Source organism: Ornithorhynchus anatinus, chromosome 12 (genome assembly GCF_004115215.2).
Source record: "Ornithorhynchus anatinus isolate Pmale09 chromosome 12, mOrnAna1.pri.v4, whole genome shotgun sequence".
NCBI lineage: Eukaryota > Metazoa > Chordata > Mammalia > Monotremata > Ornithorhynchidae > Ornithorhynchus > Ornithorhynchus anatinus.
Window position 1 is genome coordinate 47,647,214 of NC_041739.1, and position 71,452 is coordinate 47,718,665.

Consider the following 71,452-nt stretch of genomic DNA (forward strand, 5'->3'; position numbering starts at 1 on the left):
TCTGCACATAGTAAGCGCTTAACAAATACCAACATTCTCTGGGCCTCAGTCATCTCATCTGTCAAAGGGGGATGAAGACGGCGAGCCTCACGGGGGACAAACTGATGACCCCGTACCCACCGCGGGGCTTCGAACAGAGCTCTGAAGAGCCCGGCCTTGGGAGTCAGAGGGCACGGGTTCGAATCCCCACTCTGCCACCTGGCAGCTGTGTGACTGTGGGCAAGCCGCTGAACTTCTCTGGGCCTCGGCGACCTCATCTGGAAAATGGGGATGAAGACGGTGAGCCTCACGGGGCCCCCTGATTCCAACCTGATTCCCCTGGATCTCCCCCAGCGCTTAGAACAGTGCTCCGCACAGAGGAAGCGCTTAACAGATAGCAACATTATTGCTGTACCGAGCGCTTGCAACGGCCAATTGGGCGACAGGAGGAGATGATCCCTGCCCAAGGGCGGGATCATTATAGGACTCGTTCCTCCCTCCCTCCTTCGAGGCCGGGCTATTGGGCGGGCTGGAGTCCCAGTGGGCTTGGCCGGGGGCCCCACCCTTGGCTATGCCTTATCTGGGGGAGGCCGGAGCATCCCTCGAAGCGCCCCGCGGGGAGAGGAGCGGCCGCTCTCGTTTCTTCTCGCTCTTTGAAAGACAACGAAGTGACTCGTCCAAGGTCACACGGAGCGGGGCGGGGGGCGGGGGATTAGCAGGCAGAGGCCCGCGGGGACGCGGCCCGGCCGGCAGGGGGCGCCGGCAGCGGGCGGGGGCGCGCTTAGTGCGCCTGCGCGGACCCAGCGGGCGGGGCGGGGGGGAGCGAGGCAGAGCGAGCGCAGTGCGCGTGCGCGCAATGGGGGCCGCCGGCGGCCGAGCCATGGTGGGGCTGCTCGTCTTCGTCGCCGCCGCCGCCTCCTCCTCCGGGGAGCCCTCGGGGCTGCGCTTCTCCGACGACCTCCTCACCCTCTACGGGGCCAACGGGAGCCTGGAGGCGGCCCACGTGAGCCGGCTGCTGCGGGAGCTGGGCGCCGCGCCCGTGCGGGCCCCGCAGGACCTGGCCCCGCTGCACCACAACCAGGTAATAATCATAATAATCATAATAACGATGTGGGTATCCGTTTAGCGCTGACTATGTGCGGAGCACCGTTCTAAGCGCCGGGGGATACACAGGTGACCAGGTTGTCCCACGCGGGGGCTCTCAAGTTTGAAATCCCCATTTGACAGATGAGGTCACCGAGGCCCAGAGAAGTGAAGTGGCTTGCCCGCAGTCACCCAGCTGCCAAGTGGCGGGATTCGAACCCGTGACCTCCGACTCCGAAGCCCGGGCTCTTGCCACTGAGCCACGCTGCTTCTCTCCCCTTCTCTCCCCCCCTCCGCGGCCGCTGCTTTCGCTTAGGCGAAACGTTGCGAGCGAGTCTGTCGCTGCCCTCCGCCCCTTCGTCGTCATAATAATAATCTTGGTATTTGTTAAGCGCTTACTATGTGCAGAGCACTGTTCTAAGCGTTGGGGGAGATACAGGCTCATCAGGTTGGCCCACGTGAGGCTCACAGTTAATCCCCATTTGACAGATGAGGTCACTGAGGCCCAGAGAAGTGAAGTGACTCGCCCACACTCAGCTGCCAAGTGGCAGAGCCGGGATTCGAACCCATGACCTCTGACTCCCAAGCCCGGCCTCTTTCCTCTAACACGATGGTATCGGTTAAGCGCTCACTCGGTGCCGAGCACTGCTCTAAGCGCTGGGCCGGGGCGCGGGTAGCAAGGCGATGAGGTTGCCCCATTTGACTTGAGGCCCAGGGAAGGGGCTTGCCCCAGGTCCCACAGCGGGCCAGTCGCATTTAGTGAGCGCTTACTGTTCGCAGAGCGCTGTGCTAAGCGCTTGGGAGAGCACAGTGTCAGTCGTACTTATTGAACGCTTACTGTTCGCGGAGCACTGTGCTAAGCGCTTGGGAGACGGCAGCGTCTTTCAGTCATTTGAACGCTTACTGTTCGCAGAGCACTGTGCTAAGCGATTGGGAGAGGACACTGTCTTTCAGTCGTATTTATTGAGCGCTTACTGTTCGTAGAGCACTCTGCTAAGCGCTTGGGAGAGCAGTGTCTTTCGGTTATTTGAGCGCTTACTATTCGCAGAATACTCTGCTAAGCGCTTGGGAGAGCACAGTGTCTTTCAGTTATTTATTGAGCGCTTACTGTTCGCAGAGCACTCTGCTGAGCGATTGGAAGAGCGCAGTGTCTTTCAGTCGTATTTATTGAGCGCTTAATGTTCTCAGAGCACTGTGCTAAGCCATTAGGAGAGTACGGCGTCTTTCAGTCGTATTGAGCGCTTAATATTCACAGAGCACTATGCTAAGCGCTTGGGAGAGTAGTGTCTTTCGGTCGTTTTTATTGAGCGCTTACTGTTCGCAGAGCACTGCGATAAGCGCTTGGGAGAGCGCAGCATCTTTCAGTCATTTGAACGCTTACTGTTCGCAGAGCACTCTGCTAAGCGCTTGGGAGAGCACAGTGTCTTTCAGTTATTTGAGCCCTTACTGTTTGCAGAGCACTGTGCCAAGCGCTTGGGAGAGTACAGTGTCTCTTAGTTACTTATTGAGCGCTTACTGTTCGCAGAGCACTCTGCTAAGCGCTTGGGAGAGCACAGTGTCTTTCAGTTATTTGAGCGCTTACTGTTGGCAGAGCGCTGCGCTAAGCGATTGGGAGAGCACGGTGTCTTTCAGTCGTATTTATCGAGCGCTTTGTGTTCGCAGAGCACTGTGTTAAACGCTTGGTAGAGTACAGTGCTTTTCAGTCGTCTTTATTGAGCATTTAATGTTCGCAGAGCACTCCGCTAAGCGCTTGGGAGAGTACGGTGTCTTGGAGAAGCGGCATGGCTTAGTGGAAAGAGCCCGGGCTTGGGAGTCACAGGATGTGAGTTCTAATCCCGGCTCTGCCACTTGTCTGCCGGGTGACCTTGGGCAAGCCACTTTACTTCTCTGTGCCTCACTTACCTCATCTGTAAAATGGGAATTAAGGCCGTGAGCCCCACGTGGGACTATCTGATTATCTTGTATCTACCCCAGGGCTTAGAACAGTGCTTGGCACATAGTAAGTGCTTAACAAATACCATTATTATTAGGTTTTTACTGTTTGCAGAGCACTATGCTAAGCGCTTGGGGGAGAATAATATAACAGACACATTCCCTGCCCTCAGCTAGATCTGGGCAAGTGTGTGTTGAATAGAGGGGGGTAAAAACGGGGAAAATTATTTTGTTTGTCATTTGGAGACTGCCCCCAAATGATCAGAACTGTCTGCAGCCCCGTTGTAGACATGTGAGAAACTGCTTTATTAATGAATTCACTTATATCGCCGGGGCAAGATAAGAGAGTGATGATTTAGCCCAAAGTGACTCGCCGATCTTGGGATCATTTTACCCAGCCACTGAACAGTTTGTTCTCCACAGGCGTCCTCCACAAGTGGTGTGCCGCGTGACTGGGGGCAAGTCGTTTAAGTTCTCTGTGCCTCGGTCGCCTCATCTGTAGTACAGGAATTGAGACTGTGAGCCCTGTGTGGGACCGGGACTGTGTCCAACCCGTTTTGCTTGTCTCCACCCCAGCGCTTATGCCTGGCATAGAGTAAGCCGTTAAATAACACAATTATTATTCTCGGGCCTTCGGTCACCTCATCTGTAAAATGGGGATTAAAGTGTCAGCCCCAGGTGGGGACAGGGACCGCCTCCGATCTGATTAACTTGTATCCGTCGTGAAGAACGGTGAGCGCTTAATGCCATTATTATTAATTGAACACCTACTGAGAACTAAGCACTCGGGCCATCCGACGTATCTTTACAGAGCGGATTCCCCATCCACGAGAAGCTTACGTTGTAATGGGGAGACAGGCGTAAAGCTATCGAACGTGCAGGTATGCAACGAGGGTGGAGAATTAGACACGAGTGCTAGAATTTGCTCTAAGACGCCAGGAATTGGGTTCCTGAGAATTAGACAGAGAAGGCTTGTTGGAGCAGGAGGGATTTTAGGAGGACTTCGAAGGTGGGGAGATGTAAAGGATGGTGGATTTGTGGGGAAGCGGGAGTCGGGGGTGGTCGCGGGCCCTGGGAACGATGTGAGTAAGGGGTTTCAGTGAGGCACGGTGAGCGTAGGTTGCAGCCAGGAGGTGGGCTTGGGAGCTCTCAGTACAGTGGTCTGCACTTAGTAAGCGCTCAGTAAATACCATTGATTGCTTGGGAGGAGCCAAGCAATTGTAAGCAGAAAAGCGTGGGCCTGAGAGGAGCCGATAAGGATGGCAAAGAGAGCTGGTGGAGACCCTTAAAGCCAAGGATAAGGGGTCTGCCTGATGAAGAGTTAAGCGGCCGTTTGGGGAATTCATGCCCACTTGATGTGGTTGAGATAGAAACTTCACTTTTAAAGATTTGTCCAAACTTGTCTTGGTGAGTGCAGTTAGCCCAGCAAACAAATGTAATATTTTTTTATTTCTTCCCACTTAACGTGGTTTAAGTTCCTCGGGAGAACGTGCTAAACTTCACTGCTCCTTCTGCGCTCTAACGGATATCACAAGCTGCCTCAGTTTTTTGGATGGGAAAACTGAGCCTCAACCCAATCAAGCCACTTCCTTGCTGTTCATGATCATTCAGAAAAATTAGCTGTAACACGGAAGAGCACCTCTGACACCACTTGTTCTTCAAGTTGTCTTAATTGAGTATAAATGTATATTGAGCCAGGTATAACTAGGGTATTTACATGATTACTATGTGCCAATCACTGGGGGAGACAGAATATAAGCAAGTCGGACCCAGTCTTTGTCCACATTGAGCTCTCAGTCCCCTCCCCATCGCCCCGACTTGCTCTCTTTGCTCTAACCCCCTCCCCGCCCCACAGCCCTTGTGTATGTATGTATGTGTTTATAATTATGATTCTGTTTATTTTTATTAATGAGGTGTATATATCTCTAATTCTATTTATAATGATGCTACTGCTGCCAGTTTACTTGTTTGGATGCCTGTCTCCGCACTTTCTAGACTGTGAGCCCGTTGCGGGCAGGGATCGCCTCTATTTGTTGCTGAATTGTAGTTTCTAAGCGTTCAGCACAGTCCTCTGCACCCAGTAAGCGCTCGTTAAATACGATTGGATGTATGAATGAACGAGCAGGTCACCAGATGTGCTCAGGGTATGTGAAACTCCAAAAGGGAAAATTAGGCCCCTTTGGAAACCCTTTGAACACTCCTTTAGCTAGGGGTATTTCCATGCCTTGAAGCGGTAACTTACCTCTTCTAAATTTTCCAGGGGAAACAAATTTGCCATTTGACACACCTTCTATCCTGGACCAGTCTGGCTCAGATTGTTAAAGTCGGTGGCTACTGAGTGCCAACGGTGTTCATTCGTTCAATCATATTTATTGAGCGCTTCCTTTGTACAGAGCTCTGTACCCAACACCTAGAAAGGACAATTCAGCAGCCAATAGAGACAATCCGTACTTGACAGCTTGGCACCAGAATAATGTTCGTACTGAAGGTTTGGAGAACGCGTGATTGTGCGAGAAGGTGGAGGCACGTACAGAAAGCTGTCCTTGGTATTTGAAAAATGTCTTTGCTGACAGGATTTCACCTCTGTGTGCAAGTTTAGATTCGACCCCGGCTATTCTGTCCATCCCTTAGGCTGCTCAAACAAAGTGCTGTCCAGTGGCTTGGCCGTCTCTCCAACTGAAAGAGCATCGTGGAGCTGACCGCTTCCAGAAGATTTTAGGCTTGAATGGGTTCAAAATGCCATAGCCAGCTGAAACTGAGCTTGAGTTTTGCAGGTACATTGGGTTGGGCTCAACCACCCGATCTCTCTCTCTCTCTCAATCCCCACGTAGCCGACAGCACACACCGGGCATCGGTTGGCAGGGGTAATGGATGCCAGACAGCTCTGAAAGACCTCTTTCAAGGACAGACACTGCTGTCATTCCCCGCCCCCCCCCCCCGCACCACGAAACAGCGAGGATGGCATAAACAGCGAGGATGGCATTCCTCCTTGCCAGTGTCCGTGGTGCTTATTCCATCAGGGGTGATGAGAGAGGTTGACCCCGAGGTAGCCAAGTCTGAAGAGAAGGGTGAGCTGGAAGGGGGTCAGTTGGAAGGCAAAGGAAGAGGAAACCTTTATGACAAAATTGACCAGGCAGAGGATCATCTACTCATGGATCATTCAGAGTGTGCCATATTTTATTTCATCCAAGATGAAAGAGCAGCGTTCTTTCCAGTGGCTTTTTTTGTTTTGATGAAAGAAAAAAAGTGGGAAAGATTGTTCATTGAAATGAAATGCGTACCGAGAGGAAGATGATTTCGGATCATTAGTTTTCCGTTCGTTCCCTAAGCTTCTTTCCACGCTGGCCCTGAGCTCGTGGGTCTATATTGTGAAGTCTGATGTTCCCCATTGTGTGTGGCTTTTGAGAGGGTACAACTTGGTGAACTTCTGCCTGGATTTAAAAAATCAAAAACTGTTAGTGGAAATCGAGCTAATGATTTTGGGGGACCGGCTCCTTGTATTTACAGAAGGGAGGGAAGGAAAGGCCTGGACTTCCTCCGAGATGAGGTGGGAGACCACAAGAAGGAGGATCTAGGGAACATGGGGGGGGTCTCCTTGGCCCCTCTCCTCCCATTTTTCCTCCCTTACGTTCCCCATGGCAGTCGATCAATCAGTCGCTCCTCTAATGTCAAACTACTCACCGTACCTCGATTTCATCTGTCCTGCCAATGACCCCTTGTTCCCGCCCTCCCTTGGGCCTGAAACTCCTTCCCTCTTTATATCTGACTATCCATGACTCTTCCCCACCTTCACAGCCCTCCCCAAATCCCTTCTCCTCCGAGAGGCCTTCCCTGACTACGTTCTTCTTTCCCCTATCCCCTTTCCCCCCTGCGTCAACCTTGCAAGTGGTTGGGTATCCGTTAAGTATTTTGATACCTACCCCAGTCCCACAGTACTTTAGTGAATATTCTTCTACTCTACTGTTTCCTGTATCCCTAATCTACTTTAATGCGTGTCTCCCTCTGTGCACAGATCACATTCGATAACTCATTCAGTCATATTTATTGAGCCCTTACTGTGTGCAGAGCACTGTACTCAGCTCTTGCAAGAGTGCAATACAACAGTAAGCACATTCCCTGCCTACAACGAGCTTACAGTCTAGTGGGAGCTTACAGTTTCTTCCAACTCTGTTGTAATGTACTTTCCTAAGGGCTTGGTACAGTGATCTGCATAGAGTACAAGCTCAGTAAATGTCACTGATTGACAGGGATGTCGTGGAGGCGAGTGGAAATAGATTGCAGTGGATGTGAGTCCTCTCAGGGTCACAACTGGAGTTTCCAGTACTCTACCAGTCTCGGTTATGGGAGGGAGGGTCAGGTAGATGCCTACCCATTCCATTCCTAGCTTGGGCGGTGGCTAGCGAGTGGAAGGCCGTCTGCTACGAGTCAGAACTCTCACCGTGTTGGGCAGCAGCGGCGCGGGAGAGAGTCGAGGGCGGAGACTCGAGTTGACTGGGTGGAAGGAGACAGTGGTAAACCACTTCCATTTTTTTCCCAAGAAAACTCGAAGAATACGGTACCAGAACGATCGCGGTTGGAGAGCGGGGCGTTCTGGGAGAGACGTGTCCGTGGTGTCGCTGTGGGTCGGAAACGCTTCGGCCTAAGACAAGTGGATGTGAATGGTCTCAGCTAAACAGATAGATTTGGGAGTCACCTGTAGCCGTAGATGAGGGAATGGCTGAGTTTGATGAAGTAGTGGGAAGCAGCGTGGCCTAGTGACAAAAGCATGGGCCTGGGATGCAGAGGACCGCTTGCCTGCTGTGTGACCTCAGGCAAGTCGCTTAACTTCTCTGTGCCCTAGTTACTTCGTCTGTAAAAAGGGAATTAAGACCGTGAGCTCCCTGTGGTACGTGGACTGCGTCCAACCTTGCATCCACCTAGCATTGGGCACAGTGCCTTATAAGTGCGTAATAAATACCATTAAAAAAAAGTGATTGTAAAAATGGGCTGTTAGGGGCACCGGAACTGAGTCGTGAAGGAATCCACACTCAGAGAATAACAGAAAGAAGAGGAGCCAGTGAAAGAGACTGAAAAGGAGTAACCCGAGAGGGAAGAGGAGAACCAGGAGAGAACAGTGTTGGATAAACAGAGATTGGATAGTGTTTCCTGGCATAGAGATTGGTTTATCATCTCAGAGGCAGCCAGAGTAGGGTCCTGTAGATTCCTTGAGGAGGAAGGCGTAGGTGACCTTGGAGAGAGTGGTGTCACCGTACAGAAACCAGGTTGAAGTGGATCAATAAGAGGGTTGGAGGAGAGGAGGTGTTTGCAAATTGTGGGAAGAGTTTGGGCAGCAATAGAGCAGGAATGGATATTTGGAGGGGGCAGTGGGATCCAATCTCTAGCAAAGGCCGTTTTTAGCCCAGGGAAGGATTCAGCATTTTTGAAAGCAGAGGGGAAAGGAGCCAAAAGAGATTAAGTGATTGAAGAAAACAGTTGGGAGGAAGGAGGGGGGATGATTTTAGGTTAGAGGCACAGGTGGAATGGGATAGATTTGGAATGCACCCGATAGATCTCGAAAGATGGTTGGGTGGATGAGAGACCGGAGAGACGGAAGGCAGTTGGGGAGATGATGGAGGGTCTTTGGGGAGGTCTTGCCTGTTGGTTTCAATTTTAACAGCCAAGCGTTTGAGGTTTCCGGGGGTAGGAGTGAGGGGTTGGGCAGCAGAGCCACAGTGGGGGCTTCAAGAGAGACTTAAAGGGCTGTAATAACTGGTGGGGACGGTGGGTGTGGAACTTAAGGGAGGAGAAATAGTGTTGCTGAGCAGAAGAACTGTAGCAAATAAAGGTAAATTTTAAAAGTGGGCCTGTTAGCTGGATTTTTGCCAAATGCTCTTTGAAGTAACAGCACAGGAGCAGAGGAAGCAAACTGTAGATCATTGGAAGGATAGGTGCAGAGGAAGAGCAAATGAGTTGTTTCCTCCATCAGCGTCATCCCTCCGTCATCTGCTGACTGCATTTAGTTGTTTTTTATTTTAATTTTCACTGAGGCCAGCTCTCACTTCCCATCGAATAGGGGAATGCACACTGGGTGGGCAGCTCGGATTTCCCCACCTCGGGACTCTCCCAAGCCCCCTGCATTTCTGCCCTTTCGGCAGCCTCCGTAGGTATTGGCAAAAAATAAATTAAAAAGCGGCAGTGGAAGAAAGCTGTTGTAGCCCGTTAAATGTGTGTGTGCACGGTAGAGGTGGGTTGTTGTAGAGGGGAGATTAGAAACGCACAGTGGACAATTCTGGAGGAAGGGTCGGTAGGTGGTCGGGTGGACCGCCATCTTCCTTTTCTGTCCCCAATCATGCCCAAAGTGGGAGGGAAATATGGCCCACGGTGATCCTGCTTAGCCTTTGCACCACTACCCAGGGGCTTCGGCATTTGGGCCGAGAGTGGAAGAGCGAGGCATTTCCATCTCCGCCCCTCCTGGCATCGACGCCCTCTCTTGGGAGCGGGAGGGGTGGAAGGGGTCAAGGAGGTCATCAGGGTCCAAAGGAGGGGAGGGGAGGACGCGGGGGACTTCAGGAGGGAGTTAAAGGTCTGGGGTAATCGGTGGGGGCAGCGGGTGTGGGGAGCCAGGGAGGGAAGGGAAGCAGGGCGGCTGAGCGGAATTGCTCTGGCAAGAGAGGGCCTAACTCCGGGAACCCCGACGGGTTTCATGGTGAAGTGGTTTGCATACTAGCAGAGCCAGAGATTCCAGAATTCCTTTCTCTTGAAACCTTCCCCCTCCGATCCTCCCATTTCCTACTACCTGACAGGTTCAAGCTGCCGGATGTTTACTGGAAGGAAGAGGAGAGGTGTTCCAGGCTCACGGCGGCAGAGAAGACTCTAGGGGTGGGAATGGAAGGCGAAGGGCAAGGGAGAAGCTAGGGGCCCTCAAGTTCAGTCTGCCCATCTCCCCACACTGGAGAAGCAGGAGCGCCCCAAATCTCTTCCAGTTCAGCCCCTTCCCAACTCCGATCAAGAGATACCGTTGCCCCCTTCAGCCACCCGTAGGAGCGTTTAATTGTAGCGACCAAAGTTCAGCCTCCTTTCTTGATATTGAGACGTCCATCTTCCTGACCCTCTTTCAGGGACAGTTATTCTGCTCCCCATCCCTCTAGAAGACTGTCAGTGCAGTCACGCACCCGGCCCACAGTTCTCTTCCTGAAAAGCCGAGAAAGTCTAATGCCCATAGCGAACACTTCTAGGCCCTCCGTGACTTGAGTCAAAAAAATACCAGCGTCCTTTGAGAAGTGTGGTGGCGCAGACGGGACACAGTATTTGTTCTGGTGATGAAAGCGGTTGTTTCAAATTTCTTTTTGATGCTACCAGCCCTCTAATGTGTCCATTCTATTAATTATATAACCTGATGACTCTCACTCATGTCCTTTGACATCTAATAAAGCAATGGAAAGCGAGGGGAGGAATATGAATACAGAGTAGAGTCTGTGCAGAGCAAGAGTGAGACTTAGGGTCTACCCTTTCTAAACAAAGCATCGACGTTTCTTTAATCTTCCCCTAGTTCTGTTTTGTGCTTGTCCTCCTCAGCATCCAATCTTGGCTGGAATCAGAAACAGTTCCCAAGGTGTAATGATGTCTCAGTGCTGTGTCCCTGAGGGATCCAGTGACTTGAGAAGTCTTCGACGCGCCGGCCGCCTGGAGTCAACGCGATACTGATCTTAGATAGGAGGAATGAAACAGGGTGTTCAATTTGGCCAGGTGAAACAACTGCAGGCTTGATCCAGTGGCAGGGAAACATAATAGGATTGTTCCTTTTCTCGTTGAAGGTGGTCCAGGGATCTGTTTCTGATCCGCTGGGACAAAGTCATTATTATCGCACATTTAACAATAAAGTTCAAAGAGGAAACAGATGGCAGTCCTGTCTGGGTCCGACTGACTTGTGGGAATGAATGTGACAGACTTTATAGATTTCCAGCAACCGACAGTAACTTTAGACCAATCCATTTTTGTTTATTCAGGGGTGGGTTAGTGGATTATCCTGGTCGTTACTTCTCCCTTCTTGCTGTCTGTCCTTTTAATATTTTTCTTCGGATGAGAGGACAATCTCTTGTATTAGACTCTCCTAAGTGCTTAAAGTACAGTGACCTGTCTACGGAAAACGATCAGTAAATATGATTCGTTAGCCAGAAGGAAAGGTGAAAAGGGAAACTGTCTTTTGTTTTCTTTGGCTACTTATTTTTTACCCTTTGGTTGTGTGCCGGTGGAAGACGTTAGGTGGGCCACAAAGAAACAATTGGTGGAAGCGAAGATCTTCGAATTGCCCGTGGGTGGCCGTCTTCTCCGTTCGTCCTGATCGTCTGGATTCTGTCGGTTTCTGCGACAAGTTATGAAGAGGGACTTCTAGGGCTAATTAGGTCTTGTGGTAGAGGGAAGGCTGCTCTGGGGCTCTTTTGGGTCTGGGGGTAGTGGGAATCCAGGGAATTCTTCCCACACCGAAAGGCAAAGCCTATTCCTTCTCACCATCCCCATATTGTAGGCACGCACACGGACGCTCACTCTCCCCCCTCATGCTGCTGGCCAGGTTTTTAGCTCAAGAGTGTTTGGCACATAGTATGCACTTAACAAATACTATTATTATTACTGTTGTTAATGACTAGCTATAATGGATTTTGAGTGGAGCAAGGGTAACTGCTGATAGCTTCAGTGATCAGAGACCTCTGAGGATCCCCGGCCAAGGACAGTTACCTAGTGATAATGATAATAGGGATGGCATTTGTTAAGCGCTTGCTGTAATAATAATGATGATGATGATGATGATGGTATTTGTTAAGCGCTTATAATCTGCCAAGAACTATTCTATCACTGGGTTAGATACAAGGTAATCAGGTTGTCCCACTTGGGGCTCGCAGGCTTCATCCCCATTTGACAGATGAGGTAACTGAGGCACAGAGAAGTTCAGTGAGTGGCCCAAAGTCACAAAGTTGACAAGTGGAAGAAGCGGGATCAGAACCCACGTTCTCCGACTCCCAGGCCCTTGCTCTTTCCACTAAGCCACACACACAGTCCCTGGCCCAGGTGGGTGTCTCAGTCTCAATCCCCATTTTCCCGTTGAGGTAACCGAGGCACGGAGAAGTGAAGTGATTTGCCCAGGGTCCCACCGCGGACAAGTGGCGGAGCGAGGATTAGAACCTGTGACCTTCTGACTCCCAGGCCTGTGCTCTATCCACTGCACCGTGCTGCTTCTCAAATGCAGGGCACTCCTGGTGAATATTTGTTGTCTTTTTTAATGTGATTTTCAAATTTTCTAATCAGCTCTGTAAACAGGCACCCCGATACCACTGCAGATGAAAATGATGAGCGCAAGGCAAAGTTGGAAGAAATGGCTTGGCGCGCACACGCAGCACTGATCCAGACGTTCATATTACAGCCTGAGTTTTCCTTAATGTGAGGTCCTTCAAAAATGTAACTCCTTTTGTGTTTTGTGGGGAACTGGACTCTGACCTGGCTAAGATCTAGAGCTTACTGGAGAATGCCCATTCCCGAAATCATTTCTGCTGGGAAACTTGAAATTTTCAATTGACCACAGCAAGTGGAGGACGTGTGCTATTAAAAGAGAGATGTCTCTGGTTCAGAGTAGAGATCCACCACCCATTTAACTGCAGTGGAACAACATCAACAGCATCTCTTTAGAAAACAGCAAACTGGTTTGCTCGAAGGAAGTCAGCAGTTTGTAACTGGCAAGAAGATGAAATCCTTGCGACAGGTTTCATTAGACCACACCGACACTCAGCCTACTTAACCTTATGAGGTTATGCCCTTTGTGCTTCTTATTTAATTGTATGTTCTCTGTTTGGTTTGTAGTTGGATGGGAGTGTCTCTAGGAAGGACTTGAAGTGCTTTGGAGTGATGGCTAGACTGGTTTGGCTGGAGTTCTAAAACTAGAGACAATATACTTTATTTAGATCCTGCCCGATCTTTGGATTAAACGCTTGCTTTCCTAGACACCACCCTTTGTTTCGTGCAGGTGGTGCTCGGGCCAGGTTAGAGCGTTGGAGGTTGAAGGAGGACAAAAGCATGTTGTCCATTTTCAGAACTTGCTCTTGCCAATTGGAAATTTTAAGTCCCCGCGTAGAAATGACCTAGGAACGGGCAATCTCCAGTGAGCTCTGGATCTTGGCAAGGTCAGAGCCAGTTCCCCGAAAACCCAGAGGGTGTCACGTTTTTGAGGGACCTCACGTTAAGGAAAACTCAGTCTGTAATGTGCATGTCGGTATCACTGGTGCGTGTGTGAGCCAAACCATTTCTTCCAACTTGGCCTTGTGTTCATCATTTGCATCTGCAATGGTATTCATTCAGTAGTATTGAGCGCTTACTATGTGCAGAGCACTGTACTAAGCGCTTGGAATGTACACTTCGGCAACAGAGAGAGACAATCCCTGCCCAACGACGGGCTCACGGTCTAATCGGGGGAGACAGACGGCAGAGCAAAACAGAACGAAAGAAAAGCAAGACAACATTATCACGATAAATAGAGTCAAGGGGATGTACACCTCCCTAACAAAATAAATAGGGTAATAAAAATATAGAGAGAAATGAGGTTTAAAAAAATATAGAAATGAGTAAAAATCTATACCAATGAGATTTGGGTGCTTGTATACAGAGCACTTTAAGTTGGGACCAGAGCACTGGGAAAGCGCATCAAAGATAAAAGACACTACCCCTGAGCTTATCTCACAGTTTCAAATTTGGCGTTAGTGGAAACGTTTCTCTTAGGCATTTACTTCAGAAAGACCAATTTTCATTCAACAGCCTGAAAGCCAGTAGGCTACGCCTGAAGGAAAATCAGGTGACCGTGCGGTTGCCGCACATTCTAAATACACAGGTTGTCCGTTGTGTCATGGCTTTGCCTGGGGTTTTCCTGGAAAGATCCAAAGGGTGAGAATGAGTAATTGTTCCTTCTCTGAGTGAAACAAGCCCTGTTGGACTATAGGAAGCTGGGCAGCAGGCCGTCTCCCCTTATTCCCCAAACCGAAATCGGCGGTCCTGGACTGGAGATGTAAGGATTCGAATCCAAATGGAAAATAGGAATCGCCTCCCTGGGCGCTTGCCTTGATCATGGCAAATGTACACGGCCATCAGGGCTACCGTCGTTCTTTATTGAGTGCTGACTGGGTCCGGAGCGCTGTACTAAGTGCCGTTTGTCCAGGTCATTTGCGAGTCTTTTGTCAATTCCGTCTGTACTTTGGGGCCCTGCTTGGTTGATGTTCGTACAGCTGTTCCCTTCATGACCTCTTTTTGGTATGCTGCTGCTTTCCATCTTGGAATTCTTCCTATCCTAGAGAGCTGCTTATTTCCTTCCCCGGTCACCTCCGTCTTCTTTTTATTAAAATCGAAATAAACATTGGTCCAAAAAACATTTCCCTGGTTCCCAGTCGTTTCTTCTGGGGACAGCATTGATGGCTCCTTTATATTTGATTTGTTTAATCATGGAGTCCTAAAAAGGAAACCTAGTCATTACCTCTAAACCCCCACCAATGGAGTCCGTGTATTGCCGATTTGTACGTTCCAAGCGCTTAGTACAGTGCTCTGCACATAGTAAGCGCTCAATAAATACTATTGAATGAATGAATAATCTGATAAACAATAGCAGCGGAATTAAAAACTCTTAGCCCTGTCTTCTAACAATCTCTCACAAAGTCCAGACAAGTACTGTATTTTGTTTGCCAGTTTATTTTTGCATTCAAACCTGTTAGTTTTGAGGCCTCCTTGTAAGTTCCCAAGCACCATTCCATCTCCTCCGTACCTGTTCTGGTAATATCGGAAGTTGAAAGGATTAATTGGCTTAATGTGCACGTTGTTCCCCCTTTTTCCTGTTGGTCTTTGTCCTGCTGTGCGTCTTCCCTAGACGGGTTCATTATTGACCGTGTACGGTCAGTAACCTTACAACATGGGGGTGCTTAAGAACCATCTGTTTCGAGAAAATTGGCACCGTAGTACTCAAACCGGGCCCGATGCCATCGTCGTGCAAACCGTTTCTTCTGATACCACGCGTCACATTTGATTTAGGCAGAGGTGCGTTGCTTTTAAGAACCTTTTAAAGCTTGCCTTGCCGCTTGATCCAAAGCGTGTCGTGAGAACAGGTGCTAAGCTAGCACTGATTATTTAACCTGTGGCTATTTGGCCGTTCTTGTCTCACCCCTCGTTTTAATATATTTTGGGGCTTCATTTGAAACTCGTTGACTACTTTTTACTCCTTGAGAGTAAAGAGGTGGAAATTTAGGAGGAAACAGGCTGCTGCGCTGATGGAAGGCTTTGCCTTGTCTTATGCAGTCGAGTCGTCTCCGACCTATAGCGACACCGTGGACACGACTCTCGCAGTCGTTCTGGTAGTTTATCCGGAGAGTTTTCTTGGTAAAGATATGGAAGTGGTTTACCGTTACCTCCTTCCGTGGAGTAAACTTGAGTCTCTGCCCAGCACGGGTGAGGTTGGACTTGATTGCCTTCCACTCGCTAGCCACTGCCCAAACGAGGAATGGAATGCGTAGGCCTCTCCTTGACTCTCCCTCCCGTAGTCAAGACTGGTGGAGGACTGGAAACTCTCCAGGTGCGACCCTGTGAGGGGAACTAAGTACTTGGGAAAGTAGATGGGAAGGCAGGCAGCTGTTAATCTGTAAAAAGGCGGGTCTCGGTCACCAGGGTGTCAGACAGCCCCACCTGTGTTCTGTGTTGTCCACAGTGTAGTCGGGCCCTGCTGCGGGCAGAGCCGGAGCAGGGGGAGGTAAGATGAAGAAATGGGCACTGGGCCGCGCAGTTTGGGAGCAAATTCCATGCGTCTCAGCGGGCGGTAGGCAGTGGTTCTGATGGGGAGAGAGAGAGATGTCTCTCTAGACCTCAGAGGTACTCGGCTAGTTCTGTGTCCCAGCAGACGGTCTGATTCTGGGTTGGCTGAGGCCGCTTGGCAGAGAGAGATCTCTGGTCCCTCGGGTAACCCCGTCCCGGCAAATGTTAGATGGTTTTGGGTCAGTTGAGGCTGCTCTGTAGAGAGAGAGCTAGCAAAAGCGCTCTGTGTTCTCTGGTAGCGCCGTGACCCGCAGATGTTAGATGATCCCGGGCCTGCCGTAAGGTGCTTCGGGGGGGCAAGAGGCAGAATTGCTCTGGCAGCTGTAATAACATCTTATGCAACCTGAATGAAGGATGGGAACCAAGTTATGCAAATTGCCCAGGAAATGAGCAAGAAGGAGTAGATGGTAGAATAATAATGTTGGTATTTGTTAAGCGCTTACTAGGTGCAGAGCACTGTTCTAAGCGCTGGAGTAGATACAGGGTAATGAGGTTGTCCCACATGAGGCTCACAGTCTTAGTCCCATTTTACAGATGAGGGAACTGAGGCACAGAGAAGTCAAGTGACTTGCCCACAGTCAGCTGACAAGTGGCAGAGCCGGGATTCGAACCCAGAATGGCGCTTCAAGGGTCAGAATGGAAGAAAGGTTATCAGCTGTAGTCACTGTAATCTTTAACTTCACCGACTCGGAGATGCCCCTATCCAACCACAGACTCGGAAAGAGCCCGGGCTTGGGAGGCAGAGGTCGTGGGTTCTAATCCCGGCTCTGCCACTCGTCAGCTCTGTGACTTTGGGCAAGTCACTTCACTTCTCTGTGCCTCAGTTCCCTCATCTGTAAAATGGGGATTAAGACTGTGAGCCCCGCGTGGGACAACCTGATTACATTGTATCTGCCCCAGGGCTTAGAACAGTGCTCCGCACATAGTAAGGACTTAAATACCATCATTATTATTATTATTATTATTATTATTATGCCTTCTCTCCCTCACATCCCCTACCTGCAAATCTGTCCCCACAGAGACTTCCAATCATTAGATCTCCAATTTTCTAAAGTCTTCATGCCCCATTTGGTGTCCAGACTCAAACTTAGATTCTCTTGACTCACAAATCGATTCCCTCAACACCTCATTCTCATCCGGCCGATCTCGCACCTCGTAAATCTCCTCAATACGCTTCCTCCGGAGGCTCCTGTTCACCAGCTGCAGAGTGCTGCTAGTAGAAAGAAATCCAGACATCTGGCCGACCGTATCCATCACAGAGTGATCCTCACCTGCTTCAACTTCTCTCTGGCAGCAATATATCTTTGCCCTTATTGACTCCAACGCCCATTGCCCCCGTTTCAGTCATTTAACTCCCATCTCAATCCACCTGGCCTCCCGCTCTCCCCCATCCACCATCTCCTGCCCCTAATGATGCGGTCACTTACTTTATTAAAAAGCAGTGTGGCCTAGTGGAAAGAGCACAGGCCTGGGCGTCAGAGGACGTGGGTTTTAATCCTCGCTGCACCCCTTGTCTGCTGTGGAACCCTAGGCGAGCCACTTAGCTTCTCCGTGCCTCGGTTTCCTCAACCGTAAAATTGGGAATCAATACCTGTTTGCCCTCCCGTTTATACCGACAAGCCTCACGTGGAATAGGGACCGTGTCTGGTCTGGTTCTGTAGAATACTTAGAATACTGCCGTAGTAGCACTTAGAATACTTCCTGACACCCATTAAGTAATTTAGCAAAAAAATGATATCCCTGAAATCTCCCTTGCTCCTCCGCCGTCCCTTTCTCCTCCGTCCCTTCTTCAACTCCCCCTTATTTCCCAGCAGTATCTAGAGAGATCTCCCACCTAGTCTCAAAATTTACCCTCTCCACCTGCGATTCTGGCCCCATCTCTTCACACCTAATCGAAAGAAATCCCCTCTCTTCTTCCCTCCGTGACTACCATCTGCAACCACTCATTTCCCAATGGTTTCTTAGCTTCTACTTTCACACGTGCTCCTGTGCTGCCTATCCCCGCTCCCTTGATCCTACTGCTCCCTCCAGTTAATCACCCCATCTCCATCCTACTGTTCTTCTCCAAACTCCTTGAGTAAATTGTCAACACCTGCTACCTCCGTTTCCTCTCCTCCAGTTCTCTCTTTGACCCCTTCCAATCTGGCTTCCGCCCCCTTCTCTTCATGGAAACGACCTTCTCTGAGGTCCCCCCCCAGTGACCACTCCATCTTAATCCTTCTCGACCTCTCAGCTGCCTTCGAAACTGAGGACCACCCACTTCTCCTGGGCACATTTATCCAACCGTGGCTTCATTGACGCTGTCTTCTCCTGCTTCTCCTCCTGTCTCTCTGGCCGCTCGTTCTCAGTCTCTTCCGCGGGCTCCTCCTCTACTCCCCACCCCCTAACTGTGAGAGTCTCTCAAGCTTCGGTTCTGCGTCCCCATCTTTTTTCCATGTACACACGCTCTCTTGGAGACCTCACTCGCTCCCACGGCTTCAAGTCTCATCTCCGTGTGGATGGTTTCCGAATATACCTCTCCATCCCAGACCTATCAGTCAGTGGTATTTATTGAGAGATTATTATGTGCAGAACACCGTACTAAGCGATTGGGAGAGTACAGTACACCAGCGTTGGCAGACACGTTCCCAGCCACAGTGAGCCGACTCTAGAGGGGGAGACAGACAATTAATATAAGTAATTTATAATATATAATTTTAAAATATAAGCGTAAATGCTGTGGGAATGAGGGTAGGGCGAATATCAAATGCACAAAGGTCACAGATCCAAGTGCATAGATAATAATGATGGTATCTTTTAAGTGCCAAGCACTGTCCTAAGCTCTGGGGTAGATTGGAAACAGCGTGGGTCAGTGGAAAGAACACGGGCTTGGGAGTCAGGTTCGAATCCCGGCACCGCCACTTGGCAGCCGTGTGACTGTGGGCAAGTCACTTCACTTCTCTGGGCCTCAGTTACCTCATCTGTAAAATGGGGATGAAGACGGTGAGCCTCACGTGGGACAACCTGATCACCCTGTATCTACCCCAGCGCTTAATACAGTGCTCTGCACATAGTAAGCGCTTAACAAATAGCAACGTTATTATTATTATTACACAAGGTAGCCAGATTGTCCCACTTGGGGCTCACAGTCTTAATCCCCATTGAACAGATGAGGGAACTGAGGCCCAGTGAAGTGACTTGCCCAAAGTCACACAGCTGACAAGCGGCAGAACAGGGATTAGAACCCACTCCCTAGCCCGCGCTCTTTCCACTGAGGCCCGTGGGGAGAGGGAGCCGGGGAAAAGAATCAGGGAAGGCCTCCTGGAGGAGATGTGACCATGTGCCTTGTTAATACTTTGAAGGTGGGGAGGAAGAGTGGGTGGTGGTCTGGCCACTATGGAGGAGGAGGGAATTCCAGGCCAGTGCGAGGCCGTGGGAAAGGGGTTGGTGGCGAGAGAGCCGAGATCGAGGCGTATTGAGTAAGCTGACGCTGGAAGAATGAAATGCGTGGGTTGGGCTGTCGTGAGGTAAGGAAAGATGAGCTGAGTGAGTGTCTTAAAGCCAATGGTAAGAACTTTCTGTGTGACGCTGACGTGGGAGGGCAACCACTGGAGATTCTTGAGGGTTGGGGAGACACGGACCGAACCTTTTGTAGAAAAATGATCTGTGCGGCAGAGCGAAGTCTGGACCGGAGTGGGGAGAGACAGAGGAGCGAAGCGTGCGGGCTGGGTTGTGGTAAAAGGGTAGCGAGGTGAGGTAGGAGGGGGACAAGGTGATTGAGTGCTTTGAGCGATTTAATACTTCTTCAAATCACACGCTGAGGGGATTCTAGGTCGGTATTGTACTCTCCCGAGGGCTTAAGGCAGTGCTCTGCACACAGCTCAATAAATGTGATCGACTGAGAGGTGACCGGGGTCACCACCTGCTCTCTGGCCCCCCCAAAAATCAGCCTTGGGGACTTGCCTGAGGTAAAGCTTGTTTGTCGCTAAGCCAGAACAGCCAATGGCATTTATTGAACACTTACTGTGTGCAGAGCGCTGTACTAAGTACTTGGGAGAGTACAAGATCTATCTTGAATCGCCTTAGCATATGGCTTAGCACACTGTCCTCTAGTTGGACTCTTACGTTTCCTGTAGGTGCAGTTTCGTTCCTAACAGAGAAGCGCAGTGTTTTAACGTAGACCTACGTAACGGGATCCCAACTAAATCAACCCAACAGTTTGGTGATCTTTTCTGGAAAACGTGGGCTGATGGAGTTATAACCCACTCCTCATCCTAGGGTGTGTTGGCCACAGGGCTACCGGGCTAGCTCCCCTCAGGACCCCGGATTGAGGGGGGCTGCGATCACCCTGAGAAGCGGTGTGACTTAGTGGTTAGAGCACAGGCCTGGGAGTCGGAAGGACCTGGGTTCTAATCCCGGCTCTGCCCCGTGCCTGCTGTGTGACCTCGGCCAAGTCACCTAGCCGCTCTGGGCTCATCTGTAAAGCGGGGATTAAGAGCGGGAGCCCTATGCGGGACAGGGACCGTGTCCAACCTGATTAACTTGTATCTACCCCAGTGTTTGGGACGGTGCTCGGCACCTAATAGGCACTTAACGGGGAGCATTATTATTATTATTCTGGTGAAGTTCTCATCTGAACCCCCCCGCCAACCTGGACTTTCCGATTGTGGATTTAAAGCCTGTATGGTGGCTTCGTGCCCGGGTATCTGATTCCCAGAAAGCTGGCTTTTTAACTATTCCCTTGCCCCGACGGTAAGTGGCGTGATGCCGCGGTGCTAGCCCGGAAGACCTTCCACTGTGACCCGAGGACGTCTAGTTCCGTCGTCGACCTGGTCTCGAGTTCATTTCAGATTATTCACCTGGCGTTGGTTAGCCCCTCCTTGGAGCTCATTTGTAAAGTCAGTGCTGCCAGTCCCCGCCATCTGCTCCGTGCGGGCTCGGGAAAGACTTCAGGGAATACGCTGGTTCCGCTTCGGGCCACGTTCCTGTAGCAAAATCTGCACGCGCTGGCTTCCTTTTCCCTTCTGTTTGCCCCTCTGCTCCTCCTGCTCTCACTCCTGGGTACCGGGACCGGGCAGACCCTGGTCGGTGCAGTCGGGATATGGGGACTGGCCCGGGGTTGGGCCACCCGCAGTGGGATTGTGGCCAGTTCTTTCCCCAGAAGCTACTTTACGGTGCCGATTGGGGATTAACTATGGTGCTGCTCCCCCTTCTGGAGGCTGGGTATAAAGCCTAGATAATGGTGATAATAATAATAATAATAATAATTGTGGTATTTGTTAAGCACTTACTGTGTGCCAAGCATTGTACTAAGTGCTGGAAGGGGCACAAGCGCAGCCCCCGTCCCAAGGGCTCACAGTCTCCATTTTACAGAGGAGGTAACTGAGGCCCAGTGAAGTGACAAGCGGCAAAACTGGGATTAGAACCCACGACCTTATGACTCCCAAGCCTGTGCTCTATCCATTAGGTCGGCTGGCCAGAGAAGTAAAAATTAGGGTGTTTGTTAAGCACTTACTATGTGCTAAGCGTGTTCCAAGCTTTGGGGCGGTTCCAAGATAATCATACGGGGCTCTCACAGTATGAGGGTGGGAGAACAGGCATTGAATCCCCATTTTGCAGATGAGGAAACTGAGTAACAAAGTAGCGATTTGCTCAAGGTCACCCCACCAGCCATGAAGGAAAACTGGGTTTAGAACCCAAGTCTCCCGACTCCTAGGCCCATACCCTTTCCACTGGACCACGTTCCCAATGTGCTCTCGCTTGCCCTCCTCAGAAAGGGCTGGTATCTCACCCTCTGGAGGAAAAAAGGGAGGAAATTACATACATAGAACATTATGCCGAGGAAATTCGGAATATCTCATTGAAATAACTTCATGGCAGGGAGGTTCTAGCTCACACCTGTTAGCGTCAAATCAGGAGCTCTTGATAATGGATTCTGCAAGCTGTTAATGAGATCCTAGTGAAGGCTGAATAATAATAATAATGTTGATATTTAAGTGCTTACTATGTGCAGAGCACTGTTCTAAGCACTGGGCTAGATACAGGGTAATCAGGTTGTCCCCCGTGAGACTCACAGTCTTCATCACCATTTTACAGATGAGGTCACTGAGGCCCAGAGAAGCGAAGTGACTTGCCCGCAGTCACCCAACTGCCAAGTGGTAGAGCCGGGATTCGAACCCCTGACCTCTGACTCCCAAGCCCGGGCTCTTTCCACTGAGCCACGCTGCTTCTCTGACTCTCAGTGGGCAACCTTTAATAGCTTTGATCGAAGACAAGGGACCGTCTCGAGCATTTCGGCTAACAGTTCTTGAATTCGTGATGGTTGAACTTCCCGACCTATTATACCACGTGGCTCTCTAGCTGTAATAATATTTGTTAAGCGCATCCTATGCGCTGAACACTGTTCCATGTGCTAGGGGAGAAATAAGTTAATCAGGTCGGACACAATCCTTATCCCACTTGGATTACAGTCCAAGTAGGCGGGAGCGGGATTTAATCCCCATTTTACAGATAAGGTAACCGAGGCTCAGAGAAGTTGTTAATTGTGGCATTTGTTATGTGCGAGGCACTGTACTAAACCTTGGGGTGGATACAAGTAAGTCGGGTTGGACACCGTCCCTGCCCCGCGTGGGGCTCACGGTCTCAATCCCCATTTTACCGTTGAGGTAACTGAGGCCCAGAGAAGTGAAGCGGCTCGCCCACGGTCACACGACAGACAAGTGGCGGAGCTGGGATTAGAACCCGTGACCTCCTGACTCCCGGGCCTGTGCTCTTGCCGCTGTGCCGTGATGCTTCCCTATGGTTTAGCTGTAGCAAAGCTTTCTTCCGGAGATTGGAGTCCCTGTTAGATAAGCTTTATTGAAGGGCTTTTATGGCTACCTAATTCGTAGAAGTAGGTAGAGCTTGTAGTTAAAACATCTAGTCGAGATAAAAACCTACCCTTGTATAATGGCTTTAATTATGTGTTGATTATATACATTCCTTTCATCAGCATCTGGCCAGTTATCTAACCTAACATTCTGCTAGGCACTTTATCTCAGTTCCCTCACCCCTACAGCATTTATCGGGTATATTGACACTCAAGTGGAAAGAGCATGACCTGGGAGTCAAGAGGTCATGGGTTCGAATCCTGGCTCTGCCACTTGGCAGCCGTGTGACTGTGGGCAAGTCACTTCGCTTCTCTGGACCTCAGTGACCTCATCTGGAAAATGGGGATGAAGACGGTGAGCCTCACGTGGGACAACCTGATTACCCTGTATCTATCCCAGCACTTAGAACGGTGCTCTGCACATAGTAAGCGCTTAACAAATGCCAACATTATTATTATTATTATTGTTAACTTCTCTGTGCCTCGCTTCCCTCGCCTTTTCTCTGTCCCTCTTAAACTGTGAACTCCACGTGGGACTTGATTATTTAATATCTACCCCCAGCACTTAATAGAGTATCTGGCACGTAGTAAGCACTTCACAAATGCAGTTATAATTATCTGCTTCCCCCACCTGTAATTTATTTTCATGTCTGTCTCCCATTAGGTCGTAAGCTCCTTGCGGGCAGGAGTCCCGTCTGCCAACTGTATTGTATTGCACTCTCGCTTAGAAAAACGCTCTTCACACAGCAAGTGTTCAGTTACCTTCGACTGAAAGAGAAGGCGCCGTCCCTAAATTTGAGAAGGATGCTGTCTCTGTAAAATGACGGGCGCATTGTCGGTCAGGAGGCTTTGAAGAGGGCCTGTTGGATGGGATGATTCCCAAATCTACTTCTGTTCTCTCCAGTTCTCTGCAGTCTCACATTTCCTCCTGCCTTCAGGACACCTCCGTTTCGATGGCCCACCGACACGTCAGACTTATCGTGCCCCAAACGGAACCCCTCATCTTCCCCCGCAGACCTCCTTCTCCCCTCGGCTTTCCCGTTGCCGTAGATACGACCGCCGTACTCCTTGTCTCAGAAGCCTGTGCCTTTGGCACGATTCTCTACTTCTCTCTCCCATTCAGCCTGCTCGTTCAGTCTGACGCAAAATCGGTGCCACCTTCGCCACGTCTCTAGAATCTGCCCGTTGGTTTCCATCCAGATACCGTGCTGATCTCTGCGCTCTTCCCGCCTTGACTTCCCGCTTCGCTTCCTCGTTGTCCTCCCTTCCTCCTGTCTCTCCCCTCTCCTTTCCATACTTCACTCTGCCGTCCGGATCACTCTGCTAAAAAATCTGTTTAGTCCATATTTCCCTACTCAAAAACCTCCGGTGGTTGCTCATCCACCTCTGCACCAAACAGAAACTCCTTATCGTTGGCTTTAAGGTACTCACGTCGCTAACTTTCATTGTTCTACAACATACTACAGTCTTCTCCTGCACGCTCATCCCCTCATGCCTTCCTACACTCTGAACCTTGATCTCGTCTCTCCCGACGCCCATCCCTTACCCAAATCCTCCCTCAGCCCTGGAACTCCCTCTCCCTTCATATCCGACAGTCGTTCTCCCCCCCATTCAAAACTCTCCTAATGTCACGTCTCCTCCAAGAGGCCTTCCCTGACTTATCCACCTTCCCCTCTGGGTTGACCGCGCACTTGACTAGGTACCCCTTAAGCATTTTATAATAATAATAATAATTATTATGGTATTTGTGAAGTGCTTACTATGTACCAAGCAGTGTTCTGAGCACTGAAGTAGATGCAGGGTAATCAGGTTGTCCCAAGTGGGGCTCCCAGTCTTAATTCCCATTTTAAAGATGAGGTAACTGAGGCACAGAGAACTTACGTGGCTTGCCCAAGGACACCCAGCAGACTGGTGGAGCCAGGATTGGAACTCATGACCTTCTGACTCCCAGGCCCCGGCTCTAGCCACCTCACCCTGCTGCTTCCCATTTTGATAGTCACTCTAGCCCCATGGCATTTATCTACGTATTCTTTTACTCTACTCTTTCCCTTCCCTCTAATTTATTTAATGTGTGAATAAATAAGACTGTAATCTTATTTAATCCCTGAAGACTGTAATCTCCCTGTGGGCAGGGATCCCACCTACCAACTCTACTGTAGTGTAATTTCCCAAGTGCTTAGACAGTGCTGCGCAAACTGGATGTGCTCAATAAGTACCGCTGATTGATTGGACATGGCTCCTCCTCTCAAGAAGTCTACAGTCTGATGGGGAGTTGCGATATGTTTTTCCTGGACTGAGTGGTTGGAGGATTCTTTGATTGAAGCACAGTTGGAAAAACAGAGAACTCCCCTGTCCCCTCCCTCCACATATAAACGGCGTCAAGAAGTAGTCTAACTTGACTTATGACCCTGGGAGACCTTACCTCCGTGATGTTTTAACCTTTTTTTTGAGAAAAGGACCCATGTGGAGAGCCAGACTTTGAGCCCCATGTGGGATAGGGACTGCATCCAACCTGATTAGCTTGTATCAAACCCAGTGCTTAAAAATGCTTGACACGCAGCGCTTAGCAAATACCGTTATCGTTATTATTATTCCTGCTCGGGTCCACCCCACTGCCTTCACTCCTCTTTCTGTAGCTCTTCTCCCTCACCTATGGGACCCCTGCTACTCCCGCCAGAGATGTGTTTCCTGGGAATCTCTATTCGGAAAACATTTGTAACCAACGTTTCCCCTGATTCGAGAGACTCTTTGTAACCCGAATGGCCACTGCCTTCCATTTTAATCGATCAGCGGTTTTTTTTATGGTATTTGTTAAGCGCTTATGTGTCATGCGCATCGAAGTGCTGGGTAGATACACGTTTATCAGTTGGACACGGTCCCTGCCCACATGGGGCTCAAAGTCTAAGTAGGAGGGAGTAGGATTTAATCCTCATTTTACTCTTGAGGAAACTGAGGCCCAGAGAAATGAAGTGACTTACCCAAAATCACACAGCACACACAGTTGGCAGAGCCGATGTTAGAACCCAGGTCCTCTCACTCCCAGACTCGTGCTCTTTTCACGAGGTAAAGCTGCTTCCCTATTTGAGTGCTTACTGTGTGCAGAGCACCGTGCTAGACACTCGGAAGAGTTCATTGCAATAGAATTAGTAGACATATCCCTTGCCCACAGGGAGCTTACAGTCTCGAGGGGGAGACAGACATAAACTTTAGCAGAGAAGTTACAGGCCCAGTGCTCTTTTTGGTCTTAAGATGAAATGGGCAGCATCTTTGGTTTTGTTTTGTGACTTGAATGTTTTTATTTTTTAGGGAGGCTTGATTACTTCCGTGACTTTTCACTTGGCGTATTCTATTGCAGTGCTTGTCGGCCGAAGAGATTTTTTCCACTCTCGGAGTTTCCAATGAAACCCAGATAACCAGTGAAAACTTCTCGACAATATGTCCCGCGGTCTTACAGCAGCTGGTGTTTCACCCCTGCAGTGCTTCCTCAGAACACAGACATAAACCGACGCCCTCAGAAGGTTTGTAAGAATATTTCCCCCCCACCCCCCGAGGTTGGAAGTCGCTAGTTCATCCTGCTGCCTTAACACCTCCGATTGCTTATCCTATGACAACCGATTCTGGGACAAGCTTGGCCTATCATTAAATATTTGACTTTGGTCCCGAAGACCACTTTGTTTTTATTTATTAGCCAGGGAATTGTGAAATAATACCCAGTGGAAAGGTCTGAGGAATAGTTTGGTGGGGGGGGCGGAGTTATTCACCACTTTTATATTTCATAGATCCTGAAGAATAATGTTTGTAATCATTAAGGAGATTATCGCTCTTAAGGAAAGGTGTGTATTTGTCATATGTGGCTAAACTTACTAAACAGAAGCAGCGTGGCTCAGTGGAAAGAGCACGGGCTTGGGAGTCAGAGGTCATGAGTTTGAATCCCGGCTCTGCCGCTTGTCAGCTGTGTGACTGTGGGCAAGTCACTTAGCTTCTCTGTGCCTCAGTTCCCTCATCTGTAAAATGGGGATTAACTGTGACCCTCAAGTGGGACAACCTCATTACCCCGTATCTACCCCAGCGCTTAGAACAGTGCTCGGCACATAGTAAGCGCTTAACAAATACCAACATTGTTATTATTAAACTTGTAGATACGGTGTGTGTGTTTTCCCCAAATGAAGTATGCTGTTTTTCTGCGCTGTTTTTAAAACATCGCTCTGCCCCTGCCTCCCCACTCTAATGGCTGCCCACTCCTTTGTAATTAAGCAGAAACTCCAGACCATTGGCTTCTCAAGGCACTTTACCAGCTCTCTTCCACCCTCCTCCTCCTCCCTCATCCTTGTTCATTCAGTCATATTTATTGAGCGCTTACTCTGTGCAGAGCACTGTACTAAGAGCTTCCCACTCCTTCTCGGCTCCCGTGCTTCGCTCCTGTCCACCGGGGATGACTTCATCACTTTGCTGCTATCGTTGTCTTCCGCTGCTGAACTCTCGCTCACACCCTCCCCCCGGACCTCTGCCGAAACCCTTTCACGTCCGACAGACCACTGCTCTCCCCATCTTCCATGTTCCTCGGAAATCACATCTCCAGGAGACCTTCCCCAGTCGATTTCTAATCTCTTCAATGCTTTTGCGCTTAGCTACTAACCCCCATCCAGGCCAACCCTCACTGTATTACTCTATTACTTCCTCAAATCTGTTTCTAAAATCTCCCTTCCTAGATTGTTAACTGCTGGTCTGGTCTATGAACTCTGGGTCCTCTCAGGTGCTCAGTGTAGTCCTCTGACACAGGAAGCACTTGATAAATACCGTTGTTTGATGCAGATTTGGGCCTAAATTGATTTTTCTAATGAAAAGATTTCTCCGCAAATTATTCTTGCCCCATGGAGACAAAGTTCCTAGTTGCAGATCACAAACCAAAGCATGTGATGGCGAGAATATCCTTGTTTGCGCATTCTGCCCAAGTAGCCTAAGCAGTGCTCTGTATAAAATTATAATCCTAGGTATTCTGTAGATGCTAAACAATGGGGGGGGGGGGGAAGTAGTACCTTTGAGTTAGAAAAGTGCCAAGGAGAAATTAAATCTTTCCAATTTGCTGAAGTCAGAGAAAGTTGAAAAGTCTAAAAAAGAAATTTGGTATATGCGTGATCCTGAATTTGAAAGTTAGTTCATTTTGACATTTTGACTAATACTGAATTGTACCGCATTTGTTGTTATTGCATTGGTTAAAAACTTTCTGCTAAGCACTTTAGTAAGCTCTTCGGGAAATTGTATTTATTGAATTAGGCACAATTCCTGGCCCCCAAGGGTGTTGCAATCTAAAAAAGGGTGGACACATGCTAATTTTAGCAAAAATAGTAAGTGAATTTTATTAACAACAGAAGTTTCAGTGCATATTTCTGCCAAAGGAACTTATTTTAAGCTTCTGACTTCTCCAGCCAGAGCTGTCCCTAGTCTGGCTTCTTGCCGCTGTTTTCCCCTGGGAAGAGAGCTCGCCCCAGTCTTGGCAGGGGAGGGAGGGAGGGATTGGGGCAAGAACCCCGAGCTGACCCAGGCCGTGGAGTGGGTCTGTAGCTTCTGGACTGTCGACCGTCTAGACGGTAAGCTCCTTGTAGGCGGGGATCGTGTCTTTCAACTCTCTTGTATTCTTCCAAGCGCTCACTACAGTGTTCTGCACATAGGAAGCACTCAGCACATTCCATTGTTTGATGCAGTAGTTTTTCACTTAGTAATTATTGTCAGAGTATTTCAGCCTCCGTCTCATTTTCTTTTGCAGTTTGGGGATATGGATTCCTCGCAGTGACCGTCATTAATCTGGCCTCTCTCCTTGGAATGTTTTTCATTCCTTGGATAAAGAAGCCCTATTTTCCCAAGATTTTGACCTATTTTGTAGGCCTGGCCATCGGGACTCTCTTCTCAAATGCGATTTTCCAGCTTATTCCAGAGGTAAGGCCGCGGGTCATATGTTTGGGTGGTAATAATGCAGTGAGCAGTTTGAATCTGCGCACACTTTCGGAGCTCTCGTCACCCTCACAGGCCGTTAGTAGTTGGAATACTTTCTGCAGAAAAGAGAGTTGGATCCCAGTAAAGATCTTGAGCTACAGAGCTGAGTTGTAGAGATGATATTCTTGAAATTCTTTTTTTTTTTTTTAAATGGCATTTGTTAAACACTTAGTATGTGGCAGGCCCTGCATTGAGCACTGGGGTAGATAGAAGTTAATCTGGTTAGTCACAGTCCGTGTCCCAAATGGGGTTCACAGTCTTAATCCTCCGTTTTACAGACGAGGTAACTGAGGCCCAGAGAAGAGAAGTGACTTGTCCAAGGTCACCCCGTAGACAAATGGTGGAGGCGGGACTAGAACCCACATCCTCCCGATTCCCAGACCCTTGCTCTATCCACTAGACCACGCTCCTTCTGTGTTCTGGCTCTTCGCGTGTGCTCAGATAACTAGCTGACACTGCTCTGATTCTGAACCTTTTATGCCATACTGTTTTCAGATACAGATATTTAACTTTCTTATGGGTTTATCCTTTTTAGGACACAAAAGTAATTTTCCTTTCCTGAAGCGAGATTAGAAAACAACAGCCCTTGTTATAGGTGAATCACGGGATAGGTTTGACATTTTTCTAATGTGTTGAATGTTGATAGTGGCTTCAGGAAAGGAGGCCCTCTTTTACAAGTCTCTAGAAATTTCTCAGGTTTACTATTAGAATGAGTTAAATAAGTGGGGACTAATGTTTGTTTCAGTTCCTCCATGGCAGGTATCAAAATGAGGTTCTTGAAGGAATATGTTTTTTAAAATAGACTTTACAGTGCTCTGCACACTATAAGTGTAGGCTCAAGTGGTCCGGGAACAATCTCCCAACTGTCTCGTATTGTCCTCTCCCAAGTACTTTAAGAAAGTATTCTGCACACAGTACGTGCTCAATAAATACCATTTATTGAATGCTTTTATCTAAAAGAAGTCTTTGGGGGGTGGGGGGGGGTCAGATTTAAGTTAGCTTTCCTTCTCATAGAACACCAGCTCAACCACTGACATGTGAGTCCTTGTTAGAAAAAGATGGTGACGTTAGCCCAGTGATCTCATCACAGGCTGGACTGAGATTGATTTAATTGTTTTGACAAATGCGGAGCCTGACTTCTCCCTTTCCTAATTTTGGCTCTGGTGGCCAGTTAGGGGCTATACTGTAAGCTCATTATGGGCAGGGAATGTGCCCGCTAATTCCGTCGTAGTGTACTCTGCCAAGCGCTTAGCACAGTGCTCTGCATGTAGTAAGTGCTCAGCAAATGCTACTGATGGATTGGGAACCATATTCACTCTCCTCTGCCCCAGGAAAATGCTTGGGAACTGGGATGAAGGAATGAGTGTGATTTCCCCAGGGACCTGAGGTGGAATTGTAATAACAAAGATGATGGTGGGGTGGGAGGGCTCTGGTCTGTGGGTCCTAAATGCTTGGATGAGTTTGGATTTGACCTTTTGATGTTTTATCCATGGCAGTCATAATAACATTTATTAAGTACTGACTGTGGACAGCACTGGGAAGGAATGCAGAGGTGGGAATTCGACCCAATCCCTGGCCGTTAAAAGGCTCCCAAACTAAAAATACAAGCGGGGATTGGTGAGAGATAGATAAGGAGCTATGAAACGTCCCTTCATTCCTTCTCCCTTATTCCTCCCCAGACTCATCCCCTGAAAAATATCTGCTCTGATGAGTATCCTGGTTAACCTCTTCTACTCTCTCCATCCCAACTCACATCAGCCTCCAAACCCTTGTTCTTACTTTCAGCTAATAAATCAACGGTATTTATCGAATAATTTAGGCGGCATCTTTTAACTCTGAAGACCCCACCCAGGCTGGGCAAAACTGAAACAACCCCTTCCGATATGAGGGAGAGTACATAGGTGGCTCCTTTGACACCCCATCCCTAGTCTGGCGGCTTTATTATTTCCACATCTGGGCTGCCAGTTCCCATCTCCCCCCACCCCACCCACCCAGATGGCACTTGTAGCTTATCAGTCAATCAGTCAGTGGTATTTATTGAGCACTAACTGTGTGCAGAACACTGTACTAAGCGCTTGGGAGAGCCCAATACAACAAAAGTTGCAGACAAGGTCCACTTCCATGAAATATCCATCGTTTAGTCTTCTAAGGTCTCCAAGAGTCTTCTCTCCTTACCGGTTTCACCCATCAGTCCGAGATATCTTAGTTCTGAGGGAAAAATTCTCTCAGGCTAGAGAAAGGAAGTATTTCTTCAGTAATAATAATGGTATTTGTTAAACGCTTACTATGTGTAAAGCACTGTTCTAAGTGCTGGGGGATACAAGGTGATCAGGTTGTCCCACATGGGGCTCACAGTCTTAATCCCTATTTTCCAGATGAGGGAACTGAGGCACAGAGAAGTAAAGTGACTTGCCCAAAGTCACACAGCTGACAAGTGGTGGAGCCGGGATTCGAACCCATGACCTCTGACTCCCAAGCCCGGCCTCTTGCCACTGAGCCACGCTGCTTCCCTAGAACTTTGTAGCTGTCAGTGCCCTGAAAAAGAAGCCCGTTGAGCAACTGATGGTGGAAGGTGGACGTAGCCCAGCTGGGAACTGGTTTTGGGGCTTAGACACATCCTGCCCCAGGACTGGAAAAAGTCCTTCAGATTCCCTTCTGACCGGCTCGAGCAGGAGCTGGATGGAATGAAAACTGTGCCTTTGGTGACCAAAAGGGAACCGGGGTCTTTAAATACTTCCTGTCCCGGTTGGACTTTTCGTATGGCTTCTTTATGCGGTTGAGGCTGCCCAGTCCAGCATTTCCAGTTTTCGACAGTTTGGAAGAGGCTGCTTGAAGACCTCTGGGTTTTATCACATTTGACACTTACTCTGGGTCATCCAGAAAACGTACCTTGCTGTGTTTGGAAGTTCAAAAGTAACAAGACTCTGCTTTCACAGTCACATTCACAAAGGTGCACAGCTTGGGGAGAGCAGATGCATTCATTTGATTGTATTTATTAGCCCTTACTTTGTGCAGAGCCCTCTACTAAGTGCTTGGAAAGTACAATTCAGCAATAGAGACAATCCCTGCCCCCACCGGGCTTAGAGTCTAGAAGGTTGAGACCTTTGATGTTCCTTGAAAACCCCGAGTACTTGCGATATTTGTTTCCTGAAATGCAGATGAACGAGACTTCACCTGACCTTTGTTTTTCCATTCACCTAGGCATTTGGATTTGACCCAAAAGTGGATAACTACATTGAAAAATCAGCTGCCGTGTTTGGTGGATTTTATATCCTTTTCTTTGTAGAAAGGGTACTGAAGATGATATTGGTGACCTATGGACAGGTAAATGGGCTTCCTCTTGATGTTTTACCTGCGTAAAATCATCGAATGACAGTGAATACAATGAGATATTTTATTCATGTCACCGTTTTGTGAAGGTGGGTTGGGAAGGGATTAATCGATTTGTGCAAATAGTGTATACTGGAATTTTTGAAGAGACGATAAAATAATCACTTTAATAATAATAATGCTTGATAAGCGCTTACCATTTGCCAAGCACTGTATAAGTACTGGGTTATATACAAGATAATCACGTTGCATTATCCCTGTCCCTGTCTCACATGGGACTCACAGTCTAACTAGGAGGGATAGGGTTGAATCCTCATTTTATAGGTGAGGAACTGAGGCCCAGGGAAGTTGAGTGATTTGCCCAAAGACGTACGGCAGACGAGTGGTGGAGCCGGGACTCAGGTCCTCTCACTCCCTGGCCTGTGCTCTTCAGTCAATCAGAGGTATTTATTGAACGCTTACTATGTGCAGAGCACTGTACTAAGTGTTTGGAAGAGTATAACAGAATTAGCAGACACGTTCCCCGCCCATAATGTGCTTATAGTTTAGAAAGGGAGAGAGACGTGGAAAAGTAATTTATAATATTTAAAGATATGTACGCAAGTGCTGTTGGGTTGGGGTGGGGTGAATATCAAACGTCCAAAGTCACAGACCGTGCATAGATGACAGAGGAGGGAGAGCGAGCCAGGGAGGAGAGGCCTTATTCGGGGAAGGCCTCTTGGAGGAGGCGTGACCATAATAATGCCCTGAAGGTAGGGAGAGTAGTGGTCTGACCTGAGGAGGAGGAGGGAGTTTCAGGCTAGGGGGAGGATGTGGGAAATGGGGTCAGCGGTGAGATAGATGAGATCAGGGCATAGTAGAGAAGCGGAGTGTGTGGGCTGAGCTCTCGTAGGAGATTAGCGAGGTGAGGTAGGACGGGGTGAGCTGATTGAGTGCTTCTCCGTCATTAAAGCCGTTAAATTTACCACTTAAAGCCAACGGTAAGGGGTTTCTGTTTAACGTGGAGGCGGATGACCAGCCACTGGAGGTTCTTGAGAAGTGGGGAGACGTAGACTGAGGGTTTTTGTTAAGAAATGATCCATGCAGCAGAGCGAAGTATAGATCGGAACGGGGAGAGACAGGAGGACGGGAGGTCATTGAGGAGGCAGATGCGGTAAAGGCGGGGTAGGGTATTGCTTGGATCAGCACGGTAGCACTTGGATGGAGCGGAAAGGGTGGATTTTAGCAACATCGTGAAGGCCTCTTTCCACAAGGCCACGATTTATTAAGCACTTACTATGTGCAGAGCGCTGTACCTAATGCTTGAGAGAGTACAGTAGAGTTAGAAGACATGATTCCTGCCCCAAGATGGTAACAGTCTCTTGGGAGGAGCTTATTTTTCGTTTCGCAAAGGTCGTTTTTTTAACACCGAGGCACTCGTGGGGAGAAGAGACCTTCAGAGGGAGATGGAGGTGGAGGAAGCTTGGGTTTGGGTTTTTTTTCCTTCTTTAAGTTATCTCTTCCTTTGTCATCCTTAAATGCAGGCCGATCACATGCACTTTGCAGATACTGAGGAGCGCCGTTCTCAGGTAAAAGCCGATCAGCCCAAACCATTGCCTTCCAGTAACGGCGGGACATGCTATGCAAATCCAGGAGTGAGCGAGCCCAATGGACAGCTGCATTTCGATAATGTCAGTGTGGTCTCTTTCCAGGTATGATGGTTCTTTTATGGTCCTTGCTGATTCTTTGCGTTTCTCGTGCTGGATAACGGGAAATGGTAGACTGGCTGGAATCCTGGAGCATTTGGGTGAAGCTTTGATGTTGGAGAGACCATTCTTTCCCTTTTCAGCCAGGACATTGCATCTCCATTCTCTGGCCAGGGCAGACATACATCTGGGTGGTCTTTGGTGAGTTCTAGGGGCCCAAGACTCGGCTTAAAAAAAAACACCCCAACACTCTAAGGTGATATTCCCGAGGGACAGAAGGGTGAAGTTGGTTGTCTGAATTCACACACTGTTCTCTAGAAGAGCTGGAACTTCATTAAAAAAAAACTTTGTCAGTTATCATTGAAGATGCTGCAGATGTTCTACGGCCCCGTTGCCCAGACCAGCTGGTTCTCCTAAATTCATCCGTTCATTCCATCGTATTTATTGAGCACTTTTGTGTGTAGAGCACTGTACTAAGTGCTTGGAAGAGGACAATGCAACAATGAACGGTCACATTCCCCACCCACAGCAGAAATTTAGGCTACGATACATGGCTGTTGCTGGGTGAATTCCATGGTGTATAAGAATAATGGTGGTATTGTATCCTCCCAAGTGATTAATTCAATGCTTGGCATCTACTAAGCTCTCAATAAATACCGGTAAATGAATAAACATTTGGTAGGGTTTTACTATGCGTCAGGCATGGTATTAAACACTGGGGTCTAGTCAGGTCAAACCCAGTCCTTTCCCCAGTTGCAGTCTAAGTAGAAGGACGAAGAGGAATCGAACCTTCATATTTACTCATGAGGAACTGAGGTACCGAGAAGTTGTGATTTGCCCAAGGCCACAGAGGCAGAGCTGGGATTAAAAGTCAGGTCCTCTGGCTCCCAGGCTTGGGCTCTTTCCATTAGGCCACACTCTTTCTGATTACATTTAAAGGTTGGACGCCCAGTTGTAGCACCAGTGTCCTGGAGAACATGGCCATTTTCAGCTAGGATCAGGGTTGTTTCGGGACTCCGTGCTAGAACGGTTTCGGGCCACCACCTGTGATTTGGAACTTTGAAAAGGCCTAGGACAGAGCCCAGCTAGAGTTAGACGGTCCTGCACCCTAAGGGCCGTTGCTGAGCTGTGGAAGAATGCCAGCCTCCCCCCTCCCACCCGTACCTTCCGATGATAGGGAATGTCGCTTGACGTTTTCAATCCCATACTTGTGCTCACACACACACAGGTACCAAGACCCCGTGTCTACTTATATGAAGGACTCAGCAACTGCAACTGTAGGTATAGAAGCGAATCTTAAAGGAGATTGAGGAACTGTGGCTGATATGGTTCTTGTCCTACACTTCTACCCAGGGGATACCACCCCGTCCTATGGCCGGTCTTCCGGGGATACCTCACCCGGCGTGTCCTCTCGTGTTTGGGTGGCCTTACTGACTTTCAGCCTTCCTGGCAAAAACCAGCTTCCCGCTTCCTTCCCTACGAGAAGCCCAGTCGAGACTAATCCCCCTTGCATCCCTATATCCTCCCCTCTGTCCGCTTCCCTGGCCCCCTCCTCCTTGTCTAATTCCTGATGTCACCAGGTAAGTCATTGACAGCTACCCCTTCGCAAAGGATTCTGAGCGTTGAGCAGTTTCTCCTCTGGAAGTCTCTGGCACTTTTTATCAGAGCGAAGTGAGCTAATTTAGCTTGAACCATATGTGGAACCCTTTCTCCTCATAGCACGTTCTACCCAGATCGGTATGCTTTGTCAGAAGAGCGTTCACTAATTTGTGCTTTGTCAGAAGAGCGTTCACTAATTTGTCAGCTACTTCGTCTCCAGAATACACAGTGAAGACTTGCATTATGGAAGAACTGAGGGTAGGTGGAACCTAAAACGGTTACAGCTGTTGGAGGAGACATTCATTTAATCTTATATTTATCCTGCACTAGCCAGTGTAGTGGTATCACTGTATATCACGAGACTCAAGTTCCATCCTTCTGTCTAAGTCTGACTTACATAGGAAATGATATTCTGGATAGAAGTTAAAGGCAAGTGGGTTGCGAGGGTGGAAGAAAGGTGAAAATCAGGCTTGTGGCCCGGAATATTTCATTAGCCACCTATGTATGCCTTTTTTTCAACAAGTTATTTTTAAGTGACCTAATGTTGAATTTCAGAGTGGATTCCCCAATTGTAAAAGTAGGAGAATTTGAGCTATACCTTTAGTAACGCAGGAAAAAGAAATAGGGTTAACGGAGCCATCTTTTGGCTTCATTCATCCAGTCGTATTTATTGAGCCTTCCTGTGTGCAGAGCACCGTACTAAGCCCTTGGGAAGTACAATTCAGCAACAAGTAGAGACAATCCCTGCCCACAGTGGGCTCACAGTCTAGAAGGGGGGGCGACAGGCATCAAAACAAGTAAACAGGTATCAGTAGTTTCATTATAAATAAATAGGATTATAGATATCTATAGACATAAAAATATGGAACGCTTCACGAATTTGCGTGTCATCCTTCTGCTCAAAAGTGGGATGAGATGGACATTCTGGTGCATTGGCAATGGAGTGGTAGTGTTGGGTGACTTTTTTTTTCCCCCTAATGGAGATGCTGTTGATTTCCTGGTAACTATCGGACTGTGCTGCCTCCTCCCCTTACGGGGTTTACTGGAGGCAGTGGAATATTGCCCAGCTTTGAATTGCTTCTCTGTTCCAGCCTAGGGTGGGGTTCCACAGCTCTTGGCCAACGTTGGCCATAGCACTCAGGGGGCAGGACACCAGTCCTATTTTTTCAATTCCTGCTACGTCATATTAGAAGAAAACATCTGCCCTGACAGCGTTCTCTGTGAGATTATGTCTTGCGTAATAGCCCGACCAACTTCCTCCAAAGAGCCCAGGCAATTTCGCAATGTCTTTTTTCGAAGTTCCAGTGAGGAGAAGCAGATTGGCCCTAGGCTCAAGGGGAGTAGTGACTGGTTCGGAGTCCAAGCTTTAGCCACTAGGTACACTAGCCATTGGTCTAGGACCTGCCCTGGACATCGGGGACCCCTCTGTGGTCTGGGATGCAGAACCCATTTCTCGTCCCTGCTTTTACCCGTCGGGTGTCACTACTGTAGACCAAACACGTTATGGGTGGGGAAAATGTGTGCTAATTTTGTTGTATTATACTCTCCCAAGCATTTAATACAGTGCTCTGAACACAGTAAATGCTCAATTAATAGCATTAATTGATTGATACTTTACTCTAAAAATGACTCCGGCAACTCTCAGGGAAGGAAAGAACCCATCAGAAGTTGGGGTTGGGGGAGGAGGTGCAGGCTCCAGAGAGGATGTGGAATTGGTTTTCCGTCCCTTGGCTTCCATTGCTTAGGCTTAGCCAAGTCTTAAGATGGCTTGGCCACCCGACTTCTGAGTTATAATCCGAATTATGTTTGGGTGTTTATTCAGGTGGGAAAATACCAAGCCATGTGGAATTTCTGAATTTTCTGCATGAACTTTTCCCAACCTTCAGTGTTTTTCTGTCGCCTTTTTTTCCCCCAGAATCTAGAGTTTCATTGACAGAGTGCTTTGTGTGGTTATTGAAGATGATGGTCGAAATTCAGAACTACTCATTTACTCCCACTTCATAGGCAGAACTAGAAACCCTGTGAGATATCCATAACCTTTCCCTTATTCCATCTTGACACTGAACATTGTTAATTAAGTTAATCCTAATCCTAACATCAGGATCTTCTACGAGTGTGGCAGGATCTGTCATGTTTTGTTATTGATTCATTTACGAGGATCACCGCTAACAAATCTGGCTTTCTGTGAGCACTGAGCATTATTGATTATCGTAGTCTTCAAGGAAATGGCAGCTGTGCTGGAGTCCTTAAACGTGAAATCAATAATGGCAATATCACACTGCTATTAATGGAATTACTCCCTGATGAAAAGTATTGTACAAAATAAAAGTAAGGGAGTCCAAAATATATAAAGTCTAGCTGTCAAATGCTACATAATTAGAAAATATAAATCACATGGAGTCTCTAAATTAATAATAATGTTATTTGTTAAGCGCTTACTATGGGCCGAGCACTGTTCTAAGCACTGGGGTAGATACAAGGTGATCAGGTTGGACTCGAGCCCTGTCCCACATGGGGCTCACAGTGACCTTGACCTTGGGTATGTCACTTCACTTCTCTGGGCCTCAGTTACCCCATTTGTTAAATGAGGATTGAGACTGTGAGCCCCACAAGGGACAGATACTGTGTCCAACCCGATCTGCTTATATTCACCCCAGCACATAGTACAGTGCGTGGCGCATAGTAAGCGTTTAACAAATGCCATGATCATTATTATTATTATTATGTGAACTGAACAAGTCTTTGAAGGTGGAGAGAATGGTGGTCTGGCCTATGTGGAGAGGGATGGTCTAGGTATTCTGATTGTGCCTGAAGGTTTGAGTTCTTGGTTGTAGCTGGCAGGATTTTAAGTATTTGCTCTACAAATTGGGTAGAAATAATATTTTAATGGCCCATATGAATGGTCTAATAACGTTTTTGATCGACCATGTTTTGTTTTTCTTCTCCACACTCCTCCCTCCTCTGTATTCCCAATATTTGGCTTAATGGCATTTGAGTGCTTACTGGGGTGCAGAGCACTGTACTAAATGCTTGGGGGATCCAATACTGTGGAGCTGGTAGTCATCATCTGTGCCCACAGGGAGCTAACAATCATTGAAATAAATGAAGATGAGCTAACTGCGGTTGAACACTCATTATAATTTCTCCAGATTCAGGGAAAACTCCATTAGAGTCAGTCCTATTTTTGAAGGGAGATTTTTGTTGGTTTGTTTTTTGGATGCAGTCGTAAGACTCAGATCTCTCAGGAAAGCAATCCTTGAACTGGAGCCATCTGCTGGAGACAAGCCAGTGTTTGTGAATGGTCCGCAGGAGTAACTTCAGGCCGATTTCTGGAAGAATTAGAGGAAAAAAACCCTCCACAACCCCTCACCCGCCCCCGTACCAGTAACAGATTGGATGGAAGTAGAGAGTTTGGCAACTGGGGAAAACCACACATGTAACCAAATGTAGGTGGGACCTATACTGATGCCCGTGCCTCAACAGTTCTAGGAAAAAAAGACGGAATGAGGGGGAACTGTTTTAGTATTTCATTATGAAATGGGGTAGGCACAGGTTTCTTTATAAATGACACGGGCGCGTTTAGGAAGCGGGAAAAGCAGTAGGTTTAGCGAGTAGGAGGATGCAGCACCCTGTGTGGAATGACCCGTCCCAGTTGCAGCCCCGGCCTGGACGCCTAGGGTGCAGGTTCCAGGATGTGAAGGGAGGGAGAAGGAAATGAATCTTTCCTGTGAGGATCCTTCCAGCCCGGGTCTATTCCAGCCCCATTTCGAGGCAGGAGCTCAGGCTCCAAGGATCAGACACTAAGAGGATAGGTGTTTTTTCGCGACAACAATCTTATTTTCCAGGAACGTAGGAGGTTTGGGTGACTGGGCGATCTAGGAATAGTCTTTGCCTTTCTTTATCTGTTGCTCTCTCCTTCTCTTTTGTACTTATACATTGCTCTGTTTCTCCCATGCTACATTTGACAGCTTGAGATGCTGGATCAAGGCTTTGGTGAGTGATTTTTATTTGGGGCCTTAACTGGCAATAACAATGAGGTGGAAAGATATTTGCGTGTGTGTGTGCGCGTTTTAAGGTGAATGTAAGAGTTGGCTTCAGCGTGCTCTCTCCTCCCTCTGACTTTCTCATATCTGTGTTTTTCCTTGCACTTAGGTATCCTTAGTTTATACAGCTGAAGAAATTCTTTGATGTCTTGTGTGACTTTTACAGCCGCGCTACTCGGTAGACAGTCCCAGCTCAGACAGATGAGATTGAATCCACCCAAGACCAAATTCATTTTCTCCTCCTAACCAGGGACATCCATGACCATTGATGGGATGATGAATGTTGAAGCTCGTATTGCCCTGTGCCGTGGGGAACCTGCCTTACAGATGGGGAATGTCTCCGGGGCCTCCGGCCTCAGATACTTTCTCGAAGCTAAATTTTCTTTGATGAAGTGGAAAAGAACCTTCCTGAGTTGATTCTCTGAGACCTCTCTAGTCTCTCTGTTTCTGCTCTTCTTCTCCCGGGTGTTCTTGAAAGTGTTTGGGCCGCCTTTATGGTTTATGGAACCAGGGGTCGAGGCAGACAAAATGAAAAGGAAAGGGAGGCTCTGATCTCCCTTCTTTTCATTCATTCAATAGTATTTATTGAGCGCTTGCTATGTGCAGAGCACTGTACTAAGCGCTTGGAATGTACAAGTTGGCAACAGATAGAGGCAGTCCCTGCCCTCTGATGGGCTTACAGTCTAATGGGGGAGACAGGCAGACAAGAACAATGGCAATAAAGGAAATCTTGATTTCCTAAAGCAGGTAAGTTCACAGGCGTGAAGTTGGGTGGGACTAAGGTGGTATTCACTAGAATGACAGTGGTGATTACTGAGTGCTGATATTCCCATTACCCCCTTAGCGTTCAAAAAGGAGAATTTATGTGCCCTCCACATGAAGATAAGATTGGGCTTCATCAGATTAACGGAGCACTTTTCTTTTGGATTGCTCGAAGCCCTTTGAGTATCACCACAGGAAGCCTCAGCATGGCCTCGTTGCGGGAAGTATTGTCTTGCTTATTTCCTGTCCATTGTGCCTTCCCAAGATCCCATCCAGCCAGCTGGACCTTCTGGTTCTTCAACTGGCATTTTTTTAATGATATCTGTTAAGTGCTTACTCTGCGTCCAACACTGTTCTAAGCACTGGGGTAGGTACAAATCAATTAGGTTGGACACTTATTTTCTCAGGGTTTTCCATGAGCCTCAAGAAGTATGATTTACCATGGCTATCTCACCCCCCAATCTGTCTGCACTAATAATAATTAAAATGACGGTATTTAAGTGCTTACTATGAGCGAAGCACCGTTCTAAGCTCTGGGATATGTAACTAGATAATCAGGAAGGACACAGTCCCTGTCCTACATGGGACTCACATTCTAAGTAGGAGGAAGATCAGGTAGTTAATCTCCATTTTACGGATGAGGAAACTGAGACCAGAGAAGTTAAGTGACTTGACCAAGGACCCATAGCGGAAAAATGGCGGAGCCAAGATTAAAACCCAGATTCTGTGACTCCCAGGCCTGTGCTCCTTTCACTAGGCCATATTGATTGTGCACTAGAGGGAAGGGGGTGTTCCGTGCCCTAGGAAGGGTTGGGACAGGAAGCTCCCCTAAAATCAAAATCTCATCCATGCCACAGGGGCAAGGGAAAGTTTCCATGGAGCACAGTTAACGGGACTGTATACTCCAACTTGGAAATCGTTGGTGATTTAGGAAGGGGACTTTTACTCTAGGAAAATGTACAGGGGCAAGAACCTCATTTGTTCTGTGTCCTCCAGTCAGTGCCCCAGCCCGTTGGCCCTCTCCGACCTGAGGCTGTGGCTTCATTTCGGAAGGGCAATTCTTTATAAAAACATCCATTTCTATCCTTTCCCGGTCACCGTTGTGAGCTGGGGCTAGTCTGCCACTTGCTAAAGCAGCGTGGTGCAGTGGATGGAGCTGGGGCCTGGGAGTCCGAAGGTCATGGGTTCTAATCCCGCCCCCTCCACTCGTCTGCTGTGTGACCTTGGGCAAGTCACTTCACTGGGCCTCAGTTTCCTCATCTGTAGAAAGAGGATTAAGACGCTGAGTCCCATGTGGGACAGGGACTGTGTCCAACCCGATTGGCTTTTACGGTTTCTGGCACACAGCAAAGTGGTGACTCCAGCACGCAGCCCGGTATGGGCCGGAATTGTCTCTCTCTTATTGCTGAATTGTACTTTCCAAGCGCTTAATACAGTGCTGGGCACACAGTAAGCGCTCAGTAAATATGAATGAATGAATGGCCCCTTTTCAGCCTTTCTGTGTCACAGGGAATTCAAGGGACACTTAGGGATTGGTCTAATAAACTGTCACGGTGCCGACTCCTTACTGACCTTAGTCCTCTAGATTGAAAGCTCCTCGTGGGCAGGGAGCCTGACTGGCAACTCTGTTATATTGGACTCTCCCATGTGCTCAGTACAGAGCTCTACGCCCAGTAAATGCGCTCGATAAATGCTATTAAGGGCTGGGTGGTCAAGGCTGCCTATCCCGTGGGCTTTCGCAACCAGAAATATCCTGCTCCTTTCAGTATGCAAGAACATACAGTACCTGCTTTTTCATCCCCTGGAGTTTAGGCAGCCTTTGTTTCTGCTGTTTGAGGTCCCTAGCACCAGGATAACTTTGGAGAGCTCAATTCCGTTCTCTTAAATTCCATGTACGGTGATCATCACACCCCTGAAGATCTTTTGGGTTCCCTCCCCCTCCCCCCAGTTCATATCTATCCAAGCGACAAAATCATCCGGTCCCTAACTGCAAATGAAACAGACTGGTTTCATCCCAGTGCTTAGAACCGTGCTTGGCCCAATACCATCATTATTATCATCTGCAAATAACAGCCATTTGGTTCACACTCCAGATGGAGAAGAGAGACAGGAAACAATTTTCAAGGGTTTCTCGAAACTCCTTCATGATCCTCTGGGTCAGCAAAGGTATAAGGAGTGGGTAAGTGATTTTAGGAGGGCCTGATTGGGCAAGCCCCTGAACTTCTTTATACTTCAGTTTCCTCATCTGTAAAACGGGCATTAAATCCTACACCTTCTCCTTAGACTGGGAGCCCCATGTCCAACCTGAATATCTTGTATCTATCCCAGTGCTTGGCACAGAGTAATCACTTAATAAATACTACTATTGTTATTATTACTATAACATTATTATTTCAGTTGTTACACAAAGTTGGCAAAATCAGGTTAAAAAACACACCACATTTCTTTCTCCATTTTAAAGTTTAGTATTCTGTACAGTAAAGAGGCCGCAGTCTTGAACGTCTGGGAAGGGAATCGGTGTGCTGGATTAGGTGTGAGAGAATGAAGTGAGAGAATTCAGGATTTGGAGGATCCCGCCTAGGTTCTTGCCTAGGTAAAAAAAACACTGAGAACCCAAATCGACCTTATGCCTACTCAGTGTAGAACTGTAGGCTGGAGTCTCACGAGATTATCTGAAGAAACTGGCGCTCGGGCCTTACTAGCTAAGTAATTTAGTTTCTGGAAAGTAGTTTTAGAATCTTTCCATCAACTGGGTCATTTCACCTTGCTGATAGTTTAAAGCCATTAGGGGCCTTCTGGGATCTAGAGTTAATGTGGTATAGGATAAATAGTTTAGAGAACTCCTGCCTGAAATATTCAAGTCTCTTTTGGAATTAGGGCCATTTGGAGTTGAGTCATTAAGTTATCAAGAGTTAGTCTTGAAGGCTCTTCCTCAGTTGATTGTTTTATTGGGACTACATGAATAATGAAGGAATAGAAAATGCGAGAGAGTAAAGATGAAGCAAAAGGGCATATTTTGTTGGAAACTGTTCAGTGAGTGAAAGAAAAGTTGTTGGAGTGTGTGGGATATCAGGGGTTAGGCAAAAAGATCTCCTGATATTAATTTTTGCCCCCTCACGATTGAGAGATTAATAAGGAGCTCGAATCCAAGTAGAAACGACAACCCCCACAGATCAGGAAGAAAAAGCGAATTCAGCTCTCTGCCAAGGGGCAGATTTCTATGCTTTGGCTAAATGCCCCATTTGAAACTCAGCCCAGGGTTGGCTGAAATCCCCTATCTGTTTGCTACCTTTCTTCTCAGTTTCCAACTGTCTTGCCTCCTGAGGCTTCCCTGTCCTGGGTGCTCAAAGTGGGGTGGGAACTGCAGCTGACTTGGAGTCCCCCATCTCCCAGTATCTCCCAACATCCCTACCAGTAACTAGTTTAAAAAAGACGCACCTTGAGTAGCAGGGGAAAGGTCTCGCTCATACCTGCCCTGACCCAGGAGGCCTTACCAGACTGAGCCCCCCTTTTCCTCTGCTCCTCCTTCCCTCCCCATCTCCCCAACTCCCTCTACTCTACCCCCTTCCCCGCCCCACAGCACTTGTGTGTATTTGTACATATTATTCTATTTATTTTATTAATGATGTGCATAAATCTATAAGTCTATTTTGAGGCTATTGATGCCTACTTGTTTTGTTTTGTTGTCTGTCTCCCCTTTCTAGACTGTGAGCCCATTGTTGGGTAGGGATTGTCTCTATCTGTTGCCGAATTGTACTTTCCATGCGCTAAGTACAGTGCTCTGCACGCAGTAAGCGCTCAATTAATGCGATCGAATGAATGAATGACCCTCCAAAAGTGAGTTCACATTGGGGTGGAGCAGCGAGGTCCCCAGAGTGCAAATCTGGGCCCCAGGGGGAGGTTTAAAGGTGAGCTAGAGGGTTGGATGGCATGAATGGGCCGGCCCTGGCCTGCTGAGCAGGGTAGACCAAGAGACCATTGCGAGGCAGCGGTGCCGGGGGGAGATGGGGTCACTTCATTCATTCGCTCATATTTATTGAGCACTTGACTGTGTGCAAAGCACTGTATTAAGCGCTTGGGAGAGCACAGTACAGCAATAAACAGACACATTCCCTGCCCACAATGAGCTCACAGTGTAGAGGGGAGCCATATCAATATACATGAATGAATGAGTAAATGATGATGATGATGGTATCTGTTAAGCGCTTACTATGTGCCAAGCACTGTTCTAAGCGCTGGATTAGATACAGTGCTGGATTAGAGCTCACAGTGTAGAGGGGAGCCATATCAATATACATGAATGAATGAGTAAATGATGATGATGATGGTATCCGTTAAGCGCTTACTATGTGCCAAGCACTGTTCTAAGCGCTGGATTAGATACAAGGTGATCAGGTCGCCCCACGTGGGGCTCACAGTCTTAATCCCCATTTTGCAGATGAGGTAACTGTGGTGCAGAGAAGTTAAGTGACTTGCCCAAAGTCACACAGCTCCCCCGATTAGACCGTAAGCCCGTCAAAGGGCAGGGACTGTCTCTATCTGTTGCCGACTTGTTCATTCCAAGTGCTTAGTACAGTGCTCTGCACATAGTAAGCGCTCAATAAATACTACTGAATGAATGAATAAGTGGCGGAGCTGGGATTAGAACCCAAGGGTAACCCAGGGTTCGCTTTCTCATTGATTCAGTCGTATTTATTAAGCACTTACGGTGGGCAAAGCACTGTCCAGTACCACAATAAACGGTGACGGTCCCTGCCCGCAACAAGCCCCGCCCACAGTCTAGAGGCGGGGAGACAGACATCAATACAAATAAATAAAATTACAGATATATACGGAAGTGCTGTGGAGCTGGGAGAGGCGTGGGGAGAGATCTGGCTAGACTCAGACATGCTCACTCCAGGACCCTGGGGATGGATTTCCACTCAGGGTTGAAGCCACCCGAAGTGGGAGCTCGTACATTGTGAGCGTGTCGAGGTCCCACCGGGGTATTCTTTTTAGCGCTTAGTACTGCGCTCTGAATGCGGTAAGAGCTCAGTTGATACTATGATTACTAGTATTTTTTTCCGTGATTTGTTCTTTGATGTCAACCCTTTCCAAGTCTCCCTGCCCACTCTTTTTTATTTTTTTTTTAAATGGGATTTATCAAACAGTTCGTGCCAGGCGTCGTACTACGCGCCGGGGTAGATACACGTCTTTCAGGTTGGACGCGGTCCGTGTCCCTCATGGGGCTCGCAGTCTTCATCCCCGCTTTACACATGCGGTAACTAAGGAGCAGAGAAGTTGTGCCCAAGGTCATTCATTCATTCAATTGCGTTTATTGACCGCTTACTGTGTGCGGAGCACTGTATTAAGAACTTGGAAAAAAGTACAATTTAGCGATAGAGACGATTCCCTGCCCGCACTGGGCTTATGATCTAGAAAAGGGGAGACAGACTTCAAAACAAGTAAACAGGCATGCATATCAATAAATGTATCTATAATAGAGAAGCGGCGTGGCTCAGTGGAAAGAGCCCGGGCTTGGGAGTCAGAAGACATGGGTTCGAATCCCAGCTCCACCGCTAGCCAGCTGTGTGACTTTGGGCAAGTCACTTAACTTCTCTGTGCCTCAGCTCATCTGTAAAACGGGGATTAAAGACTGTGAGCCCCACGTGGGACAGCCTGATCGCCCAGCGCTTAGAACAGTGCTTTGCACGTAGTAAGCGCTTAACAAATACCACCATTATTATTATTATAATTTTATATGCATCAAAACAAGTAAACGGGCCTTAAAATAAATAGAATTATAGATACGTACATATCTACACAAGGGCTGTGGTGCGGGGAGGGGGGTAGAGCAAAGGGAGCGAGTCAGGGTGACGGGGAGGGGGAGCTGAGGAAAAGGGGGGCTTATTCTGGGAAGAGGGAGCGCTTAGTAGACAACTGGGTGGAGCCGAGATGAGAACCCAGGTCCTCCGACTCCCAGGCCCTTGCTCTTTCCTCTAGCCCAGGCCGAATTTCACTGCTTGCCATACACTCACGATAGGAAGTTGGCATCTCTTTTGAGCCCTTCCACAGACTGGCCGAGGCGCGTTTAGTACCGATGACCGTTTACTTGTTAAGCGCTTACTGTGTGTCAAGCCCCGTACGACTGTTACTACTGATAAGGTATCCATTAGGTGCACACTACGTGCTGCGGCCGAAACACGATATTCAGGTCGGACGCCATCTCTGTCTCACAGTCAGCGGGGGAAGGAGAACAGGTATATAGTCTCCATTTTACAGACGAGGACACTGAGGTCCAGAGAAGTTAAGCGACTCGCCCAGGGTCGCCCAGCGGGCATGTGGCAGGACTGGGGACAGAACCTGATTCCCAGGGCTGTGTTCTCTCCATCAAGTCACAGGTCGGTCACCTGTGCGCATCTGGGATGGTTGTAGCCGTTAGTGCCGGTCTATTTACCCGTCCGTTGGGTTTTCCTTTCCCTCTTCAGGATGGGAAAGAGCAGTCGAGTCTGTGTAAGTGCTTCAGAGGGCCCAAGCTGTCGGAAATCGGCACGATCGCCTGGATGATCACCCTCAGCGACGCCCTCCACAACTTCATCGATGGCCTGGCCATCGGGGCCTCCTGCACCCTGTCGCTCCTTCAGGGAATCAGCACGTCGATAGCGATCCTCTGCGAGGAGTTTCCTCACGAACTCGGTAAGAGGCTTCCCCCTTTGCTATCCAAGTGGGTGAGTTCAGAGCGCGGCGGCAAGTGGAGTGTGTCACTCATTCGATCGTATCTGTCAAGCGCTTACTGTGTGCAGAGCACCGTACTAAGCGTTTGGGAAAGTACAACACAACAGTAAACAGTGACATTCCCTGCCCACAACGAGAGCGGGAGTTGGGGAGACAGACATTAAAAGTAAATAAAATTACAGATCTGTACGTAAGTGTTTTGGGGTTGGGAGGAGAGAAGAGTAAAAGGGATGAATAAAAATACGGATGTGAACATAAGTGCTTTGGGGCTGGGAGCGAGTCGGTGACGCAGAGGGAGTGGGAGATGAGGAGAAGTGGGGCTTAGTTTGGGAAGGCTTCTCGGAGGAGATGTGCCATCGATAAGGCTTTGAAACGGGGGAGAGTGGTGGTCTGTTGGATTAGAGGAGGGAGGGTGTTCTAGGCCAGAGAGGCAGGACGTGGGCTTAGGGGTCAGCGGCGAGACAGGCCGAGATTGAGGCACAGGGAGAAAGTTAGCTCTAGAGGAGTAAAGTGTGTGGGCTGAGTTGTAGAGAAGGAAGATGAGGTAAGAGGGGGCAAGGTGATGGACTGCTTTAAAGCCAATGGAGAGGAACTTTTGTTTGATATGGAGGTGGATAGGCAACCACTGGAGTTTTTTTGAGGAGCGGGGTGATGGGTCCAGAACGTTTTTGAGGGGAAAATGACCCGGGCGGCAGAGTGAAGTATGGGCTGGAGTGCAGGACCCAGCCCTTGACAACTGGAACAGCAATCAACTGGAAATTGGACCAAAAATACAGTCAAGTGACTTGTGGTTTTTTGTTCCTCCCCACCTTCTCCCCCCACGCCCCACCCACCTTCTTTTTTTAGGAGACTTTGTGATTTTACTCAATGCGGGAATGAGCACTCGACAAGCTCTCTTTTTCAACTTCCTTTCCGCATGCTCCTGCTACCTTGGGCTGATCTTCGGCATATTGGTGGGCAACAATTTTACTCCAAATATCATCTTCGCTCTAGCTGGTGGGATGTTCCTGTATATTTCCCTGGCAGACATGGTAAGAAACGATTTTGTGTGAATTGGGATTTACATAGGGAAGTGGCACCCAACCCTCTTCTCCCACCGACTTCTCCCAGTCACTGTAGAGAACGCCACCATCCTCCCTGTCTTACAAGCCTGTGACCTTGGAATTATCCTCGACTCATTTCTCTCAATTGACCCACATATCCAGTCCGTCGCCAGATCCTTTCAGTTCAGCCTTCACACTTGCTAAAATCCACCCTTTCCTCTTCGTAATAATAATGTCGGTATTTGTTAAGCGCTTACTATGTGCAGGGCACCGTTCTAAGTACTGGGGTAGATACAGGGTAATCAGGTTGTCCCACGTGAGGCTCACCGTCTTCATCCCCAGTTTACAGATGAGGTAACTGAGGCCCAGAGAAGTGAAGTGACTTGCCCACAGTCACACAGCTGACAAGTGGCAGAGCTGGGTTTCAAACCCATGACCTCTGACTCCCAAGCCCGGGCTCTTTCCACTGAGCCACGCTGCTTCTCTTCATCCCAACTGTTACCGTGCCGGTCCAAGCACTTATCCTGACCTGCCTCAACTACTGCACCAGCCTCCTTGTCTCCCTGCCTCTGGTCTCTCCTCTTTCCATTCTTCACTCTGCTGGCCAGATCATTTTTCTAAAAAACTTTCAGTCCATGTCCCGACTCCTCAGAAACCTCCAGTGGTTGCTCATTCATTCATTCATTCATTCATTCATTCATTCATTCAATAGTATTTATTGAACGCTTACTATGTGCAGAGCACTGTACTGAGCGCTTAGAATGAACAAGTCGGCAACAGATAGAGACGGTCCTTGCCGTTTGACGGGCTTATGGTCTAATCGGGGGAGACGGACAGACGAGAACAATGGCGATAAATAGAGTCAAGGGGAAGAACATCTAGTAAAAACAATGGCAACTAAATTGAATCGAGGCGATGTACATTTCATTAACAAAATAAATAAGGTAATGAAAATATATACAGTTGAGCAGACGAGTACAGTGCTGAGGGGATGGGAAGGGAGAGGGGGAGGAGCAGAGGGAGATGGGGGGAAAAGAGGGTTAAGCTGCGGAGAGGTGAAGTGGGGGCGGTAGAGGGAGTAGAGGGAGAAGGGGAGCTCCGTCTGGGAAGGCCTCTTGGAGGAGGTGAGTTTTAAGTAGGGTTTTGAAGAGGGGAAGAGAATCAGTTTGGTGGAGGTGAGGAGGGAGGGTGTTCCGGGACCGCGGGAGGACGTGGCCCGGGGGTCGACGGCGGGATACGGTGAGGAGGCGGGCGGCGGAGGAGCGGAGCGTGCGGGGTGGGCGATAGAGAGAAGGGAGGAGAGGTAAGAAGGGGCAAGGTGATGGACAGCCTCGAAGCCTAGAGTGAGGAGTTTTTGTTTGGAGTGGAGGTCGATAGGCAACCACTGGAGGTGTTTAAGAAGGGGAGTGACGTGCCCAGATCGTTTCTGCAGGAAGATGAGCCGGGCAGCGGAGTGAAGAATAGACTGGAGCGGGGCGAGAGAGGAGGAAGGGAGATCAGAGAGAAGGCCGACACAGTAGTCTAGCCGGGATATAACGAGAGCCCGTAACAGTAAGGTAGCCGTCTGGGTGGAGAGGAAAGGGCGGATCGTGGCGATATTATAAAGGTGAAACCGGCAGGTCTCGGTAACGGATAGGATGTGTGGGGTGAATGAGAGAGAGTCAAGGAAGACACTGAGATCGCGGGCCCGAGAGACGGGAAGGATGGTCGTGCCATCCACGGTGATAGGGAAGTCTGGGAGAGGACCGGGTTTGGGAGGGAAGATGAGGAGCTCAGTCTTGCTCATGTTGAGTTTTAGGTGGCGGGCCGACATCCAGGTGGAGACGTCCCGGAGGCGGGAGGAGATGCGAGCCCGAAGGGAGGGGGAGAGGACAGGGGCGGAGATGTAGATCTGCGTGTCATCTACGTACAGATGGTAGTCAAAATCGTGAGAGCGAATGAGTTCACCGAGGGATTGAGTGTAAATGGAGAACATAAGAGGGCCGAGAACTGACCCTTGAGGAACTCCAGCAGTTAAAGGATGGGAGGGGGAGGAGGCGCCTGCGAAGGAGACCGAGAATGACCGGCCAGAGAGATGAGAGGAGAACCGGGAGAGGACGGAGTCCGTGAAGCCAAGGTGAGATAGGGTATGGAGAAGGAGGGGATGGTCGACAGTGTCAAAGGCAGCAGAGAGGTCAAGGAGGATTAGAATGGAGTAGGAGCCGTTGGATTTGGCAAGAAGGAGGTCACGGGTGACCTTAGAGAGAGCAGTCTCGGTAGAGTGGAGGGGATGGAAGCCAGATTGGAGAGGGTCCAGGAGAGAATGGGAGTTAAGGAATTCTAAGCAGCGATTGTAGATGACTCGTTCAAGGACTTTGGAAAGGAAGGGTAGTAAGGAGATAGGGCGATAACTAGAGGGGGAAGTGGGGTCGAGAGCGGGTTTTTTTAGGTTGGGGGAGATGTGGGCATGTTTGAAGGCAGAGGGGAAGGAGCCATTGGAGATTGAGTGGTTAAAAATAGAAGTTAAGGAAGGGAGGAGGGCAGGAGCGATGTTTTTAATAAGGTGAGAGGGAATGGGGTATCAAACAGGAACTCCATACCATCAGCTTCAATTTGTTCTCCCCCGCCTACCTTACAACCCAATCTGCACATTTCACTCCTCTGTTGTCCACCTGCTTATTGTACCGTAGTCTCGTCTGTCTTGCTGCCAACCCCTTTCGCCCATCCTCCCTCTGACCTGGACCCCTTCATATCTGACAGAGCACCACTCTCCTCACCTTCAAAGCCTTACTCTTATAGGAAGCTTTTCCTGACTGATCTCGTTTCCCCTCCTTGGTCTATCCGCTTCATCGTCTAGACACTTGCTATTCACCTCAGAGCCCGTCGTTTAGTTTAATATCTGTCACCCCTTCTAAAATGTAAGCCCTTTGAGGGAAGAGAATGTGTCTGTATTGTATCCTCCCAACTAGTTCAGTGCTCTGCACACCGTAAGTGCTCAATAAATACTATTGATTAATTGATTTGAACTTACTCCTGCCTTGTTGAGAATCAGGAAGCCCCTCAGGTCGTATGATGACGACTAGAGTATTTAAATACTTACTACATGTCAGGCACCGGGGTAGGTACAAGGCCATCAGGTTGGATGTGGTCCAGGGCGCTCGGTCTAACTGGGAGGGAGAGAAGGTATTGAATTCCCATTTTACAGATGAGAAAACTGAGGGACAGAGCAGCGAAGTGCCTTGCTTCACGTCGCCCAGTAGGAAAAGGGAACCCAGAACTAAAACTAGAACCCAGATTCTCTGACTCCCAGCCCCTGCTCTCTCCACAGGGCCTCGCTACTTCTCAGTAAAAGCCTTGTTGTATCAGTGAAGGGGAAGAACCAGGCGACGATCACCGTTCAATTAGATAAAACTCTCTCCTTGACGTTTGCTCGAGGTGGTAGTTTTTGTGCTGTGCTCTCTGTGTCCTCTAACCCCCAGATCCTGTTCTGGATGAATTTAGGAACTTGAAATGCAGTTTAATTAATTGGTATTTCAGTGCTTACTATGTGTCAAGCACTGGGGTAGATTTGAGTTAGTCAGTTCAGTTTAAAAGCTAGTAAGAAAAGTTTCTCCATTCAGCCCCAAGCTATTGACGGAAAGACCGCTGCGAGGCTAAGTCGTCCTTGCCTCAAGTATCTGCATAATTGAAACAAGCAGCGTTATCTAGGGGAAAGAGCATGGGCCTGGGAGTTAGAGGACCTCAGTTCTAATCCTGGCTCTGTCACTTACCTGACCTTGGGCAAGTCACGCCACTTCTCTGTGTGCCTCAGTTGCCTCATCTGCAAAAAGAGGTGTCCGTATCGGTTCTCTCTCACTTGGACAGTGAGCCGCTTGTGGGACTTGATTATCTTGTGTCTATCCCAGCACTCAGTACCGTGCTTGGCATATTGCCCTGAAGGTAAATGGCATGGTCCTGACACTTTTTTTTGAGCCTAGTGAGCTAACAAGTCATGGATCACCTGGGTCATTCTCTTTATTTCTTGGGTAGCTTGGTTTACCATCATTTATCTTCAGAAGATAATTTCCTTTTCTGCTCTGTCCCATCAAGCCCCCAAATGAGGCCAATTTCACCTCTTTGGGTTGTCTAGCTGTTTTCCTTCTCGTGGTCCAAGGAGGCGAGGAAAGAGACTTCGTTGACCCACCCTCAACCCCGCCTGTTCCACCCCCGACTCCAGATTATCAGTCCCTTGGGCCATCTGTAAACACATGCCTAAGGTGGTTCAACATCTTTACAGTCAGTGTTTTTGAAATGACCGGTTTCTTGAAGCCTCTCAGAGTATTTGATACAATGGTTCTCTGCACCCTAAGCCGCACAGGACTTATGTACCTATCTGTAATTCATTTATTTATAGTAATATGTGGTATTTGTTAAGCATCTGCTATGTGCCAAGCGCTGTAAAGGGTGCTGGTGTAGATACAGGTCCCACATGGAGCTCGTAGTCTAGGTGGAAGGGTGAATGGGGATTGAAATCTCTATTTTGCAAATGAGGGAAGTGGGCACAGAGAAGTTAGGTGACTTGCCCAAGATCACACAGCAGGTAAGTGAGCGGAGCTAGGATTAGAATCCAGTCTCTGCTCTTTCCATTAGGCCAAGCTGCTTCTAATATCGATGTCTGTCTTCTCCTCTAGACTGTAAGATAGACATATCTACTGATTTTCTGTTGCGTTGTGCTCTCCCAAACGCTTAGTACAGTGCCCTGCACACAGTAAGTGCTCAATAAATACCACTGAGTATTGTGTGGCTTTGCACAGCAGAGTCCATGGTATTTAGACATCTCTGGGCAGCTTCCTAAAAAGTGGCCACATATCGACCACCCGGTTTACAGTAGGCGGGAGCTACAGTGAGGGGGTTAGTCGGAACTGGGGGAATAGAGGTGCTGTAAACTTCCTTACCGCTTCCAAATTCCGTTGGTTTGGCAGTCGGTTTGCCCCCTGAAAACTCATGCTTTTGGGGCACGGGGGCAGGGGAGGAGAGAGGGAGAAGGACAGAATGGAAGAGATGAAGCACCCCACCGTAAGACTAGGCTACAGAACAGTTCGGTCAATCAGTGGTATTTATCGAACGCTCAGTGCATGCAGAGCCCTGTACTACACGCTTGGGAAAGTGCTAGACGGGATTCCCTGCCCTCAACGAGGCTCTGACCAAGTTTGCCATGAAGCTTGTTGGCTAATCTGACGGTCCCAGCACCTCTGAGTACAGCCGAGGCATAGAAGGCAGCTTCAGAGTCCGCAGTTCTGGAGAAAGATTGGAATTTCAGGTATCCGAGAGGTTTTACCCCCGAGCCAAACCGTCACTGCCCTGTCTCTCCCCAGATATGTGATCTTTAGCAAGCCAGACATTTGTTCCACCACGGGATGGCAGCAGTTATCAAAAAATACATCTTTTCTTTCTTTTGTTTTTCCTTTTTTTTACAGTTCCCAGAGATGAATGACATGCTGAGAGAAAAAGTAACTGGAAGGAAAACAGATTTCACCTACTTCGTTATCCAGAATGCAGGCTTGCTCACGGGGTTTACGGCTATCCTGCTCATTACCTTGTACGCAGGAAATATTGACCTGCATTAATTCGGCTCTGAGGACGGCCCAGATGATGAAGGCATTTAGCAATTAAAAACCAAAAAAACCGAAGAGCTCTTTTTACATTCCCAAAGGGCCTGTCAGTTGATTTTACTTGATTGAGGTAACCCTGCGTTCTTTTGTAAGTCCTTTTTTAGACCCATAAAAATGGGCCACCAGCTGGGTAGGTCTCGCGAACCGAGGCAGAAGCTGGATCCCCCTTACCCAGGGCAGGCACTTACGGTCCCCGATCCTTTGGAAACTGTTGGGGTTTCACGGTCTGTGAACTGAAGAGCCGTCGGGAAGCTCAAAGCCTCCACGCCACGTGACTCGGGCAAAAAACACAATGCCTGGGCTCGAGAGAAGGAATCAGGGCAGGCCCCTGAAATGGTTTGAATGGTTTTTGCGGTGGAAGTGAACGTGGAAGCGATTTCAGGGCAGGTTAATTTCTCTTAAACGTCTCTCGGACAAGTCTTTCGCAACTTGGAAGAGAATCGAGACTACTTCCTCCCAGAAATAAGGACTCCGAAGTCTTAATTACTAATTAACACTGGAAGAAAAGAGATCAGTCGCAGCTTTTGAGCTGCTTCCTTTTTATATGCACTAGGGAGTTTGGGATTTTACAAGCCTCCTTTTAAATAAGTGATAAATGTGTTAACACTTCTAACCAGCGATGGATTCCAAACATTTTTAATGCACATTTTACCTCAGAATTGATTTAATATGTTTTTCTTGACTAGGGGTTTTTTTGTTTTTTTTTTAGTTCAAATAATTTAATTCTGAAACCTGAACTGCCTTTCTGATTTGGGCCAGTCCTGTTGACAAATAGCGTTCGTGAGAAGCTACTGAAGAAGCTCAGCATCGGTGTTTAATTACTATGTCTCGTAAAAATGGCAAATGTATTTGTACATGGCAGGGCCTTGTGAGAAATTTAAATAAGTGACATGTGAAAGAGGGCAGCATATTGGTGCACAAAGGACGTTTTTAATAAGGGCAAGAAGAGCGGGACTTATGTGGGTGAACGTGAGATACCATGCCAAAGAAAGTAATGTGAATTATTGCAAACTATCGAAAGAAGACTTTTTTTCGTTAATTTTTAGTTTTCCTCGATTGGTTGAGTACCTGCCAACTGGATTCTGTGCTCTCAGGTTAATTTTGTACCTTTTGGCCGAAGGGCAGGAGACATTAGCTGTACATCCAGCTAACTAACACTATGAATTGCCCCGAACTGGTTGATTCTTGACTCCTCACCCTTTCACTCGCGAGACCGGTTCCCACTCGTGTAATCAGAGGGAGAGTCACTAGGCAACCAAAAAATGATTGATTGAGATCACTATTTATTTCAGGAACTGAATTTTCTCCCTGATTTGTAAAAATGTTTCCGTGCGGCAATAAAGTTGACTTGATGAGCATTTTAGCTGGATATCATTTTATGGCTGCCGATCTTTTTTCAAAGTTTCAAAAAATAAACTACCCTAGAACTGTGAACTCACACTCTTCTTTTCAATTAGCCTCTTACTTGACTATTGGAAATTATTAAATCAATCCACCAGTTGTATTTATTGAGGACTTACTGTATGCAGAACGCTGTAGGTGAGAGTACGATATAACAGAGCTGGAAGATGCAGTTTCCTGCCACTGAAGCTGTTACAGTCTAGAGTCTACAGTCTTAGAGGGAAGCAGCGTGGGTTAGTGGAAAGAGGCCGGCTTGGGAGTCAGAGGTCATGGGTTCGAATTCCGGATCTGCCCCTGGGCAGCTGTGTGACTGGGCAAGTCACTGAACTTCTCTGTGCATCAGTGACCTCATCTGTAAAATGGGGATGAAGACTGTGAGCCCCACGTGGGACAACCTGATTACCCTGTATCTACCCCAGCGCTTAGAACAGTGCACAGAGTAAGCGCTTAACAAATACCAACATTATTATTAGACATTAATACAAATTATGGGTATGTACTTTAGTGTTTCGTGTCTGAGGGTAGGGTGAATGAAGGTTACATCTTTTTATTTTAAAGAAATTCATTGTTTAAATTTGTTCTTAACTCTCCAACTCCTGGCTCTCTCCCCTACTCTAGCCTGGAACTCCTATCTACAACTTCTTCAGACCATAGCGCTCTCTTTTTTCAAAACTCTCCTGAAATCCTATCTCCCCCAGGGGGATTTCCCAAATTTATTTTTCTTCTCTCCAGGACATAGCCTCCTTTGATCGCCTCGGCGCTTTTGCGTCATCTAAGGCATTTTGAGCACACTATTTCTTGTGCTTCTGTGGATATCATTTTATACTCTATTTGAGCAAGTCTTCCATTTGGAAAGGCTTTTGTCCACTTCCCCCACTAAATCGTTAAACCCCTCATGAGCGGGGCTCGTTTCTACTCATTTGGTCATCTCTCCCAAATGTTTAGTACAGTGTTCTGCACACAGTGGACATTCAATCAATTGACTATTGACTGATTAAGACTTTTCCTAACGGGTGATGCAGTTACAAGTCAAATTTGTCTCAATGCCCCAGTTATGGTAATATTGCGGGTAACTTCGAGTCATATTACTCAGAATGTATCATGTCAATGTTGGGATATCTGCAAAAAAGATTCATTGTTCACCTGGACGGAATTTTGTGGAGAACAATTCAAGTCCCTTCATCTTTCTCCCTCCCCCCTTGCCTCTTTGAGTCTTTGGTGTTACAGTGCTTCGGTATTCCAGGTTGGTTCCTGCTGGTCTCCTGATGGAATATCGCTGTTAATAATGCGAATAACAGTTGCTCTTTCAATGTACGTGCCAAACACTCTGCTAGAAAAATGAGATCTGATGGTTTCTGTCCCCCATGAGGCTCACAGACTAATGGGGAAGAAGAACAGATACATAATCCCCATTTTACAGACGGGGAAACTGGAGCCCAGAGACGTTAAGCGACCTGGCCAGTGTCCCACGACAGCCAAGTGCCATCGGCAGGATTAGAAACTGGCTCTTGCCACTAGACAGTGCTGCATTCTGGAAGCACCATTGTTCTGCTGGACCCCCGATGCTCATTTCCTAGTGGTTCTGGTGCCGTTACTGATCAATCAATTATAAATTCTGAATGCTTATTGTGTGTGGACCCCTGTACTAAGGGGCTGGGAGAATACAGTACGGTGGAGTTGATAGACATGATCCCTCCCTCAAGGAGCTAACAGTCTAGAACGGGAAGAAAAACATTAAAATTAATGTCAGATCAGCAAAATAGAGTGAAAGGATATGTACGTAAGTTCTGGAGGGCAGCGGGTGTGTTGAGTATCAATTGTTTAAAGGGTACAGGGAGAAAGCGATGTAGAAGAGGAGAGCAAGTAGGGGAAATGAGGATTTAGGGAAGCCTTCCTGGAGGAGATGAGATTTGGGGAGGGCTTGAAAGAGTCTGCAAACTATAAAGGGGGCTGAGGGATACATTGGAAGTGGGAGCTCCTGCTTCTTCCCAAGCCCACAAGGCCTTGAGTTAATCTTTCTGGGCTGGAAATCAGAAATGCAACGTTGCGTCAGTGGGTGGAAGCGTGTTAAACCTCGCAGAATTCGTGAGACCAGCCCAACAATGAAGGCAGCCCAGTGTTACTTTTTATCCGCAATTTAAAGCTGCTTCCATTTTGGGTCGGCTGGAAGGAGGTTGACCTGGGTTTACCTTTCCCTCTGCCAGTGCTCTCTTTGCACTAGAGCAAGAGATAACGCGTTCACATTTCCTCCTGCTTTTAAGTAACTAGATAAAGCGGAGATTGAGTCCTCTTGGATCGCAGACCTTGCGCTTCCCCCATTTTCGTTCAGAAGAGAACTCCCAAGGAGCCCTGGAATAAATGTCAGATTGGAACAATTAGCCGTTTTCTATTTCTTTTCTTTCGCTCACATGATTACAGGTTATTAAATGCCATTTGGAAAAGAGTGGGGATTACTTGGTCTAACGATGATAATAATGAACCCGAGCCTCGTAGTACCTAGAGTTACTCCCTGAGAGTAATTTAGCACTCTGGGAAGATCAGTAACTCTTTCAGATCAGGGCCTTATTTTGGGCCTGGAGCCAGTTGCTTCTTGGGTTCGGACCGGCTGACCCTCAGAGTTTGGGGCAGAGAGGTGAGTTAATCTCCCAGGTCCCCCACTCCCCGACCCCCTCCTTCCTTTCGAGAAGCAGCGTGGCTCAGTGGAAAGAGCCTGGGCTTGGGAGTTAGAGGTCATGGGTTTGAATCCTGGCTCTGCCACTTGTCAGCTGTGTGACTGTGGGCGAGTCACTTCACTTCTCTGTGCCTCAGTTCCCTCATCTGGAAAATGGGGATGAAGACTGTGAGCCTCACGTGGGACAACCTGATGACCCTGGATCTCCCCCAGTGCTTAGAACAGTGCTCTGCACGTAGTAAGCGCTTAAATACCAACATTATTATTATCATTATCATTATTTTGCATCCTTCCAGAAGGAAGTTTGCCTTGGGAACACTTTGAGGAGTGGAATCGCTCATCCGAAAGGAGAGCCGAGTTCATCGGTCTTCATCTACCTTTTCGTTCTTCTTCCCGCGCGTGGCCTAGCGGAAAGAGCCTGAGCCCTGGAGTCAAGAAGACTGGGTTCTAATCCTTCCTGCTGTGCAACCTTGGGCAAGCTGCTTAATTTCTCTGTGCCTCGCTTTCCTCACCTGTGAAATGGGGATTCAATACCTGTTTTCCCTCCTACTTGGACTGGGAGCCCCACGAGGGACAGGGACTGTTTCTGACCTATTTTATAGCTACGCCAGCGCTTAGGTCGGTGCTTGGCCTATAGTAAGCGTGAAACCAATATCACGATTAAAGTTACAAATAAACTCCGCTGCTTTCTTGTCTTAGGGCGTCGAGTCGTTTCCGACCCACGGCGACACCACGGACGCATCTCTCTCAGAACGCCCCGCTCTGCATCTGCGATCGTTCTGGCAGTGTGTCCGTAGGGTTTTCTTCGGGAAAATATGAAGTGGTTTACCGTTGCCTCCTTCTATGCAGTAAACTTGAGTCTCCGCCTTCGATTCTCTCCCGCGCTGCCTTAGCAATCAGCTTTGACCTGATTGCCCTCCGCTCGCTAGCCACTGCCCGAACTAGGAATGGAACGGACAGGCCTCTGCTTGACTCTCCCTCCCGTAGCCGAGACTGGTAGAGGACTGGAAACTCTCCAGGTGCCACCCTGAGAGGACCCGATGCTTTCACTCTCCTCTTTTATCTATTAATTAAAAGGACTCCTTAGTAGCCAAAGGTAAATAAAAAGACCTGAATGGCTTGCATGGTGAATGTGAATGGTTCGCTCACCCATTCTCTAAAAATGAATTTAGGGTCCAGGGGTGCCTGCTACTTCCAAAACAGCACAGATGTACCCCCGTGGCCACACCGTACATCCCTGCTACCTATCAGTCATCTCATGTTGCTGGCTACTGTGCACAGGGAAATTGGGCATGAGGATGCCCATCACCACCATATAATAATAATTATGGCATTTGTTAAGCACATCCTATGTGCCAAGCACTGAGGGTAGTTACAAGGTAATCAGGTTGTCGCATGTGGGGCTCACAGTCTCAATCCCCATTTTACAGATAAGGTAACTGAGGCACAGAGAAGTTAGGTGATTGGCCCAAAGTCACACAACAGACAAGTGGCGGAGCCGGGACTAGAACCCATGTCCTGAAGAGCAATCAAATGCGTGTCCTTTAGGAAGTAAATTACTCCCTTCCTCTGTGCTAAACAAAAATCCTGAGGAAGTAGGCAGGTCAGAATATTGGCTGTTTGCTCATACTGCTAGTAATGGTGATATTTTTAAAGAACCTATCTGCTAATTCTTTTATATCGTACTCTCCCAAGTGCTCAGAACCATGCTCAGCATATAGTAAGTGCTCAATAAATGCCATTGCGATTGATTGATAAGTTCTTACTAGGTTGCAAGCGGGGTACTAGGTGCCAGGGTAGATAAAAGATAATCTGGTCAGTCACGGTTTCCGCCGCATACGGGACTCACAGTTTTAGAGGGAGGGAGAATAGCCATTTTGACCTCTTTTTGCAGATGAAGGAACTGAGCCACTTTTCCAAGGACCCAAGTAGGCAAATGGTGGAGCTGAGACTAGAACCCAGGGCTCTCCTCTTTCTGTTTCTGCAGGAACAACTCAACAACAGCATTACTTGGTGAATCCCTGGCTGTCTCAATGACTCTAGTGGCAAATTGCCCACCCTGGAACGTGGGGTTGATGGGGGAGGAGGCGGGGGGAGGGAAAGGCACTTAGAAAATGTCCCTAAAGGTCCCCTATCCATAATCAATCTCATTGTCTCTCCCTGTGGACTGTAAGCGCCTTGTGAGCAGGGAACAGGTCTACCCATTCTTTCGCATTGGAGCTTCCCAAGCACGTACCTGACCACGGTAAGGGCTCAGTAAATATCACTGATTGATTAAACCTTGCCTCCCTCACCAGACTCTAAATCCTATTAATCATCCGTCTCACAGTGCCATAACACAAGTCCGTCATCGGTTCCATTCTTCCTGGGGTCAATCCCACATCGGTCATTTCTCCTACTCTGGCATGCCGGGATAGGGCGCCCAGTCAATGATGTCGAATGTACACGACAGTCATCTCAGCCTCCCCCGCTGTGTGGCTCTGAGTTGGAAGAGAATATCGAAGGCTCAGGTTTACCAGAGATGCTATGTTTTAGCTAGGATATAAGGGGAATTAATTACTGCCCCACAACCAGGTTAATTAAAAGGAACGTGGGTGTGGGTGTGTATGTATATATTCATTGAGCACTTACTGTGTGCAGATCTTGAGAGAAAGAGAAAGCATCGATGCAAAGCTCTAATCGGTTTTGTGGTGGTCGGAAAGAGTTAACCCTTCTCTCAGAGTGCCGGAGAATAACTTCCGGCGGCGAAGGATCCAGTTCATCTTAAATGTTCTGCTCTGTGGAGGCGATATCACTCACAGCCTGGACTAATGAAGGAAAGGAGACGGGCTGACTTTAAACTGACAAATGGAAAGCTTCGCCGGGCAGCTTCATGGCAGGCCTGAGCATAAATCCCCAGATGTCCTGACTCCTCGTGTTTCCTGCGCCGCTCATCAGTCCCTAAAAAAGAGTTTTCTATTTTGACAAAAGACTAGATTTCTCTATAGTCGGGCCCTCTCATTCCTTTGTTCATCAGCCTACCGGGTTGGTCTCGGTTTCCAGACGCAGTGGTGCATGTATCATTCATTCATCAAACATCACAACCGCTCTCTAAACACATGATCTGGGATGCGGGGAGACGTGGGGACGGAGAGACCAGATGGACCTGAACGACACAGGTCTCCCTCTGAGTTCAAGAGGAGGTAGGCGGCATCTATCTCTGGGGGGAACATTAAATATTTTCTCCACCTGGACCTCCACTGCCAGCAGAGGTGAAGGTGAGAAGGCGTGGTGTAGAAGGAGGGGGAGAAGGGGACCCCGAAGAAAAAGTGGGGAACCCCACGGAACTACATTGGCAACCATCAGCCCGGTTGTTTCCTGGGGGAGCAATGAAGATTTGGGAAGCCCCCGATCGGGTGAGGCTGGTGCTGGCCCGTGGGGTGACAGAGGTTGGAGCCTGGGTGGTAGACGAAGAGGGGGCTGGAGGCAACCAGCTAGAGTTCCTCGTCTGGTCCTCTGGTTCTCCCTGGAGCCCTCAGTGATGGGGGGGCTCGGACCTCGGGGACCAGGCTCACAGGGGTGGGTGCTGCCCTCCCCACTTCCCGGCCGAAAGAGATGCCCCTTCGGCGATGTCATCGTCATACCAGAAGGGTCATTCTGTCACCTTTTCTTTTCCCAGAACCGAGTTCCAACCAGTTCCGGTTCACACCCACCCGTGGCCCATCTTCTTACATCACTCGCAAATGTCCATCTCTCTTCACAGTTTTGGAAGACCATGAAAAGACATTGTTCGGACTGTCACCCACCTGCCTTTGCTCCTTCAGTCCCATCTTCCCTTCACTCCTAATAATTAATAATCACGCTCATAGTGATAAAGGTATTTGTTAAATGCTCAGTGTGTGTCGAGTACTGTTCTAAGCGCCCAGGGAGATGCAAGTTGATGAGGTTGGACGTAGTTCCCTGCTTCAGTGGGGCCAACAGCCTAAGTAGGAGGGAGAACGAATATTGAATCCTCAATTTTCAGCTGAGGAAACAGAGAAAGAGACGTTAAATGATTTGCCCAAGGTCACACGGCAGGCAAGTGGTGGTGGCCAGGACTCGAACCCAGGTCCTCTGACTCTCAGGCCTGTGCTCTTTCCACTGGGTCAAGCTACCTCCTATGATGACATCATATTGATATAGAGTAATGTTAATAATAGCAGTATCTCACAGTAAGCCAAAACATTATGATAAACACTATGATGAATACAATAAAACCAGATCGGCCATATTCCCTGTCCCACGTGGGGCTCGCAGTCAAAGGGGGATTAAATTCCTGCTCTCCCTTCTTCTTGGACTGGGACTCGACTTCCCTGCTGAAGCGAAATCCCAGCTGAGCTCCTTCCTATTCTTCCCGGAGGGCTGCTTCTTGCCGAGGTAATCCGGGGACGGGGAGGAGAAGGGACATAGAGCGGGTCCTCGCTTTATCAGGGCTCCGGTGCTCATGATCGGGTCAAGGTAAGACATCGGGAGGTAGAAGACGACACTGACAGTATGAGTATGAAGCGGCATGTCCCGGGGCTGCCGAGGTTGGGAGTGGAGGGAATATACGTGCGTCCGTGTTTGTGTGTGTGTGTGTGTAGGAAGCGAACAAAAAGGAAAGGAGAAAGGAGGAGGGTATTGAGAGATAGAGTGGATATCCAATTGAGTAAGACGAAAATTTAGCTTTCGGATGAGGGATTGGAAGTTGGACGGGACAGAAACTGTGACAGGCGGAAGAGCTGGGGTGGCTTCAAAGGGGTGACCGAAGGACCGCCGCAATCAGAATGGGGGGCAGGTCCTACAGGTGAGTGGCTGAAGAACGCTTTGATGGGCTGGCAAGCTTTTTGCCGGGGGAATAATTCTAACACGATCTTGATAAATGCTTACAATATGGCCCAGAGCTCCAGCTGGGGAAGGGGACGTGCAATTTTATGAGCTCTAGTGAAATATGTAATGAATTTTCTCCATGTGCCAAATTTTCCTAACACAGGTATGCCCATAGGTTCACTTTCTCTCTCTTACGATGCGCTAGGAATTACGATTAGCTGTATCTAAGTGAGATGAATAGGAAATTAGCCTTATTTGTAGGCCTCGGGGATTTCATCTCTATGCAGAAAATGTTCATTTGTATCTTAAGTGCCCTGACTGGGAGTCAATTCTTTCCCCTTAATGTGTTGTTTCTAGTCCCAGGCTAGCTCTAAGATTTTTTTTTTTAAATTGATAGCCAGCTGGGACACGTAGCGGAAACCTGAATTTTTATAAATATCGGGAAGAAGAAATGAAAACTCTGCTGTCCCTCACCGGACTTGGGAAATTCATGAGGACTTATGAGCAGATCCTTTTGATTGTTCTCTTTCAGCATTCAGTTGGGCTTACGCTTCAAAAATTTCGGATATTTTTACTTTAACTTCGGTTTTTATATTTCCCATTTAATAACGTGGTACTGATGTCTTTTCCTAAATGCTATTATTATCTGGTGTCTGAAAATCTCTAAACGGACGCTCCATAATATTTCTTTAATATCTTTTCTTTGCCAAGAGCTGGGTTAGATAGAATACAATCAGAGAAGCAGCCTGGCCTAGCGGACAGAGCATGGACCTGGGTGTCGGAAGGATCCGGGTTCTAATGCAGCGTCCGCCACTTGAGCGGGCAAGCGGCTTCTGTGCCTCTGTTACCTCATCTGTAAAATGGGGGTTAAGACTGGGAGCCCTATGTGGGTCAGGGACTGTGTTCAACCCAATTATCTTGTATCCATCCCAACTCTCCGTTCAGTGTCTGGCACATAATAAGTGCTTAACAAATACCACAATTATTATTATTATTAGGTCAGTGACAGTTCCTATCCCTTGGGTAGTTAATCCCCATTTTACAGTGAAATCAAATAACACGCCCAACGTCATACAGCAGGCAAGGTATGGGGGAGCTGGGATTAGGTCCCACGTTTCCCGGCTTCCATCCCCACGCTCATCATTGAGACCAATGTGGCCAAGAGGAAAGAACTGAGGCACAGAGAAGTAAAGTGACTCGCCCAAGGTCTCATCAGCAGCGTGACCTTGGGCAAGTCACTTTACTTCTCTGCACCTCAGTTACCTCATCTGTAAAATGGAGATTGAGTCTGTGAGTCCCGGGTGGACACGGACTGAATCCAACCCAATTTGCTTTTATCCACCCTAGCGCTTAGCACAGTTCCTGGCCCATAGTAAGTGCTTAACAAATACCACAATGATTATTATTATTATCGGCCTCCGTTATCAGTCCAAATTTTATTGGTTTGGAGGAGAAGTCTCTATATTGGAGAAAGAAGAATGCTGATATTCACAGAGATAAGGAACACCTGTCCAGCGTGTCAGTTACCAAAGAAACCCCAGCCCCTCAAACTGAGTAAAGAGAAGTTGGGGCATTTAAAATTGACGCATCTGTCCTGAGGCTACATCACCCAAGGCCCATCGGTAATATCGTTGTCGATGAAGATAACTGGAATTCATCACGCAGATGTAATGAATTAAATTAGGATGTATTCACAAGCCATTCGGGCCATTTTCCCTGTGAAAATATTAAAAGAAATAGCAAAATTTTAAAAAACATACTCTTGAAGTTAATTTTCCTTTGGATTTAACCCCATTTTTTTAAAAAAGGATCCGTTTGGGGCCGGGGTAGGAGAAACAGATCGATTTGGATAAAGATAACTAATTATTCCCTAGAGCGGCATGGAAGAGAGTCGAGGGCAGAGACTCGTTCACTGCGCGGAAGGAGGCTATGGTAAACCGTTTTTGTATTTTTGTCAAGAAAACTCTATGGATACCCTACCGGAACGACTGCAGATGGAAGCGGGGCGTTCTGGGAGAGATGTGTCCGTGGCGTCGCTGTGGGTCGGACACGACCTGCGAGGGTAAGACAGCAACCACAGCAGTTATAATCTAGATGATCATGTAGCGTTAGAACAGCGTAATAGAAGTACTCAGAGTACTTAGGGATTGCCAGACGCTGTGGTAGCAATTGTCTCCCTGGCAATTTACACTTAGAAGTAAGAATCTAGGCCATTGATTTGAGTCCTACTCCATATGCAAACTATCCCTCCCAAAGTGCAGTTGCTACGGCAACCGCTGCGTCTTCTAGTTTTCAAGTTTTTGCCATCCATGTTCAAGGCCCAGACTTCGCAAATGCTAATCCAATTTCTCTAAAGTCTGGGCTATTTTTTAAATAATTTCACCACCCTTCCTACCAAAGGAACATTTTCTCTTGCCCCCCCCCCCCCCCCCGTGGTTCTTTCTGATGCTCCATTGTTTTGGACGGTTCAGTTTAGCTTAAGACAAAAAGTGGAATCTAGATGAGAGAAGGGGACTGTGGAGGGGGAGACCCAAGTGATGGACAATGTGCACTGGGAAATCAGTCGATTATCAATCACTCAGTAGCATTTATTGAGTGCTTATTGTGTGAACACTGTATTGTGCGCTTGGGAGAGTACAATAGAACTGAGATGGTAGGCGCATTCCCTGCCCACAGGGAGCTTGCAGTCTAGACAGGGAGGCAGGGGAAGCAGCGTGGCTCAGTGGAAAGAGCCCGGGCTTGGGAGTCAGAGGTCACGGGTTCGACTCCCGGCTCTGCCACTTGTCAGCTGTGTGACTGTGGACAAGTCACTTAACTTCTCTGTGCCTCAGGGATCTCATCTGAAAATGGGGATTAACTGTGAGCCTCACGTGGGACGACCTGATTTCCCTGTATCTCCCCCAGTGCTTAGAACAGTGCTCTGCCCATAGTAAGTGCTTAATAAATACCAACATTATTATTATATAAACATAAATGCTGTGGGGCGGAGGGTGGAGTGAATATCAACTGCTAAAGGAAACAGATCCATGTGCAAGGTGGGATGCAGAAGGGAGAGGAAGTAGGGGAAATGAAGGTCTAGTCAGGAAATGGCTCTTGAAGGAGAAATTATTTTAATGTCTTTGAGGTCCGGGAGAATGGTGGTCTGAAGTATAAGGGGATGGGGGGTCGGGGGAGGAGAAGCAGCGTGGCTGGAGAAGCAGCGTGGCTCAGTGGAACGAGCACGGGCTTTGGAGTCAGGGCTCATGAGTTCGAATCCCAGCTCTGCCACTTGTCGGCTGTGTGACTGTGGACAAGTCACTTAACTTCTCTGTGCCTCAGTTCCCTCATCTGTAAAATGGGGATTAAGACTGTGAGCCCCACGTGGGACAACCTGATCCCCCTATGTCTACCCCAGCGCTTAGAACAGTGCTCGGCACAAAGTAAGCGCTTAACAAATACCAACATTATTATTAACTTCTCTGTGCCTCAGTGACCTCATCTGTAAAATGGGGATGAAGACTGTGAGCCTCACGTGGGACAACTTGATGACCCTGTATCTGTATCGTAATTCCATTTATCGCTATGGCTCTTGTCTGTCCGTCTCCCCCGATTAGACTGTAAGCCCATCGAAGGGCAGGGGCCGTCTCTATCTGTTACCGATTTGTACATTCCAAATGCTTAGTACAGTGCTCTGCACGTAGTAAGTGCTCAATAAATACTATCGAATGAATGAATACCCCAGCGCTTAGAACAGTGCTCTGCACATCGTAAGTGCTTAAATACCAATGTTATTATTATTATTATATTAAGCACTGGGGTAGAATCAAGCAGACCATGTTGGATACAGTCCTGTCCTACATGAGGCTCACAATCTCCACCCCCATTTCCGTCTCAACCCCCATTTTACAGATGAGATAAGTGAGGCACAGGGAAGTAAAGAGACTTGCCCAAGGTCACACAGCAGATACATGGCAGAGCGGGCATGAGAATCCATGACCTTCTGACTCCCAGGCCTGTGCGCCATCCATTACACCACACTGCTTCTCTGCGATAGTACACTCAGGAATGACAGCACTTTCAACAGTGCTTGGAGAAGCAGCACGGTTTAGTGGATAGAGCGCGGCCCTGGGAGTCAGAAGGTCCTGGGTTCTAATCCTGACTCTCTGACTTGTCTTCTGTGTGACCTTGGGTAAGTCACTTCCCTTCTCTGGGCCTCAGTCCCCTCATCTATAAATGGGAGTTGAAACTGTGAGCCCCACATGGGTCAGGGTCAGTGTCCAACTCGATTTGCTCTCACGATCCCGCTGCTTAAGGAAGCAGCGTGGCTTAGTGGCAAGAGCCCGGGCTTGGGAGTCAGAGGTCGTGGGTTCTAATCCCGACTCCGCCACTTGTCTGCTGAGTGACCTTGGGCAAATCACTTAACTTCTCTGGGCCTCCGTCACCTCATCTGTAAAAATGGTGATAAAAAAATGTGAGCCCCACGTGGGACGGTCTGATTACCCTGTATCTACCCCAGCGCTTAGAACAGTGCTCTGCGCATAGTAAGCGCTTAACCAATACCATACTTATTATTAATGGAGTGTCTGCCCAGAGTAAGAGCTTAATTAATACTGTCGTCATTATTATTATCGTTAGCACGACTTCCTTATCGCAGTAATGGAGCATCAGGGGACAGGATTTCTGAATTCCTACGGTCCCCGCTGAGCTTGATGGGCTTAATCCCCGTGAGCCCCAGAGTTAATCCTGCCTGGCAGAATGCTGTCAAAGTCCATGTCCTTTCCAAAGCCAACATTAGAGTCCATCGGTTTCCCATCCCAAACTTGCAATTCTGCATTCATGATTCTTTGATAGAAGGGACAGATACCGTCCGGATCCAATCGCCACATTTGCTTTCATTAAGAGTCACATGGCTAATAAAAACCTCGCCCCGTTTTCTTGGGGTGTCATTTTGATTGTATTTCAATTCCCCCTCTTTGTAATGAAAACACCTGTATTTTGAGTTTAGAAAAATCTAAAATGAAAAAGTTGAGACTATTCTGGTACTAGCACACAGCTGAGCTCTAATAATACAGATATTTTTAAGCACTTACTATGAGCCAAGCGCTGTACTAAAGCCTGGGGTAGGAACAAGATAATTAAATCGGACGCGATGTACGGAGTTCACTTTCTGAGGCACGGGGAGAGCGGGTATTGAATCCCCATTTTCCAGGTAAGGAAACGGAGGCGCGGAGAAGTTAAGTGAATTGCCTAAGGACGCACAGTAGACAGATGGCAGAGCTGGGATGAGGACCCAGGCCTCCTGATTCCCAGGCCTGTGCTCTTTTTATCCGGCGACGTTGCTTCTTAACCTTTATTAACGCCGCACCAAATATCCCCGTCGGGGCACCGCAGACCTCCCCATCCCGTACAGTTGGAGACGGGAGTTCTGACTGGATGGAGATGGGGCTGGGCCTCATTCCTGGGGTGAGGGGAGGGGGCAGAGCTTTGGAAGGTGTGGGGGTGGGAGGGGGATGGAGGGGTGTCTGTGTGTATCGGCTGGGTGGGTATGTATGTGTCCGATATCTCCGGCCACTGATGGAAGAGAGGATGGAAGGAAGGATGGATGAGTCGATAGCCGGATGGGCAGATGGCAGGATGAAAAGTTGCAGCGAACCCAAGGGAATGGTGAGGAATTGGGAGTACGCTACCTCACGTGTAGAAGAACGTGAAAAGAACCGGAGCCCTCAACGGACCTGGGCCTCCGCTTGGTGAGAAAATAATAATGTGGGTATTTGTTAAGCGCTTACTATGTGCAGCTGGGGTAGATACAGGGTAATCAGGTTGTCCCACCTGAGGCTCACAGTTAATCCCCATTTGACAGATGAGGGAACTGAGGGAGAGAGAAGCTAAGGGACTCGCCCACAGTCACACAGCTGACAAGTGGCAGAGCCGGGAGTCGAACCCATGGCCTCTGACTCCCAAGCCCGGGCTCTTTCCACTGAGCCACGCCCCCCAACCCGTACATACAAAGATGTAGATTATTTCTTTTACAGAAATGTCCGCCTCCCTTCCAGACTGTAACCTCAACGGGGACAAGGAAGTGTCTACCAGCTCTGTATTTTCCAACCCCTTAGCACAGTGCTCTGCACACGGTCGGTGTTAGACAAATGCCGTTGATCGACTGGAGATGGGCACTGTGATTCGAATTGGGCTCGGTTCCGGCATCGACGGGGTGACATATTAATGACAATGCTGGTATTTGTTAATAATGATAGTATTTATAAAGCACTTACTATGTGCCAAGCACTGTTCTAAGCCCTGGGGTAGATACAAGGTTAGGTTGGATGCAGTCCCTGTCCCACGTGGGACTCGGTCTTAATCCCCATTTTACGGATGAGTTAAACTGAGGCCCAGAGAAGTGAAGTGACCTGTCCAAAGTCACACGGCAGAAATGAGGCGGAGCCGGGATTAGAACCCGGGTCCCTCTGGCTCCCGGGCTGTTGCTCTATCCACTAGGCCAAGCTGCCGTCTCCTTTCGGTGCCCCCTAAGAGTCAAACCCGGGGAAGCGTTTGCAATGTGCCGGGGCACTGGGAAAAGGGAAGGGGAGGAGGAGGGAGGGAGGGGGAATATCTGGGACATTGGCAACAGAGTGGATGTGAGCCCGTCATAGGGCAGGGACTGTCTCTATCTGTTACCGATTTGTTCATTCCAAGCGCTTAGTACAGTGCTCTGCACATAGTAAGCGCTCAATAAATAATAAATAAATACTATCGAATGACAGAGTGGTGGAGCAGGGAAGCTTGGTGACTGAGGTAAAGGGAAATATGGGAGTCACTGGAGCAGCAGACCTTATCAATCAGTCATATTGACTGGTTTGTTTTTAAAATGGTATTTGTTAAGACTTTACTATGTGCCAGACACTGTTCTAAGCAATGGGGTAGTAATAATAATGTTGGTATTTGTTAAGCGCTTAGTATGCGCCAAGCTCTGTTCTAAGCGCTGGGGTAGATACGAGGTCATCAGGTTGTCCCCCATGGGGCTCACAGTTTTCATCACCGTTTTATTCGTTCTTTCATTCAATATTCCCCTATGTTTACCCCAGCGCTTAGAACAGTGCTCGGCACATAGTAAGCGCTTAACAAATACCAACATTATTATTATTATTATTATTAGTATTTATCGAGCGCTTACTACGTGCAGAGCACTGTACTAAGCGCTTGGAATGGACAATTCGGCAACAGATAGAGACCGTCCCTGCCCATTGACGGGCTCACAGTCTAATCGGGGGAGACGGACGGACAAAAACAATAGCAATAAATAGAACCAAGGGGATGTACACCTCATCAACAAACAGATGAGATAACTGAGACACAGAGAAGTGAAGCGACTCGCCCGAGGTCACACAGCTGACAAGCGGCGGAGCCGGGATTGGAACCCATGACCTCTGACTCCCAGGCCCGGGCTCTTTCCACAGAGCCACGCTGCTTCTCATAATACAGATACAAGATAATCAGGCTGGACACAGTCCCTGTGCCCCAGTCCCATTTTACGGATGAGGTACCTGAGGCCCAGGGAAGTTATGTGACTTATCCAAGGTCAATCAGTCTATCGTATTTATTGAGCGCTTACTGTGAGTAGAGAACTGCACTGAGCATTTGGGAGAGTACAACACAACACTATAACAGACATATTCCCTGGCTACAATAAGATTACAGCCTAGAGGGTGAATTGACAATCTCCAGGACACAAGGTCACCCAGCAGACAAGTGGCAGAGGTGAGATTAGAACCCAGATCCTCTGACTCCCAGGCCTGTGCCCTTTCCACTAGGTCACACTACTTCCAAGCGCTTATTTGGAGCAGAAAACTGTTCCATTGAACTTGGGAAAGTACAATAGAGGTAACAGGCACAATCTCTGCTCTCACGCAATTTACAGTCTAGTGGGAACCCTTGTCCTGTCCTGAGTTCTAATCCCACCTCTGTTGTGCGATCCTAAGCGAGGCTCAACTTCTCTGTCCCTCAGTTTCACAGTCTACAAAATGGGGATAAAATACCCATTTCCCCCCCCTTCTTAGGCTGTGAGCCACTGGTTATTATATTATTATTATTATTACCTACCCCAGAGCTTGATGCGTAGTAATTGTTTAATAAAAACAAATGAAATACCCATTTCCCCCCCCTTCTTAGACTGTTAGCCACCGGTTATCATATTATTATTATTGTTATTATTATTACCAACCCCAGTGCTTGATGCGTAGTAATTGCTTAATAAAAACAACAATTATTTTTATTTCCCAAGGTCAGACAAGACAAGGTCAGCTAGAGGCCTAACAAGACTACCGGATTTTTTTTCCCTCTAGGTCACCTTGCCTCTTGAAATATCAGGCATACGTGTGTGCGGAGTCACGACTCGGGAAGAACGGTTACGGAGGCATTTCAATTGACGTTGTTACCGCAGGAGCAGGACTGAAGCCTATTTGCATTGCATTTTCATCAGCAGGGTATTTATTACCCTGCAGCGTGGCTCAGTGGAAAGAGCCCGGGCTTGGGAGTCTGAGGTCATGGGTTCGAATCCTACCTCTGCCACTTGTCATCTGTGTGACTGTGGGCAAGTCACTTCACTTCTCTGGGCCTCAGTTACCTCATCTGGAAAATGGGGATTAAGACTGTGAGCCTCATGAGGGACCACCTGATTACCCTGTATCTACCCCAGTGCTTAGAACAGTGCTCTGCACATAATAAGCGCTTAACACATACCAACATTGTTATTATTATTATTATTAAGCAAGCACCAAGGACTGGACTATTTCAGCGTAATCAGACCAGATCCAGTCCCTAAACCCACAAGGGCCTCACAGTCGAAGGGGGGGACAGAAGAGGTATTTAATACCCATTTTACAGAGGAGAAAACTGTGGCCTAGAGAATTGAAGTGACTTGCCCAAGGTCACCCAGCAGGAAACCAGGAGCTGGGATTAGAACCCAGGTTCTGTGACTCCCAGCCCCGTGCACTTTCCACTAGGCTACCCTACCTTCAAAGGAGGTGCGAGCTGGAGTGTAGTGGGAGAAGGATGTGGGGTGTAGCGAGAAGAAGAAAGGAGGGAGTTACTGTTGCCTAGTAACTAGTAGAGAAGCAGCGTGGCTCAGTGGAA

At 48.2% G+C, this 71,452-nt stretch overlaps 1 protein-coding gene across 1 annotated transcript; it reads left to right on the forward strand.

Annotated features, from left to right (window-relative positions):
- The first annotated feature begins 828 nt into the window (after positions 1-828).
- Positions 829-54,879, forward strand: SLC39A8 (solute carrier family 39 member 8). The gene is made up of 8 exons (XM_029077004.2): positions 829-1,060; positions 26,004-26,166; positions 28,413-28,582; positions 31,841-31,963; positions 33,493-33,660; positions 46,526-46,733; positions 47,619-47,803; positions 53,251-54,879. The coding sequence occupies exons 1-8, from the start codon at positions 836-838 to the stop codon at positions 53,398-53,400; spliced, it is 1,392 nt and encodes a 463-aa protein (XP_028932837.1). The 5' UTR covers positions 829-835; the 3' UTR covers positions 53,401-54,879.
- The last annotated feature ends 16,573 nt before the right edge of the window (positions 54,880-71,452 follow it).

Bases quoted from the DNA above. Each gene is read 5' to 3' on its own strand.
- SLC39A8 (XM_029077004.2), top strand. From the start codon at position 836: ATGGGGGCCGCCGGCGGCCGAGCCATGGTGGGGCTGCTCGTCTTCGTC. The intron at 33,661-46,525 runs GTATGATGGTTC...TTCCCTCTTCAG, and splicing joins TCAGTGTGGTCTCTTTCCAG to GATGGGAAAGAGCAGTCGAG. The intron at 46,734-47,618 runs GTAAGAGGCTTC...TTCTTTTTTTAG, and splicing joins GGAGTTTCCTCACGAACTCG to GAGACTTTGTGATTTTACTC.